The following is a 72,089-nucleotide window of genomic DNA, read 5'->3' on the forward strand; positions in this document are numbered from 1 at the left end:
CAGATAGGACTCTGAAAGATGAACTCCCCAGGTCAGTAGGTGCTCAATATGCTACTGGAGATCAGTGGAGAAATAACTCCAGAAAGATTAAAAATGTAGAGCCAATGTAAAGACAACACCCAGTTGCGGATGTGACTGGTGATGGAAGTAAAGCCCAATGCTGTAAAGAGCAATATTGCATAGGAAACTGGAATGTTAGGTCCATGAATCAAGGCAAATTGGAAGTGGTCAGTCAGGAGATGGCAAGAGCGAACGTCAACATTTTAGGAATCAGCAAACTAAAACAGACTGGAATGGGTGAATTTAACTCAGATGTCCACTGTATCTACTACTGTGGGGAAGAATCCCTTAGAAGAAATCAAATAGTCATCATAGTCAACAAAAGAGTCTGAAATGCAGCACTTGGGTGCATTCTCAAAAATGACAGAATGATCTCTGTTCGTTTCCAAGGAAAACCATTCAATATCACAGTAATCCAAGTCTATGCCCCAAACAGCAATGCTGAAGAAGCTGAAGTTGAACGGTTCTATGAAGACCTACAAGATCTTTTAGAACTAACACCCCAAAATGATGTCCTTTTCATTCTAGGGGACTGGAATGCAAAAGTAGGAAGTCAAGAAACACCTGGAGTAACAGGCAAATTTGGCTTTGGAGTACAGAATGAAGCAGGGCAAAGGCTAACAGAGTTTTGCCATGAGAAGGCACTGGTCATAGCAAACACCCTCTTCCAACAACACAAGAGAAGACCCTACACATGGACATCACTAGATGATCAATACCAAAATCAGATTGATTTTATTTGCAGCCAAAGATGGAGAAGCTCTATACAGTCAGCAAAAACAAGACCAGGAGCTGACTGTGGTTCAGATCATGAACTCCTTATTGTCAGGTTCAGACTTAAATTAAAGAAAGTAGGGAAAACCACTAGACAATTTAGGTATGATCTAAACTGAATCCCTTACAGTGAAGTGACAAATAGATTCAAAGGATTAGATCTGATAGGCAGAGTTCCTGAAGAACTGTGGATGGAGGTTCATGACATTCTACAGGAGGCAGTGATGAAGACCATCCCCAAGAAAAAGAAATGCAAAAAGGCAAAATGGTTTTCTGAGGAGGCCTTACAAATAGCTGTGAAAAGAAAAGAAGCTAAAGGCAAAGGAGAAAAGGAAAGATGTACCCATTTGAATGTAGAGTTCCAAAGAATAGCAAGGAGAGACAAGAAAGCTTTCCTCAGTGATCAACGCAAAGAAATAGAGGAAAACAATAGAATGGGAAAGACTAGATATCTCTTCAAGAAAATTAGAGATACCAAGGGAAATTTTCATGTAAAGATGGGCACAATACAAGACAGAAATGGTATGGACTAATAGAAGCAGAAGATATTAAGAAGAGGTGGCAAGAATACACAGAACTATACAAAAAAGATCTCCATGACCCAGCTAATCACGATGGTATGATCACTCACCTAGAGCCAGATATTCTGGAATGTGAAGTCAAGTGAGCCTTAGGAAGCTTTACTATGAACAAAGCTAGTGGAGGTGATGGAATTCCAGTTGAGCTATTTCAAATTCTGAAAGATGATGCTGTGTACGTGCTGCACTCAAAATGCCAGCAAATTTGGAAAACTCAGCAGTGGCCACAGGACTGGAAAAGGTCAGTTTTCATTCCAATTCCAAAGAAAGACAATGCCATAAAATGTTCAAACTGCCACACAATTTCACTCATCTCACATGCTAGCAAAGTAATGCTCAAAATTCTCCAAGCCAGTCTTCAACAGTACATGAACCAATGCTTTCCAGATGTTCAAGCTGGATTTAAAAAAGCCAGGGGAACCAGAGATCAAATTGCCAACATCCGTTGAATCATCAAAAAAGGAAGAGAGTTCCAGAAAAACATCTACTTCTGCTTTATTGACTACTCCAAAGCATAGTCAATAAAGACTGGTTCCAAATCAGTCTCTTTTCCTGGGGAAGGATTATGTCAAGGCTGTATATTGTCACCTTGCTTATTTAACTTACACGCAGAGTACATGATGAGAAATGTTGGACTGGGTGAAGCACAAACTGGAATAAAGGTTGCTGGGGGAAGTATCAATAACCTCACATATGCAGATGCCACCACTCTTATGGCAGAAATTGAAGAACTAAAGAACCTCTTGATGAAAGTGAAAGAGGAGAGTGAAAATGCTGGCTTAAAACTCAACATTCAGACAACTAAGATCATGGCATCTGGGCCCATCTGTTCATGGCAAATAGATGGGGAAACAGTGGAAACAATGAGAAACTTTTTGGGCTCCAAAATCACTGAAGATGGTGACTGCAGCCATGAAATTAAAAGATGCTTGCTCCTTGGAAGGAAAGTTATGATCAACCTAGACAGCATATTAAAAACCAGAGACATTACTTTGCAAACAAAGGTCCATCTAGTCAAAGCTGTGGTTTTTCCAGTAGTCATATACGGATGTGAGAGTTGGACTATAAAGAAAGCTGAGTGCCAAAAAATTGCTGCTTTTGAACTATGGTTTTGGAGCAGACTCTTGAGAGTCCATTTGACTGCAAGGAGATCCATCCAGTCCATCCTAAAAGAAATCAGTCCTGAGTGTTCATTGGAAGTACTGATGTTGAAGCTGAAACTCCAATACTTTGCTCACTTAATGCAAGGAACTGACTCATTGGAAAGGACCTTGATGCTGGGAGAGATTGAAGGTAGGAGGAGAAGGGGATAACAGAGGGTGAGATGATTGGGTGGTATCACTGACTCAATGGACATGAGTTTGAGTAAACTCTGGGAGTTGATGGTGGACAGGGGGGCTTTTAAAGTGAAAGTGAAAGTGAAGTCACTCAGTCGTGTCCGACTGTTTGGACCCCATGGACTGTAGCTCACCAGGCTCCTCTGTCCATGGTATTTTCCAGGCAAGAATACTGGAGTGGGTTGCCATTTCCTTCCCCAGGGGATCTTCCCAACCCAGGGACTGAACCCGGGTTTCCTGCATCGCAGGCAGATGCTTTAACCTCTGAGTCACCAGGGAAGGCAATCCTGGGAATCCCCAAGGAAGATATTACTCTCAGTTGTTGTCATTTGTCTCTTTGTCTTGATTCACCAGTATTTCCCTATCATACAGAACAATATTAAGCATGAGGAATGGATAAGTAATTACTGCTGACTTCCTGCTTTGCAGACAAACTCCTGTATACCATATGAAAGGACAAATGAAGCTGTCTAATACATTTTGGGTAGTTTCATAACTACAGTACAGAAAAAGAGGAAACTATACCAGCAGTTCCTTCCAAGACATCTGCTGACCTCAGTCTCCCAAGATCAAGCTCAGGAGAATTTTATAGGAAAAAACACCAAGAAATGGAGAAAACTATGAGAAACCTTTGGAGAAGGCAATGGCACCCCACTCCAGCACTCTTGCCTGGAGAATCCCATGGACAGAGGAGCCTGGTGGGCTGCAGTCCATGGGGTTGCTAAGAGTTGGACATGACTGAGCGATTTCACTTTCACTTTTCACTTTCATGCATTGGAGAAGGAAATGGCAACCCACTCCAGTGTTCTTGCCTGGAGAATCCCAGGGACGGGGGAGCCTGGTGGGCTGCCGTCTATGGGGTCCCACAGAGTCAGACACGTCTGAAGCAACTTAGCAGCAGCAGCAGCATGAGAAACCTTGGATGTTGTGATGTAACTTCTTTTGAACTGGTCAGGCTTTTGGTCTGGACAGGAGTCAGCCAGGCATAACTGTGGGAGGGAAAGGTAGGAGGAAAACTATTGAAGCCGAGCTCCTGCTTCTCCCTTGGTGTTGCTTTGGGACAAACAATATACTCTAGATCTAAAGTAACCTAGAGTTCTAGTGTCTTCAAAAGTATAGATAAAACGAGGAGTGTATAGAACCCTCTTGCCTGTAAGGGGGAGCAGAACAAAACAAAAGGGGAACTAACTTCTAGAGCCTGTTTCTTTTCAGTTCAGTTCAGTTCAGCTCAGCCGCTCAGTCGTGTCCAACTCTTTGCGACCCTATGAAGGAGGCTGGAGGCACGCCTGGCTTCCCTGTCCATCACCAACTCCCGGAGTCCACTCAAACTCACATCCATCGAGTTGGAGCTGCCATCCAGCTATCTCATTCTCTGTCATCCTCTTTTTCTCTTGCCCCCAATCCCTCCCAGCATCAGAGTCTTTTCCAATGAGTCAACACTTTGCATGAGGTGGGCAAAGTACTGGAGTTTCAGCTTTAGCATCAGTCCTTCCAAAGAACATCCAGGGCTGATCTCCTTTAGAATGGACTGGTTGGATCTCTTTGCAGTCCAAGGGACACTCAAGAGTCTTCTCCAACATCACAGTTCAAAAGCATCAATTCTATGGTGCTCAGCTTTCTTCACAGTCCAACTCTCACATCCATATATGACCACAGGAAAAACCATAGCCTTGACTAGATGGACCTTAGCCGGCAAAGTAATGTCTCTGCTTTTGAATATACTTATCTAGGTTGGTCATAACTTTTCTTCCAAGGAGTAAGCGTCTTTTAATTTCATGGCTGCAATCACCATCTGCAGTGATTTTGGAGCCCCCCTCAAATAAAGTCTGACACTGTTTCCACTGTTTCTCCATCTATTTCCCATGAAGTGATAGGACCAGATGCCATGATCTTCGTTTTCTGAATGTTGAGCTTTACGGCAACTTTTTCGCTCTCCTCTTTTCCTTTCATCAAAGAGGCTTTTTACCTCCTCTTCACTTTCTGCCATAAGGGTGGTGTCATCCTCATATCTGCGGTTATTGATATTTCTCCCAGCAATCTTGATTCCAGCTTGCGCTTCCTCCAGTCCAGCGTTTCTCATGATGTACTCTGCATATAAGTTAAATAAGCAGGGTGACAATATACAGCCTTGACGTACTCCTTTTCCTATTTGGAACCAGTCTGTTGTTCCATGTCCCGTTCTAACTGTTGCCTCCTGACTTGCATACAGGTTTCTCAAGAGGCAGGTTAGGTGGTCTGGTATTCCCATCTCTTTCAGAATTTTCCACAGTTTATTGTGATCCACACAGTCAAAGGCTTTGGCATAGTCAAGAAAGCAGAAATAGATGTTTTTCTGGAACTCTCTTGCTTTTTCCATGATCCAGCAGATGTTGGCTTTTTGATCTCTGGTTCCTCTGCCTTTTCTAAAACCAGCTTGAACATCAGGGAGTTCACGGTTCACGTATTGCTGAAGCCTGGCTTGGAGAATTTTGAGCATTACTTTACTAGCATGTGAGATGAGTGCAATTGTGCAGTAGTTTGAGCATTCTTTTGCATTGCTTTTCTTTGGAATTGGAATGAAAACTGACCTTCTCCAGTCCTGTGGCCACTGATGAGTTTTCCCAATTTGCTGGCATATTGAGTGCAGCACTTTCACAGCATCATCTTTCAGGATTTGAAACAGCTCAACTGGAATTCCATCACCTCCACTAGCTTTGTTCATAGTGATGCTTTCTAAGGCCCACCTGACTTCACATTCCAAGATGTCTGGCTCTAGATTAGTGATCACATCATCATGATTATCTGGGTCATGAAGATGTTTTTTGTACAGTTCTTCCATGTATTCTTGTCACCTCTTCTTAATATCTTCTGCTTCTGTTAGGTCCATACCATTTCTGTCCTTTATCGAGCCCATCTTTGCATGAAATGTTCCCTTGGTATCTCTAATTTTCTTGAGGAGATCTCTAGTCTTTCCCATTCTGTTGTTTTCCTCTATTTCTTTGCATTGATTGCGGAAGAAGGCTTTCTTATCTCTTCTTGCTATTCTTTGGAACTCTGCATTCAGATGCTTATATCTTTCCTTTTCTCCTTTGCTTTTCGCCCCTCTTCTTTTCACAGCTATTTGTAAGGCCTCACCAGACAGCCATTTTGCTTTTTTGCATTTCTTTTCCATGGGGATGGTCTTGATCCCTGTCTCCTGTACAATGTCACGAACCTCATTCCATAGTTCATCAGGCATTCTATCTATCAGATCTAGGCCCTTAAATCTATTTCTCACTTCCACTGGTATAATCATAAGGGATTTGATTTAGGTCATACCTGAATGGTCTAGCAGTTTTCCCTGCTTTCTTCAATTTGAGTCTGAATTTGGTAATAGGAGTTCATGATCTGAGCCACAGTCAGCTCCTGGTCTTGTTTTTGTTGACTGTATAGACCTTTTCCATCTTTGGCTGCAAAGAATATAATCAATCTGATTTCGGTGTTGACCATCTGGTGATGTCCGTGTGTAGAGTCTTATGACCAGTGCATTTTCTTGGCAAAACTCTATTAGTCTTTGCCCTGCTTCATTCCGCATTCCAAGGCCAAATTTGCCTGTTACTCCGGGTGTTTCTTGGCTTCTTACTTTTATCCAAGCCTATGCCCCAACCAGTAATGCTGAAGAAACTGAAGTTGAACGGTTTTATGAAGACCTACAATACCTTTTAGAACTAACACCCAAAAAAGATGTCCTTTTCATTATAGGGGACTGGAATGCAAAGGTAGGGTGGAGATTAGTCAACAGAAAGACCAAGTCATGATTGGAAACTTCAGACTTGCAGTTGTATAATCTCCCTATGCTCTAGGCAGGAGGTGGCTAGAGATTGAGTCAATTGTCAATCATGCCTAATCAATTAAGCCTTCATAAAAACCCCTAACTGGGGGGTTTAGAGAAGTTGCAGGTTGGCTAGCACCTCCACGTGGTGGGAGGATGGCGTGCCCCGACTCCACAGAAATAAAAGCTTCTGCCCTCAGCGCCCTCATCCTATGTTCCTGTGATTCATCTGTGTCCTCTATTATACAGTAAACTGGCAAATACTAAGAATTTCTTCCTTGAGTTCTATGAGCCATTCTAGTGAATAATGGAACTTGATGAGGGAGTTGTGGCAGAGGCCAATTTATAGCCAGTTGGTCAGAAGTACCGGAGATGCATACTTGTGGCTGGCACCTGAATTGGGAAGCAGTCTTGTGGGACTGAATTCTTAAACTGTGGGATCTGACACTAATTCCTCAGTAGACAGTGTAAGAATTGAATTTAATTGCTTGGTGTGGAAAATCCCACACATCTGGTGGTAGGAGTGAAGTGTGAGCAAACTAGAAGAAGAAATAGAATGGTTTTGTTTTAGATTGATAGGGGATGACATTATATTTAGGGCTTCCCTTGTGGCTCCGTGGTAAATAATTCACCTGCCAATGCAGGAGATGCAGATTCGATCCCCAGGTCAGGAAGATCCCATGGGAAAGGAAATAGCAACTCACTCCAGTATTCTTGCCTGGAAAATTCCATGGGCAAAGGAGCCTGGCAGACTATTGTCCATGGAGTTGCAAAAACAGTCTGACACGACATATCAACTAAACAACAGCAACAAAATTATAACTGTAAATCAATTTGAAAAGGGTTGTCATCTCAACAATTCAAAAACTTATAATTTTCTTTTTGCTTCATCAGTGCTTAACATTAATGAACAACCACAAGCAAATTTAGTCTTTCCAGGACATACTCTTTTGTCATTACTAGTCTAAGCATCTAACAACCTATTGGGATATAGGTGTCCAAAGCAATCCCATTGGCTTGAGGCAAGAACTAGCATTGCAGAGTTTTCCTGGAAGATGCTTTATGCAATGAAGTGACCACAAAATCACTGCTTATGTCCAGTACCTGACATTCCTTTTCTATTCCCCAGAAACATTTCTTTGAAACACAGAAAATCCATAAATGGTGACAGTCTGTCAAATATGTCATCAGCCATTTTATCTCTTTGAAGTTGTGATGGTGTCATAACACCACTAAGTTAAGCCCAGAAAACTTCCAGCCGCTGAGGAGATATATTTATTAAAAAAAAAAATGTGACATGGATGATTTTTTTTTTTCTCTTCTGCATCTTGTCCATCAAATTTCTCTGTAACCCTTGGAACTCCCCATCATAATTTCCTCTAAATATCCAAATACATCAACAACTCTGCATCAGACCCAGAACAAACAGTGCATTTTTATTCTCTGAGGAAAACAGCGGTCCCTGTCAGTCTCCTAGCCTACCCTTGGCCCAAGCCCAGCCTCACTCTGCCAAGGAGGGAACCAGTCATCATTGAGGACATGTTGAAGAGAGGCCTCAGCCTGTACCACGCATGAGTTTGCTTCAAGCCCGAGTGGCGGCCATGCTCTGCGCTGTCTTCGCCTTCCCAGGCCTAGGATAGTCCCTCCTCCTGTTGAGTCTTCACGCCCAGAGCTCTTTCTGACCATTGCTGCTGCTGCTGCTGCTTAGTTGCTTCAGTTATGTCCAACTCTGTGCGACCCTATGAACTGCACTCTGCCAAGCTCTTCTGTCCATGGGATTCTCTAGGCAACAGTACTGGGATGGGTTGCCATTCCTTCCTCCAGGGGATCTTCCAGACCCAGAGATTGAACCTAGGGTCTCCCACAGTGCAGGCAGATTCTTTACCGCTGAACCACCAGGGAAGCCCCTTTCTGTCTTTTACTCATAACATTATTCTTTGCGAGTAGTTTTTGGTTATAAGGTGAAGAAACATAAATGTGTAAAGGGGAGAATGTGGATCAAGAAAATGAGGAAGTGGAAGGGGAAAAACAGTCAATGAAAAGGAAGGGGAAGATAGAATCTTAGTATCTTGAGTAAAAGGCTTTATCAGAGAAACATCATCACCAAATAAAGCTGGTTCTTATTGCAGATCTAGTTCTTTTGGAAAGATATTCTTAAAAAGTGGACACTGGGCTTATAAATGTATTCTATTGCTCTCATTTTTCCTTAGATAGTGACTAGTGTTTATTTTATCCAGAGCAGTCTGAGAATGATGGGTGGGAGGTGAGGGTTAGAAACACAGATTTAGGGCATTAATAAGGATAGAAAAATGAAAAGATAAAGAGAAGGGAGACTTTTAGGAAAAAAATAAGATGTCTAGGATAAGTGGGGATTAGAAGTTACCCGAGGAAACTGAAAATGGTAAATTTGCATAGATTTACCTTTTCTCTAAACTCTCTGAGAGATTGCCATGTTTAATAAGTTCCGTTGCCCAAAAGACTTTCTTGGGGGAATTTAGTAGGTTGACCTTTGTTGCCATAAAGCTAAATTCCAATCCACTCTTTTCATTTTGATTCAAGATGTTCACCAGATGTTAACCAAAGGTTATCTCTGACCATTAAGATTTTGAGTAATCTTTATTCTTTTTTTTTTTTCTCTTGGTAATCAATTCAATGTTTTACATTGAACATGTGTCATATACTTAACTGGGGAAAATGCCAATAAAACTACTTTTATTTGGAGAAAAAGGTGGCCCACATAAAGATCACAGTTATGAATCTAAGTCAGACTCTCGAGAAGCTGATATCAGGACTTTCTCATAGTTTCCCTGGGAACCCTCACCAAGGAGCTGGTGTTTGGCATGGTAAACAGGGCTCATTCAGATAGAACAATGGTTGTCAGGGGGGTGTCACCTGAGAGCCTGGCCAACTTTGTCTTACCTCATAGCATGCATAATCTTGCCTATCACAAACCCCTAAACATATTTTCTTCTTCTTGACTTTAGGGAAAGTCCTGAACACTTAAGAAGTATGGAATTGAGTGCCTGTGCACCCAGAAAAAAGTCTCAGGTGGAACTACAGCTCCAGTCAAGGTGAGGACATTGATGTGTTGTGGCTGAAACAAATATGTATATGTAAATTTCATAGTGTCTCCCCTGAAGTCTTCAGGGAATGGAAGCCTCAGAATGGAAGCCTTAGAGAGTGATTATCTCTTAGATCTCTGACTTGATCCCATTTATAGCTTATCTCATATCCTTAATAAGTGCCTATGTTAGTCAGGGTTCTCCAGAAAAGCAAAACTAATAGGATAAATATATATAGATAGATAATGTAAAAGTAGATTTATTAAGAGGGATTGGCTCATGTCCTATGATTAGAGGCTTAGAGGCTAAGACTCACAATTTCCTGTCTTCAGCTAGAAGGCCAGGAAAGCTGGTGATGTGGTTCTAGCAAAACATGAAGGCCCAAGAACAAGGGGAATCTAAATCCAAAGAAATGAGAGTTAAAAGTGCCATGTCTGAGAGCAGAAGAAAATGTATCTCCCAGCTTAAGCAAAGAGCAGATCAACATAAACATTATGGGAGCTCCAGAAGAAAGAGAAGGAGAGAAAGAGGCAGAGAGAATATCTGAAGAATAATGGCTTAAGTCTTCCTAAATTTGATGAATTTAAACATCCAAGAGGCTCAACAAACTCCAAGTAAGATGAACTCAAAAAGACCCACACTGATATATATTATAATCAAACTTTCAAGAGTCAGAAAGAAAGAGAATCTTGAAAGCAGCAAGAGGGAAGTAAATTATTACACAAAAGTGATCCTCAATAAGATTAGCAACAGATCTCTCATCAAAAGTTTTGGAGGTAGCAAGACAGTGTGCTAATATATTCAAAGTACTAAAAGAAAAAAACCCCATCATCCAATAATTCATTATCCAACCAAACTGTCCTTCAGAAGTGAAGGAGAAATTAAGACACTACAAGATAAGAGCTGAAGGAGTTTTTGCCACTAGACCTTCCCTGCAAACAATGCTCAAGGGAGTCCTCCGAAGTACAATGAAAGGACACTAGACAGTAACTCAAAGACATGTGTAGAAATAAGGATTTTCAGTAAAGGTAAATATATGGGCAATTATAAAAGCTGATAATATGTTAACAATGATTTGTAACTGCAGTTTTTTTAAAAAACATGGTTTAACAGACATATTTAAAGAAAAATTGTTAGTGTAAAATGCTAGCATTATTTTAAACTTCGGTTTGTGACTGCAAATATTATATTCTACAGAATTTGAGAGATTAATGCACTTAAAGGTATTATTAGTGTATGTTTTTGGGTACACAATATATTAGGTGTAATTTTATGATATCAGCAACTGAAAGGGGTGGGAATGGAGTTGTAAAGAAGCAGATTTTTGTATGTTATTACAGTTCAGCATGTACAAATTCAACTTAATGTTTTAACTTTAGAATGTTAAATGGTAGCTACAAAGAAAATAGCTAGACACAAAGGTAGACACAAGAGGAAATGATAGGATAACTGAAATGTGTCACTATTAAAAAAATCAACTAAATGAAAAAGTGGCCATAATACAGGAGATGAAGGACAAAAAAACTATAAGGTATTTAAAAAATACATAATAAGAAAGGCAGCAGTATCCCCTTATGAGTAACTACTTTAAATGTAAATAGATTGGACCCTCTGATCAAAAGACAGATATTGGTAGGATGCATAATAAATATGCTCCAACTATATGCTGTTTCATAGTTGGAGACTCATTTTAGATACAAAGATAAAAAAAGGTTGTAAGTAAAAGGATGGAAAAAGATATTCCACGCAAATAGAAAACCAAAGAGAATAAGGGTAGCTATAAAGGAGATCAACTCGGGGATTTCTCTGGAAGGAATGATGCTAAAGCTGAAACTCCAGTACTTTGGCCACCTCATGCGAAGAGTTGACTCATTGGAGAAAACTTTGATGCTGGGAGGGATTAGGGGTAGGAGGAGAAGGGGACGACCAAGGATGAGATGGCTGGATGGCATCACTGACTCGATGGGCGTGAGTCTGAGTGAACTCCGGGAGCTGGTGATGGACAGGGAGGCCTGGCATGCTGCAATTCATGGGGTCGCAAAGAGCGACTGTACTGAACTGAACTGATACTAATATCTAATATACTAATATTGGGCTTCCCTAGTGGCTCAGTTGGAGAAAGAAATGGCAACCCACTCCAGTGTTCTTGCCTGGAGAATCCCAGAGATGAGGGAGCCTGGTGGGCTGCCATCTGTGGCGTCGCACAGAGTCAGACATGACTGAAGTGACTTAGCAGCAGCAGTGGCTCAGTTGGTAAAGAATCCGCCTGCAAACTGGGAGACCTGGGTGCGATCTCCGGGTTGGGAAAATCCCCTGGAGAAGGGAAGGGCTACCCACTTCAGTATTTTCACACTAATAGCATACACTTTCACCCTAATTTCAGACAAAAGACTTCATGTTTTCTTTTTAAAAAAATTTAACTAGAGGACAATTGCTTTACAATATTATGTTAGTTTCTCTCTATATCAACATGAATCAGCCGTAGGTATACATATATCTCCTCTCTCTTGAACCTCACCTTCACCTCATTCCTTGCCTCTAAGTTGTCACAGAGCACCAGGTCTGAGTTCCCTACATCACACAGCAAATTCACACTCACTATACATATGTTTCAATGTTTTTCAATGTTATTCTTTTAATTCATCCTCTCTCATTCTCCCACTGTGTCCACAGATGTTTTCACTTCTGTGTCTCCATTGCTGCTCTACAAATATGTTCATCAGTACTATCTATCTATATTTCACATATATGTGCAAATACATGACATTTGTTTTTCTCTTTCTTACTTCAGTCTTTATAATAGGCTCTAGGTTCATCGATCTCATTAGAACTGACTCAAATATGTTGTATATATGTTCTTTAACTTCTTTATCCATTCATCAGTCAATGGACATCTAGATTGCTTCCATGTCCCAGCTATTGTAAATGGTACTGCAATGAACATTCTAGTATACGTGTCTTTTTCAATTATAGATTTCTCAAGGTACATGTTTGGTAGTGGGATTGTTGGGTTTTTAAAGTAATCTCCATGTTGTTCTCCATAGTGGCTGTATCAATTTACATTCCCATCAACAGTGCAAGAGGATTCACTTTCTACACACACTCTCCAGCATTTATTGTTTGTAGATTTGTTTCATGATGGCCATTTTTTTTTTCATGACGGGTATGAGGTGACACCTAATTGTACTTTAGATTTGCATTTCTCTAATAATGAGTGAAGTCAAGCACCTTTTCATGTGTTTATTAGCCATCTGTATGTCTTCTTTGGAGAAAAGTCTCTTTAGGTTTTCTGTCCACTTTTTGCTTGGGTTGTTTATATTTCTGGTATTGAGATGTTTATATATTTTGGAGATTTAATTCCTCGCCAGTTGTTTCTGTTGCTATTATTTTCTTCCATTTTGAGGATTGTCTTTTCACATTGCTTATAATTTCCTTAATTGTGCAAAAGTTTTTAAGTTTAATTAGTCCTACTTGTTTATTTTTCTTTTCATTGCCATTATTCTAGGAAGTGGGTCACAGAGGATCTATGTTAAGAGATGTACTTCCCATGCTTTTTCCTCTCAGTTCAGTTCAGTTGCTCAGTCGTGTCTGACTCTTTGCGACCCCATGGACTGCAGCACGCCAGGCCTCCCTGTCCATCACCAACTACCAGAGTTTACTCAAACTCATGTCCATAGAGTCAGTGATGCCATCCAACCATCTCATCCTCTGTTGCCCCCTTCTCCTCCTGCCTTCAATCTTTCCCAGCATCAGGGTCTTTCCCAATGAGTCAGCTCTTTGCATCAGGTGGCCAAAGTATTGGAATTTCAGCTTCAGCATCAGTCCTTCCAATGAATATTCAGGACTGATTTCCTTTAGGATGGACTGGTTGGATCTCCTTGCAGTCCAAGGGACTCTCAAGAGTCTTCTCCAACACCACAGTTCAAAAGCATCAATTCTTTGGTGCTCAGCTTTCTTTATAGTCTAACTCTCACATCCATATATGACTACTGGAAAAACCATAGCCTTGACTAGACAGACTTTTGTTGGCAAAGTAACATCTATGCTTTTTAATATGCTCTCTAGGTTGGTTATAACTTTCCTTCCAAGGGGTAAGCGTCTTTTAATTTCATGGCTGCAGTCACCATCTGCTGTGATTTGGAGCCCAAAACAATAAAGTTTCTCACTGTTTCCACTGTTTTTCCATCTATTTGCCATGAAGTGATGGGGCCAGATGCCATGATCTTAGTTGTCTGAATGTTGAGCTTTAAGCCAACTTTTTCACTCCCCTTTTTCACTTTCATCAAGAGGATGTTTAGTTCTTCTTCAATTTCTGCCATAAGGGTGGTGTCATCTGCATATCAGGAAGTTATTGATAAATCTCCCAGCAATCTTGATTCCAGCTTGTGCTTCATCCAGCCCAGCATTTCTCATGATGTACTCTGCATATAATTTAAATAAGCAGCGTGACAATATACAGCTTTGACATACTCCTTTTCCTATTTGGAACCAGTCTGTTGTTCCATGTCCCGTTCTAACTGTTGCTTCCTGACCTGCATACAGATTTCTCAAGAGACAGGTCAGGTGGTCTGGTATTCCCATCTCTTTCAGAATTTTCCAGTTTATTGTGATCCACAGAGTTAAAGGTTTTGGCATAGTCAATAAAGCAGAAATAGATGTTTTTCTGGAACTCTCTTGCTTTTTCGATGATCCAGAGGATGTTGGCAATTTGATCTCTGATTCCTCTGCCTTTTCTAAAACCAGCTTGAACATCTGGAGGTTCATGGTTCACGTATTGCTGAAGCCTGGCTTGGAGAATTTTGAGCATTACTTTACTAGCATGTGAGATGAGTGCAATTGTGCGGTAGTTTGAGCATTCTTTGGCATTGCCTTTCTTTGGAAGTGGAATGAAAACTGACCTTTTCCAGTCCTGTGGCCACTGCTGAATTTTCCAAACTTGTTGGCATATTGAGTGTAGCACTTTCACAGCATCAGGGTGTGATTCCAGCCCTTTATAATGAATTGGATGCAATCTCAAAAACGACAGAATGATCTCTGTTCGTTTCCAAGGCAAGCCATTCAATATCATGGTAATCCAAGTCTATTCCCCAACCAGTAATGCTGAAGAAGCTGAAGTTGAATGGTTCTATGAAGAACTACAAGACCTTCTAGAACTAACACCCCCAAAAGATGTCCTTTTCATTATAGGGGACTGGAATAGAAAGGTAGGAAGTCAAGAAATTCCTGGAGTAACAGGCAAGTTTGGCCTTGGAGTACAGAATGAAGCAGGACAAAGGCTAATAGAGAGTTTTGCCAAGAGAACATTTTTTCCTCCAGGAGCTGTCTAGTTACTGGACTTACATTTAAGCATTTAATCCGTTTTGAGTTTACGTTTGTGTACAGTCTTAAGAAGTGTTTAGTTTCCTTCTTTCATGTGCAGCTGTCCAGTATTCCCAGCACCACTTATTGAAGAATCTGTCTTTTCTCCATTCTTGCCTTCTTTGTCAGAGATAAGGTGCTCATAGGTGCATGAGTTTACCGCTAGGCTTTGTATCTTGTTCTACAGGTCTACGGAGAAGGCAATGGCATCCCTCTCCAGTACTCTTGCCTGGAAAATCCCATGGATGGAGGAGCCTGGTAGGCTGCAGTCCATGGGGTCGCTGAGGGTTGGACACGACTGAGCGACTTCACTTTCACTTTCCACAGGTCTAACTTTTAATGTGCCAGTACCATACTGTCTTGATAACTGCAGCTTTGTAGTACTGTCTGACCTTTTGATTCCTCCAGTTCCATTTTTCTTTTTCAAGATTTGTTCTGGCTGTTTGGGGTCGTTTATGTTTCCATACAAATTGTGAAATATTTTGCTCTAGTTCTGTAAAAAAACACCACTGGTAGTTTAATAGGGACTGCATTGAATCTGTACATTGCTTTGAGTAGTATAGTTTTTTTTCGCAATATTGATTCTTGCAATCCAAGAGCATGATACATCTTTCCATCTGTGTCATCTTTGATTTCTTTCATCAGTATCTTCTAGTTTTCTGCATATAGGTCTTTTGTCTCTTTAGGCATGTTTGTTCCTAGGTATTTTATTATTTTTTGTTGCAGTAGCAAGTGGGATTGTTTCCTTAATTTCTTTTTCTGATATTTCATTGTTAGCTTATAGGAATGCTAGGAATTTCTGAAGATTAATATTATATCTGGTGAATTTACTATATTTATTGATTAGCTCTATTAATTTTCTGGTGGCATCTTTAGGGCTTTCTATCATGTCATCTGCAAATAATGAGAGTTTTCTTCTTTTCCAATCTGGATCACTCTTATTTCTTTTTCCTCTCTAGGACATCAAAATTATGTTGAAAAATAATGGTGAGAGTGAGCAACCTTTTCTTGTTCCTGATCTTAGAGGAAATGCTTTCAGTTTTTCATCATTGAGAATAATGTTTCTGTTTATTTGTCATAAATGGACTTTATTAGGTTGAGGATCTGTCCTTCTATGCCTACTTTCTGGAGAGTTTTTTTTTTAAAATCATAAATAGGTGTTGAATTTTGTCAAAAGCTTTCTCTGCATCTATTGAGATCATCATATTTTTTTTTCTGGTTCCTCTTTATTTTATTTTATTTTTATTATTTATTTTTTTGGAGGTTAATTACTTTACAATATTGTATTTGCATCTTTCAATTGGTTAATATGGCTTATCCCATTGATTGATTTGCATATGTTGAAACATCCTAGCAGCCCTGGGATAAAGATGATAAAGATCATGATGTATTGCTCTTTTAATGTATTGTTGGATTCTGTTTGCTAATATTTTCTAGAGGATTTTTGCATTTATGTTCATCAGTGATATTAGCCTCAAATTTTCTGTGGCATCTTGGTCTGCTTTAGGTACCAGGGTGTGATGGTGGCCTCATAGAAAGAGTTTGGTAGAATTCACTTGTGAAGCCATTTGGCCCTTTTGTTTGTTGGAAAATTTTTAATTACAGTTTTGATTTCTGTGTTTGTGATTCTGTGCTTATGTTCGTATTTTCTATTTCTTTCTGATCCAGTTTTGGAAGGTTATATTTTTCTAAGAATTTGCCTATTTCTTCAGTTCAGTTCAGTTCAGTTCAGCCACTCTGTCGTGTCCGACTCTTTGCGACCCCATGAATCGCAGCACGCCAGGCCTCCCTGTCCATCACCAACTCCTGGAGTTCACTCAGACTCACGTCCATCGAGTCAGTGATGCCATCCAGCCATCTTATCCTCTGTCGTCCACTTCTCCTCCTGCCCCCAATCCCTCCAAGCATCAGAGTCTTTTCCAATGAGTCAACTCTTCGCATGAGGTGGCCAAAGTACTGGAGTTTCAGCTTTAGCATCATTCCTTCCAAAGAAATCCCAAGATTGACGTCCTTCAGAATGGACTGGTTGGATCTCCTTGAAGTCCAAGGGACTCCCAAGAGTCTTCTCCAGCACCACAGTTCAAAAGCATCAATTCTTCGGAGCTCAGCCTTCTTCACAGTCCAACTCTCACATCCATACATGACCACAGGAAAAACCATAGCCTTGACTAGATGGACATTAGTCGACAAAGTAATGTCTCTTGCTTTTGAATATGCTATCTAGGTTGGTCATAACTTTTCTTTCAAGGAGTAAGCATCTTTTAATCTCATGGCTGCAATCACCATCTGCAGTGATTTTGGAGCCCCCCAAAAATAAAGTCTGACACTGTTTCCACTGTTTCCCCATCTATTTGCCATGAAGTGATGGGACCGGATGCCATGATCTTCGTTTTCTGAATGTTGAGCTTTAAGCCAACTTTTTCATTCTCCTCTTTCACTTTCATCAAGAGGCTCTTCAGTTCTTCACTTTCTGCCATAAGCGTGGTGTCATGTGCATATCTGAAGTTATTGATATTTCTCCCGGCAATCTTGATTCCAGCTTGTGTTTCTTCCAGTCCAGCGTTTCTCATGATATTGACGCATAGTTGCTTATCATTGTCTCTTATGATCCTTTGTATTTCTGCATTGCCTGTTGTAAGTTCTCCTTTTTTATTTTTAATTTTATTGATTTGAGTCCCCTCGTTATATCTCTCAATGTGTCTGGCTATTGATTTGTCAACTTTGTATATCATCTCAAGAACCAGCTTTTATTTTTATTGGTCTTTGATATTGTCCATTTCTTTTTCATTTATTTCTTCTTTGATCCTTGTGATTTCTTTCCTTCTGCTGACTATGGGTTTTTTGGTTCTTTATTTCGAGTTGCTTTTGGTGTAATGTTCAGTCATTTATTCGATGTTTTTGTTGTTTCTTGTGGTAGGTTTGTATTGTTCCAAACCTCTCAGCACTGCTTTTACTGCATCCCACATGTTTTGAGTTGTCAAGTTTTCACTGTCATTTCCTTCTTCCTTTTTGATTTCTTCAGTGATCTGTTGGTTATTCAGAAGAGGTTATTTAGCTTCCATGTATTTGTGTTTTCTATAGATTCTTTTTTCTGTAGTTGATATCTGATTTTATAGCGTGTGGTCAGAAAAGATGCTTGAAATGAATGATTTCTTTTCTACTTTTTTTTTTTTTTCTAAATTTTCAAGGCTTGATTTGTGACCCAAGATGTGATTCTCCTGGAGAGTATTCCATGTGCACTTGAGAAAAAAGTGAAATCTACTGTTTTGTATGAAATGGCCTATAGATATCAATTAGATCCAACTGGTCCAATGTATCATTTAAAGCTTGCATTTTCTTATTAATTTTCTCCCTAAATGTTCGGTCCATTGGTGTAAAATGGGTATTATAGTCTCCCACTATTATTGTGTTATCGTCAATTTTCCCTTTAGTAGTTGTTGGCATTTGCCTTATGCATTGAAGTTCTCCAGTTTTGGGTACATATACATTTATAATTGTTACATCTTCTTGGATTGAACCCTTGATAATTATGTACTGTCCTTCCTTGTCTCCTGTAATGGTTTTTAACATCTATTTTATCTGTTGTGAATATTGCTACTCCCATTTTCTTTTGATTTCTGTTTGGTTGGAATATCTTTTCCCAGCACCTCAGTTTTAGTTTGTATGTGTCTCTGGGTCTGAGGTGGGTCTCTTGTAGACAACATATATAGGGCTCTTGTTCTTGTATCCATTTAGTCAATCTATGTCTTTTCGTTGGAGCATTTAGTCCATTTACATTCAAGGTAATTATTGATATGTATGATCCTATTACCATTTACTTTATTATTTTGGATTTGATTTTGTAGAGCTTTTCTTTCTTTTGTGCTTCCTGTGTAGAGAAGTTCTTTTAGCATTTGTTGTAAAGCTGGTTTGGTGGTGCTGAATTCTCTAATCTTTTGCTTGTCTGTAAAGCTTTGATTTCTCTTTTGCATCTGAATGAGTTCCTTACTAGATAGAGTAATCTTGGTTGTAGATTTTTTTCCCCCTTTCATCCCCTTTCATCTGGCCTGCAGGGTTTCTGTTGAAAGGTCAAATGTAGCTTTATGGGGATCCTCTTGTATGTTGTTTGTTGCTTTTCTCTTGCTGATTCTAATTTTTCTTTCTGTTTAATTTTTGCTAGTTTGATAATATTTGTTTTGGTGTGTTTCTCTTTGTGCTTATCCTGTATGAGACTCTAAGGGCTTCCTGGGCATGGGTGGTTATTTCCTTTCCCATTTTAAGGAACTATTCAAGTATAATCTCCTCAAATATCTTCTCACATCCCTTTCTGTTGTTTTCTTTTTCTAGGGCCCCTATGATTCAAATGTTCTTGCTCATTTGCTGTCCCAGAAGTCTCTGAGACTGTCCTTATTTCTTTTTTACTATATTTTATTTACTGTGCTCTGCTCCAGTTATATTATTCACCATTCTAACTTCCAGCTCACTTATTCATTCTTCTGCCTCATTTATTCTCCCCTTAGTTCCTTCTAGTGTATTTTTAATATCATTATTTTGCTGTTCATTGCTCTTCTTTAATTCTCTTTTAGTCTCTTCTTTAATTTTTCTATGTCCTCGATAAACATTTATTGTATCTTCATGATCTGTACCTCCAGTCTGTCTATCTGTGCCTCTGGTTTATTTCCAAGATTTTGGATAATCTTTATTATTGAGAGGGTAACAGGCAGGAAGACCAAAGGTCTCCAAATGGAGGAAATAGGCTGCAAGTGTCAGATATATATATTTATTTATTCCTTATTTAAGTGGCAAGAGGAAACAAACCCTCTATGGAAACATTTTTCTTAAGCTATGTTAATGAAACTGTATTTGCTTTGGAGTTGCCTTTCTTCAAAATGGTTTCACCTAAGACTAACTTTTTTTCTTTCTCAAACTTAGGGCTGATAATAACTCAACAAACCAGTATTTATATCAATTGTTTTATGGCTGGGGGATGACATACCTCGTGCCATGCTATCTCAAAAATGCATATTGCGGGAGAGGGGCCTGGTGAAACTCCGTCAGCCTTGAGGTGTCGGGGGTGGGGGGGCACTCTCCGTCCCTCTTCTGATGTCTGTCAGAAGCTTTCTCTGTGCCTTTTCATTTTAATAAAAATCTGCTATGCTAAAATTCTTGAGTGATCAAAGCTTGTCCCTGGTCCCAAAGTTAAATATTCTTCATGAATCTGACTCTGTTCACCATAAGCTATCATCTTGGGGCTCGTCTGGGATCTTCAGGATAAGGTAAGAATGCTCAAGAGCTCTAGCCTCTCTACTTTCTCAGTATACACATTCTCTGCTTTAGTTTACTAACTCTCCTGTGTGCTTGTGTGAATGGATGACATGCCCTGAGCAAAGCAAGTGATGAGCCCTGCTCTGCAGTTTTGCAATGCCTCATAATGACTGAAGGCAGCCCCCCAAAGGAGAGCCTTGTTGGCGGTTTATACTGACCTGCCAATACTAAGAGACACCCAACGTCTCTGTGAGGGGAGTGGCCAGAAACAGGCCAAGTGTGTGGACTGAACTCTCCTTTCTCGGTCAAACTTTCCAGTCTCTTTGACCATTTTATATCTTCTTGGGAATTAGAACTACTAACCTAATCTTTTGGATAACTGACTTTCAAGGGACTTGTGATCTATACCATTACTGCGTACCTTTACTTAGACCCCAAGTATGGAAGCGACTAGCTTTGCTGAGAGCAGAAAGTTACAAGAGCATGTCTGGGAGCAAGGCAGAGCTCTAGCTCCAGGAATGCCTCTCAGGCTAGAGGTCACTCTTGGCTGCCTGCCTCAGGGGCCAGCGACCTGAAAGTGAGTTTTTGTCATGGCTGTGCCTCCTATCTATATGGATAAAGGCACGGCTGGTTACCATGAGGTTTTTGAAGACACAGATTGGGAATTGCAGAATCTGGTCAAATTGGAAGTGCAAAGGGCTTCTTCCTTTGGTAGCACTAGCTCCTAGTGGACTAGAGGAGGCTCTCTGATGGCTTTTGTCTTAACTCCCTAGATATTCCTTATGTGTAATCTGTGGAAATGAACTGGAAGGATTGGTCCTAGTAGCTTGAGGACAAAAATCACTTTTTCCTCACTGGCCAACCCTCCACGACCTCTTTTGCTATCACATATACTGACATGTTTGGGTGTGAGAGTTGGATTATAAAGAAAGCTGAGTGCCAAAGAATTGATGCTTTTGAACTGTGGTGTTGGAGAAGACTCTTGAGAGTCCCTTGGACTGCAAGGAGATCCAACCAGTCCATCCTAAAGGAAATCAGTCCTGAGTGTTCATTGGAAGGACTGATGCTGAAGCTGAAACTCCAATACTTTGGCTACCTAATGCAAAGAGCTGACTCATTTGAAAAGACCCAGATGCTGGGAAAGATTGAAGGCAGGAGGAGAAGGGGATGACCAAGGATGAGATGGTTGGATGGCATTATTGACTCAGTGGACATGAATTTAAGTAAACTCTGGGAGTTGGTAATGGACAAGGAGGCCTAGTGTGCTGCAGTCCATGGGGTTTCAAAAAGTCCACATGACTGAGAGACTGAACTGAACTGATCCTGACGTGGTGACACTAAGAAGGGACATCTTGGTTGTTTTTCGTCCCTTTATGACTCATCACTTCTACTGTAGGACTGTACTCAGGAATGTGCACAGGCACACATAAGATGGATGATTCCCTTAGTAGTACTAGCTTGAGAGGTATTCCCAAAAGCTACTCTGTTCCACTTCAGGTGGCATCAGAGGAAAAGGGCAAATCAAACAAGGATCTTGGTGGTATGGAACTAAGTCAATTTGGGATGTTATCAGGTCTACCCCTGGTGCATCTCTATCCTGTCTTGGTGGTAGAAGTGGGAGGGGTGAGTAAGGTGCCTGTGTCAATAAGGGACAGAGTAAGTTTGACCAAGGAAGCAAAGCTTTGGTGAAGAGTCTGTCTACACCCCGATCTAGAGCAGCAAAGGGTGCTTCTGGTGGAAAAAAGTCATGGCTGTGGATGCCGCTTTTTTCTCTATAATAGATGAGAGTTAGCAGTTCCAGAACTACTTTAAAATGTATTTTTTTTTTAAAGCTGGGAAAAGTTTGATCCCAGAGTTTAAAAAGATATGCCTGATCTTCTTCTGTGATACTGTATAGCCATGGTGCTCTTTGGAAGATGGGGAATTTTGACCTGTTGAAGAATCTCAATTATTACTGTTGGAAAAGACTCTGATGCTGGGAGAGATTGGGGGCAGGAGGAGAAGGGGACGACAGAGGATGAGATGGCTGGATGGCACCACGGACTCGATGGACGTGAGTCTGAGTGAACTCCGGGAGATGGTGATGGGCAGGGAGGCCTGGCATGCTGCGATTCATGGGGTTGCAAAGAGTTGGACACGACTGAGCAACTGAACTGAACTGAACTGAACTGAACTGAACAACTAGACCAGTTCTGTAGAAAACAAGAGAAGTGGGTAGAAGTGACATATATGTTTCTCTTTATCTCTCTGAAAGACATACCAGACTTATGTCCTAAGGGTGCAGATTTGGTGTGTGAAACCTTCAACTCCCTCCTGTCCTCTTACTTTGCCCCCTGGATCTGGGGCTCCCGACTGAACACACTGAGAGTCAGGGCACCCTTCCAGGATGGGGTGCCTCAGTCTTGGTAGAAATTCAAATTGTACCAATTGCAATCAAGACTATTGAGAGGATCCAAAAAGTACATAGAAGCCTTTACAGAACTAACTTTACTTTATGAGCTTACTTGGAGAGATGTAATGTATGTCTTGGGACAGACCCTGACGCCTGACTCAAGAGCTTTAGTTTTGAGGGAAGCTGCTACTTTTGGAGATGAATGGGTTGAACATGAGACAAGGGGAAAGAGGGAACAGGAAATAGCCCTCCTTCCTACTGGGAGCCAAGCAGTTCCTATAACAGAGCCACTTTGTCAGAAGTATTCTTGTAGAACTGAAGTGAGCACATGTGAAGACTTTAAAATTATGCTAAATTGGCTGACAAAGAACAGGGGAGAAGGAGACTCCTGGTAAATTCCTAGATAATTATGGGAGGTTCTCTACAAGTTTACTGATGATAATCCTGAAAGTTCAGAGGGAGAAATAATCATAAAATATAGATTTCTTACTCAGTCTGGTGCCACTCTCAGAAAGCACTAAATAAAGTTACATTCTTACATAGCAAGGACACAACAATTTATAACAAGAAAGAGGAGTACAGTGATTTATAACAAAGAGAAAATTCATTAACTCAAAAGTTTAATGTTGCTAACATCAAAACTACTATATTCCTATTTCTGCATCCCATTTACATTGATTAATATCCTCCCAGGTGCCTAAAAGATAAAGGATATGGAGGCCTGGCGGTAAACATTAACTCAACAATGTAACCCTTCACCAAACTAATTCTTAGCTCTAAAAAGCTCTGTATCTTTAAGATGTTTTAAGCTTCCTGCCTTTCACGGTTGGGGGGCTGTAAACAACCACAAGTTGTTGTGGTTGCCCGGCAACTGGCAGACCGGTCAGGTAAGTTAGAAAGCCATCAAAGGGATTTAAACCGAGACATTCTTTTTATATGCAGGAGACTGTTATCTGGAGCTCTGAGTTAACTCTTTCCAGAGAAAGGTGGTCGGGGATAGCCCCTGTAATGTCAGAAGAGTATAGTATAGCAGACAGTAAACACACAGATTTTGGTTTTGGGGTAAATGCTCAGGCAGAGGACCCCTTGAGACCTGACTCGCCTTGCCCATCAGGCCTCTCTGCATGACCTTGTCATCGGTGGGATCTCCCACACTGGCTCCTGGCAATCCTCTATGACCCATCTCCCAGAATACTGGAAATAAAAGCAAAAATAAACAAATGGGATCTAATTAAAATTAAAAGCTTCTGCACAACAAAGGAAACTACAAGCAAGGTGAAAAGACAGCCTTCAGAATGGGAGAAAATAATAGCAAATGAAGCAACTGACAAACAACTAATCTCAAAAATATACAAGCAACACCTGCAGCTCAATTCCAGAAAAATAAACGACCCAATCAAAAAATGGGCCAAAGAACTAAATAGACATTTCTCCAAAGAAGACTTACAGATGGCTAACAAACACATGAAAAGATGCTCAACATCACTCATTATCAGAGAAATGCAAATCAAGACCACAATGAGGTACCATTTCACACCAGTCAGAATGGCTGCGATCCAAAAGTCTACAAACAATAAATGCTGGAGAGGGTGTAGAGAAAAGGGAACCCTCTTACACTGTTGGTGGGAATGCAAACTAGTACAGCCACTATGGAGAACAGTGTGGAGATTCCTTACAAAACTGGAAATAGAACTGCCTTATGACCCAGCAATCCCACTGCTGGGCATACGCACCAAGGAAACCAGAATTGAAAGAGACACGTGTACCCCAATGTTCATCGCAGCACTGTTTATAACAGCCAGGACATGGAAGCAACCTAGATGTCCATCAGCAGACGAATGGATAAGAAAGCTGTGGTACATATACACAATGGAGTACTACTCACCCATTAAAAAGAATACATTTGAATCAGTTCTAATGAGGTGGATGAAACTGGAGCCGATTATACAGAGTGAAGTAAGCCAGAAAGAAAAACACCAATACAGTATACTAACACATATATATGGAATTTAGAAAGATGGTAAGGATAACCCTGTATGCGAGACAGCAAAAGAGACACAGATGTATAGAACAGACTTTTGGACTCAGAGGGAGAGGGAGAGGGCAGGATGATTTGGGAGAATGGCATTGAAACATGTATAATATCATGTAAGAAACGAATCACCAGTCTAGGTTTGATGCAGGATACAGGATACTTGGGGCTGGTGCACTGGGATGACCCAGAGAGATGGTATGGGAAGGGAGGTGGGAGGGGGGTTCAGGATTGGCAACTCATGTACACCCGTGGTGGATTCATGCTGATGTATGGCAAAACCAACACAGTATTGTAAAGTAAAATAAAGTGAAAAAAAAAAAAAAAAAGAACAATAAAAAAATAAATAAATAAAAGAAATCAACCCTGTATATTTATTGGAAGGACTGAAACTGAAGTTGAAGCTCCAATACTTTGGCCACCTGATGTGAAGAGCTGACTCACTGGAAAAGGCCCTGATGCTGGGAAAGACTGAGGGCCAGAGGAGAAGGGGATGACAGGGGCTTTGATGGTTGGATGGAATCACTTATTCAGTGGACATGAGTTTGAGCAAACTCCAGGAGATAGTGAAAGACAGGGAAGCTTGGCTCGCCGCAGTCCATGGGGTCACAGAGTCAGACACAACTTAGCGACTGAACAGCAACAACAGGGATCCCTAGAAAGAGTAAGGCTGTTTAGGCCCCCAGAAAAGTGTGGCAATAACTTGCACTTACTCACAGCCTGGTGGCAGCTGCCACCTCTGGGGTTGAGACCGCAGCAGCCTCATTTTGTCCACTGCCTCAGGCACCTTTCTTGGCTTGGTCAGTGGCTAAGGTTTCCCCCTCTTGGATCATAAGCTGCAGTCACATCTAATTCTACTGCTGATGCTCCTACCAGTTTTGCCTGTTTTGGCTGCCGCCATACCAGGACACAGCCATTTTCTGCAAATGTGTGGAGTTAGAGTGAACTAGGGACAATGATATTTTGCCTCTCTGGGATGCTTGGTCTTTCTCTCAACTCCCTCTGCTGTGTCATGCTAGCCCCCTCAGTGTAGCCTTCTGGCAGAAAAGCCCAGGCTATTCTCTGGATCTGACACCTGAGTCTGAGCCTCTGCACCTGCCCCTACTCTCTGCTGTGAGTGTGGGGGTGTGAACCACTTCTAGGCTGAGGATGGCTATTTGGCAATGATCTCTGTGATGAATTCTCTCCGTTTTGTCTTTTGAGCACCCACTGTGGGGCTCCCCTCTGAGGTTTCAAAGCTCCCTCCTGTCCCCACCAATGAGAGGGTTTCTGAGGGTGCAGAAAATTTTCCTCCTTCAAGACTCCCTCCCTGGGTTGCAGGTGCTTGTCCTAAAATCTTTTGTCTCTTTTCTTTACGTTTATCTTTTGCCCTACCTAGTTCTAAGGAGATTGACTTGCTTTTTTGGAAGTCTGTGGTCTTCTGTGTTCAGAAGGTGTACTGTAGGAGTTGTTCCATATGAATTTTGATGTATTTGCGGGGAAGATGACCTCACCATCTTATTTCTCCACCATCTTGGAATTCCTCCCAATATAGTCTTAAAAAAAAAAAAGATTATGAGATATAATGACATTATATATTTATAAGTATTCAATAGAGCAAGATGATGCAATTATAAATATTTATGCACACAATAACATCATCAAAACATATGAAGCAAAGCCTGACAGAATTGAAGGGAGAAATAGAGAGTTCTGCCATAATAACTGAAGACTCCAATATCCCACCAAAAATAATGGGTAGACCCACCAGACAGAAAGCACGTAAATAACTAGAAGATTTATAGTTGTTAGTCATTCAGTCGTGTCCGACTCTTTGTGACTCCATGGACTATAGCCTGCCAGGCTCCTCTGTCCATGGAATTTCCCTGATAAGAATACTGGAGTGGGTTGCCATTTCCTTAGAAATCAACTAGATCCAACAAACACTCATAGAGACCTCTACCCAGCAACAACAGAAAACCTGATCTTCACATTTTGCAGGGTAGACCATATATTAGCTCACAAATGAAATCTCAGTACAATTAAAAAAGATAGATGTCATACAAACTAGATCTTTGATCAAAATGGGATAACATGCTAGTACAAAAAGAAAACTGGAAATTTCACAAAGGTGGAAATTAAGTAGCACATTTTTAAACAATGAAAGACAAAATCACCAGAGAAATTAGAAAATGCTTAAAAATGAATGAAAATAGCAAGGCAAAATACCAAAACTTGCGGAACACAGTGAAAGTGTATAAAGTGAGAAATGTATAGCTATAAGTTGTTTTTTGTTTTAGTCACTAAGTTGTGTCTGACACTTTTGAAACCCCATGGACTGTATAGCCTGCCAGACTCCTCTGCCCATGGGATTTCCCAGGCAAAAATACTGGAGTAGTTCCTCTCCATGGGAACTTCCCAACTGAGAGATCAAACCCATGTCTCCTGCACTGCAGGTGGTTTCTTAACCACTGAGTCACCTGGGAAGCCCATAGCTATAAATACTACCCTAAAAAAAGAGAAGAATGTCAAGTCAGCAAGCTGACTTTATAACTTAAAGAACTAGAAAAAGCTAGAACAAACTAAACCTAAAGACAGCAGAAAGGAGATTCCTTAAAAAGCTGGGAATAAAACTACTCTGCGTGTTAAGTCACTTCAATTGTGTCTGACTCTTTGTGACCTATGGATTGTAAACCACCAGCCTCTGCCCATGAGATTCTCCAGGCAGGAATACTGGAGTGGGTTGCCACGGAGGCTCCAGGGGATCTTCCTGATCCATGGATCAAACCTAAATCGCAGGTCACCAGCATTGGCAGGTGGATTCTTTACCACAAGCACCACCAGGGAAAGCCATATGATCCAACAATCCCACTGCTGGGCGTATACCCTGAGAAAATCAGAGTTAAAAAAGACACATGTACTCCAATGTTCATTCCAGCACTATTTACAATAGCTAGGACATGGACGCAAACTAGATGTTCATCAGCAGATGAATGGATAAGGAAGTTGTTGTACACATACACAACAGAATATTACTCAGCTATAAAAAGGAAGGCATTTGAGTCAGTTCTAATGAGGTGGATGAACCTAGAGCCTATTATACAGAATGAAGTAAGTCAGAAAGAGAAAGACAAATATATCAATGCATATATTTGGAATCTAAAAAGATGGTACTGATGATTCTATGTGAAGGACACATACAGAAACATACTTTTATATTGATGTATGGCAAAGCCATCACAATATTGTAAAGTGATTATCCTCCAATTAAAATATATAAATTTTAAAAAGAAAAATACAAAAAAAGAGACTAATTTACCTCAATGTTTATTGCAACACTATTTACAATACCCAGAACATGAAAGCAACCTAGATATCCATTGACAGATGAATGGAGAAAGAAGTTGTGATACATATATACAATGAAATACTACTCCTAAAAAGGAATGAATTTGAGTCAGTTGAATTGAGGTGCATGAACCTATAGCGTTTTATACAGAGTGAAGTAAGTCAGAAAGGGAAAAACAAAGATCATATATTAACACACATATATATATGGAATCTAGAAAAATGGTACTGATGAGCTTGTCTGCAGGTCAGAAATAGAGATGGAGCTATAGAGAATGGACTCATGGACAGGACTGGGGAAGGAACATGTGGGAAGAGCTGAGAGAGTAGCACTGAAATATACATATGGCCATGTGTAAAATGGGCTTCCCAGGTGCTTCAGTGGTAAAGGATCCACCTACCAATGCAAGAGATACAGGTTTGACCCTGGGTCATGAAGATCCCCTGGAGGAGGAAATGGTAACTTACTCTAGTATTCTTGCCTGGAAAATCCCATGGACAGAGGAACCTGGTGGGATACAGCCCATAGGGTCACAAAGAGTCAGACGACTGAGTGCGTGCGCGCGCGCGTGCACACACACACACACACACACACACACGCACGTGTAAAATATATCAGTAATGGGAAGTTGCTGCCTAAGAGAGAGAACTCAGCCTGGTGCTCTGTGATGACCTAAAGAGGTGCAATGGGGGTTCATGGGAGGGAGTATTAAGAGGGAGGGGATATATATACATATATATACACACTAACAACTGATTCACATTATTATATGGCAGAAATCAATGCAACATTATAAAGTAACTATCCTCCAATTTAAAAAATAGCAGAAAGAAGGGAGTAATAAATATTAGAGCAAAGATGAATGAAATAGAGACTAAAAAATATAGAAATTCAATGAAACCAAAGTTAATTCTTCAAAAAGATCAACCAACTTTACAAACCTTTAACCAGATAGACAAAAAAAAAAGAAGACTCAAATTACTAAAATCAGAAGTGTAAGTGAGACATTACTACTAATTCTGCAGAAATAAAAAAGTAAAAAAGGATAGTAAGAGAGTACTAGGAGAAGGCAATGGCACCCCACTCCAGTAATTTTGTCTGGAAAACCCCATGGGCAGAGAAGCCTGGTAAGCTGCAGTCCATGGGGTCGCTAAGAGTCAGACATGACTGAGTGACTTCACTTTTTCTTTTCACTTTCATGCACTGGAGAAGGAAATGGCAACCCACTCCACTTTCTTGCCTGGAGAATCCCAGGGATGGGGGAGCCTGGTGGGCTGCCATCTATGGGGTCGCACAGAGTCAGACATGACTGAAGTGACTTAGCAGCAGCAGCAGCAGCAGCAGCAAGAGAATTCTATGAAAAATTATATGCCAACTAATTGGATTTCTAGATGAAATGGTCAATTCCTAGAAATACAATACCTACAATATTAACTCATGAAGAAATAGAAAATCTGAATAGACATATAACTAGTAAGGAGATTGAATCAGTTTTTTATAAAAACCTCCCAACAACAGCAACAACAAAATCTCTAGACCTGAAAATTACACTGGTTAATTCCCCCAAATGTTTAAAGAACATTTAAATGTTATGAAACATTTAATGTTCAAAGAAATACCTATTACTCTCAACTTTCCCCAAAAAGTGAAGAGAAAATAATGCATTACTAACTCATTCTATGAGGCCAGCATTACCCTCATAACAAAGTCTGACAAAGACAATACAGAACAAGGGTGGGGGGGGGGAACCCCTACAACCCAGCTGATACAATTATCTGCAAAAATATATGCACAGAATTCAGCAACATATTAAAAAGATTATGAATCATGACCAAGTGGAATTTTTCTCTTGGATTAAAAGTATCATCGACATAGAAAAAAGGTCAATATAATATACGACATCAACAGAAAATGGAAACAACCCACATGATCATTTCAATTGTTGTAGAAAGAATATTTAACAAAATTCAACATACTTTCATGATAAAAACACTCAACAAGCTATGAAGAGAAAGAAATTACCTCAACATAATAAAAGTCACATATGAGGACTTCACAGCAAACATTATACTCAATGGTGAAAGACTGACAACTCTTCCTCCCAGATAAGGAACAAGACAAGGATGTCTGCCTTCACCACTTCTGTTCAACATAGTAGTTAAAAGTTTAAGCAAAAGCAAATAGGCAAGGAATGAAATAAAAAGCATCCAACATGGAAAGGGATCAGTAAAATTTTCTCTATTTACATATGATACAATCTTATATGTTCAGTTCAGTTCAGTTCAATCACTCAGTCATGTCTGACTCTTTGCAACTGCATGACTGGCAGCATGGCAGGCCTCCCTGTCCATCACCATCTCCCGGAGTTCACTCAGACTCACGTCCATCAAGTCAGTGATGCCATCCAGCCATCTCATCCTCTGTCGTCCCCTTTTTCTCCTGCCCCCAATCGCTCCCATCATCAAAGTCTTTTCTAATGAGTCAACTCTTCACATGAGATGGCCAAAGTACTGGAGTTTCAGCTTTAGCATCAGTCCTTCCAAAGAACACCCAGGGCTGATCTTTAGAATGGACTGGTTGGATCTCCTTGCAGTCCAAGGGACTCTCAAGAGTCTTCTCCAACACCACAGTTCAAAAGCATCAATTCTTCGGCTCTCAGCTTTCTTCACACTCCAACTCTCACATCCATACATGGTCACTGGAAAAACCATAGCCTTAACTAGACGGACCTTTGTTGGCAAAGTAAGGTCTCTGCTTCTCAATATGCTATCTATGTTGGTCATAACTTTCCTTCCAAGGAATAAGCGTCTTTTAATTTCATGGCTGCAATCACCATCTGCAGTGATTTTTGAGCCCCTGCAAATAAAGTCTGACACTTTTCCACTGTTTCCCCATCTATTTGCCATGAAGTGATGGGACTGGATGCCACGATCTTCATTTTCTGAATGTTGAGCTTTAAGCCAAATTTTTCGCTCTCCACTTTCACTTTCATCAAGAGAATGTTTAGTTCCTCTTCACTTTCTGCCATCAGAGTGGTATCATCTGCATATCTGAGGTTATTGATATTTCTCCCGGCAATCTTGATTCCAGCTTGTGCTTCTTCCAGGCCAGCGTTTCTCATGATGTACTCTGCATAGAAGTTAAATAAGCAGGGTGACAATATACAGCCTTGACGTACTCCTTTTCCTATTTGGAACCAGTCTGTTGTTCCATGTCCCATTCTAACTTGCTTCCTGACTTGCATATAAGTTTCTCAAAAGTATTCCCATCTCTTTCAGAATTTTCCACAGTTTATTGTGATCCACACAGTCAAAGGCTTTGGCATAGTCAATAAAGCAGAAATAGATGTTTTTCTGGAACTCTCTTGCACTTTTGATGATCTAGAGGATGTTGGCAATTTGATCTCTGGTTTCTCTGCCTTTTCTAAAACCAGCTTGAACATCTGGAAGTTCACAGTTCATGTATTGCTGAAGCCTGGCTTGGAGAATTTTGAGCATTACTTTACTAGCATGTGAGATGAATGCAATTGTATGGTAGTTTGAGCATTCTTTGGCATTGCCTTTCTTTGGAATTGGAATGAAAATGGACCTTTTCCAGTCCTGTGGCCACTGCTGAGTTTTCCAAATTTGCTGACATATTGAGTGTAGCACTTTCACAGCATCATCTTAAATATTACATATATACAAAAATCTGTTAGAACGAATAAATATATTCAGTGAAGAAGCAGGATACAAAGTCAACACAAAAGTATCAGTTGGATTTTTACACATGAACAATGAAGAATAACATTGAGAAGAATAAAATAGTTAGGGATTATTAACCAAGCAGGTGCGAATCTTATACAATCAAAATTACAAAACATTGCTGAAAAAAATTTGAAGACATAAATAATGGAACTCCATTCCATGCTTATACATTTGAAAAAAAAAAAAAACACTGACATTGTTAAGATGTCAATCCTGCCCAAGGTGACCTACAGACTCAATGCAATTCCTATCAAAATTTAAATGACATTTTTTTTCTTTTTGCAGAAAAAGAAAAACCCAACCTAAATTTCATATGAAATACCAGAGGACCCCAATAGTGAAAACAATCTTGAAAAAGAACAAAACTAAAAGACTCAGAGTTGCTAATTCTAAAACTTACTACAAAACTACAGTTAAGAAGAACAGGGCAGTATTTACATAGACAGCATAGACTAGAACAGAGTACCCAGAAGCAAACCTATGTGCGTGTGTGTGTGTGTGTGTGTGTGTGTGTGTGTGTGTGTATAAAATGACTTTTTGCAAGACTGCCAAGATAATCTGATGGGAGAAAGAATAGTCTTCTCAACAAATGATGCTGGGAAAACCACATATCCACATGAAAAAGAATAAAGTTGTCCCTTTCCCTTTGTCTATTCACTACACCATATACAAAAAACTCAAGTGTATCAAGGACCTAAATGTGACATCTAAAACAGTATAACTCTCAGAATAAAATATAGGATAAAACCTCACAAAATATTAATAGGATTTGGCAGCAATTTTGTGAATATGCGGGTTGAATATAGCTATGATTTCCTGGATATGATACTACAGGCACAGGAAGCAAAAGAAAAAAGGACAGATTGGACTTCATGAAAATTAAAACACTTTTTACATAAAAAACACTATTAATGGAGTAGAAAGTAAACCCACAGAATAAGAGAAAATATTTTCAAATTATGTATCTGATAAGGTATTAATATCCTGAGTATATAGAGAACTTAACTCCTAAAACTTAACAACCAAAAAGCAAATAATCTGATTCAGAAATGGGCAGAGGACATGAATAGCATTTATACAAAAAAAGAGATATACAACTGGCCAGTAAACATATGAAAAGATGCTCAATGTCACATTAATCATTAGGGAAATGCAAATCAAAACTACAATGAGATACTGTCTCACATCCATTAAGATGGCTACTATTAAAAAAATGAAAGCAAGTGTTAGTAAGGATGTGCAGTAATTGGAACCCTTGTGCATTGTTGGTGAAACTGTAAATTGGTACAGCCACTGTGGAAAGCAGCATGACAATTCAAGAAAAAATTGTTAAACATAGAATTGTTATGTGATTCAGAAAATCCATTTCTGGTATATACTGGAATTTAAAGTATGATCTCAAAGAGATGTTTGTACACCCAATAGCAACATAACTTATTCAGTGGCCAAAATACAAAAGCAGGGGAAACTTCCAAGATGGAGGACTAAGATGGGGAGATAACTTCCCTCCCCACAAATACATCAAAAATTCATCTGTGTATGGAACAGCTCCTACAGAACACATTCTGAATGTTGGCAGAAGATCCTAGACTTCTACAAAGGCAAGCCAATCTCCTTAGAATGAAGTAAGGCCAAAGATGAGGGGGAAAAAAAAGAGAGAGAGAGAAAGAAAGGATTTCAGGACGGAGACCTTTGCCCCAGGGAGGGAGTCGTGAAGGAGGAAAAGTTTTCTCACACTCATGGGTGGGGACAGGAGGGAGCTTCATAACTTCAGAGGGGAATGTAATAGTGGTTGCTCAGAAGGCAAAACGTGGAGAATTCACCACTGAGATCTTTGCCAAATAGCATTTCCCAGCTGAGAAGCATCTCACACACCTGAGCCCACAGCAGAGAGTGGGTGTGGGGTGCTAGGGTCAGGCTTGGGTGTCAGAAACCAGGGAGAAGGCCAGGGTTTGGCTGCTATGAGGATACTCTGAGGGGGCTAATACAACACAACTGAAGGAGTCTAGGGAAAAGTCTGGGCATCCCAGAGTGACAAGAGATCACTCTTGCTCACATACTCTAACTCTACACATTCAAAGATTGTGGCTGTGTGCCTTGGCAGTAGTGGCCAAAACCAGCAGAACTAGTAGGCGTGCCAGCAGCAGAATCAGATGCCACTACAGTTTAAGATCCCAGAAGGGGAAACATAAGCCACTAGCCACTGACAAAGCCAGGGAAAGAGCTTGAGGCAGTGGACAAAAATGAGGCTGCTGTGATCCTGATCCCAGAGGTGGCAGCTGCCACCAGCTGTGAGCAGGCACAGGTTACTGCTCACACACTGCTGGGAGCCTAAGCAGTTTGACTTTTCCCGGGGACCCACGAACTGAGGCCAATTCCTCTGGGAGAGAGTACACAACATCCAGTAGGTTTCTAGCACTGCAGACACTTCCCAGTACATCGTAATTGTGGCTGCCATACCCCTCTCTTTTCCCAATCCAAGTGAGCAAGTGAACTCTGATAAGCCTTGGCCTTTGTCCCCTGTTGCTTGGGTTAGGGAACAGACACTGGAGATCAACCTACAAACAGAGCCAGGGCCCAAACCAAAGCAGAACACCAAGGGACGTGTGATGGAAGAATAGAAAGGGAATTAACTCCTGCAGCCACAGGTGCAGTGGATTAAATCCCACAGTTACCCTGAGACTATAGACTTTAGGGGCAACTATGTGCTTTGGGTGAAGAAGGTGATGGCAGCCCACTCCAGTACTCTTGCCTGGAAAATCCCATGGACAGAGGAGCCTGGTAGGCTGTAGTCCATGGGGTCTCGAAGAGTCCAACACGACTGAGCGACTTCACTTTCACTTTTCACTTTTATTCATTGGAGAAGGAAATGGCAACCCACTCCAGTGTTCTTGCCTGGAGAACCCCAGGGATGGGTGAGCCTGGTGGGCTGCCGTCTATGGGGTCGCACAGAGTTGGACACGACTGAAGCGACTCAGCAGCAGCAGCAGCAGCAGCAGCATGTGCTTCAGGAGCCAGTATAAGATGGTGTGGGACTCCCCTGGTGGCTCAGTTTGTAAAGAATCTGCCTGCAATGCAGGAGACCCAAATTTCATCCCTGGGTTAGGAAGATCCCCTGGAGAAGAGAATGATAACTCACTCCAGTATTCTTGCCTGGAGAATTCCAGGGAGAGAGGAGCCTACCATGGACAAAGGAGCCTGGCGGGTTAAGCCCATGGGGTCACAAGGGTCAGACATGACTTAGCTATTAAACCACCACCACAATTAGCTGGAGTAAGGTCAGGTCTGAGAGTGACCTGACCCTCCGCTGCCTACAAAAGGTGCAGAGACCTTCCTAGAAATACTAGAGGGCTTTGTGAGTATGCAGATTGACTGAAGCACACTGTCTGGAGTAGAAAATAGAGGAACCATGAGGACATTCCTCTTACTACCACTCTATCTAATTGTTTCTGTTTTTTTTCTTTCCCTTTTTCTTTTTCATATTCTTATTCTTTTTATATTAATCCTTTCATCTTTGATAATCTTTCATAGTTGAGTTTATCCTTTTTAAACATCTTATTCTTAAATAACTTCATTTTATTTTATTTGCTTATTTTCCCAGGACCCTTTGTTGCATTTTTTCCCATGGTTTTGATTTTGTATTCTTGCTGGCCTGATTCTCAGTGTTCATTTTCTATTATGGCTTTGTTTATTGGCTTGAATGCCCTACTGTTTTTTTGAGTATTATTATTTTAAATTTATTTATTTATTTTAATTGGGGGATAATTACTTTACAAGATTGTGATGGTTTTTACCATATATCAACATGAATTAGCTATAGGTATACATGTGTTCCATCCATTTTGAACCACCCTCCCATCTCCCTCCCACCCTATCCCTCCAGGTTGAAATAGAGCAGGGGCTTTGAGTGCCTTGCATCATACATCAAACTCATACTGATTATCTGTTTTACATATGGTAATATCCATGTTTCAATGCTATTCACTCAAATCATCCCACCCTCTTCGTCTCCTACTGAGTCCAAAATCTTGTTCTTTACATCTGTGTCTCCTTTGCTGCCCTGCACATAGGATTGCCAGCACCATCTTTCTAGATTGTGTATGTTTCCATTAATATATGATATCTGTCTTTCTCTTTCTGACTTAACTTCACTCTGTACAATAAGCTCTAGGTCCATGCACCTCATTAGAACTGACTCAAATGCATTGCTTTTTATAGCTGAGTAATATTCCATGTGTACACATACCACAACTTCCTTAACTATTCATCTGCTGATGGACATCTAGGTTGTTTCTGTGTTCTTGCTATTGTAAATAGTGCTGCAATGGATATTGGGGTGCATGTTTATTTTTCAGTTCTGATTTATTCAGGGTATATGCCCAGTAGCGGGATTGCTGAATCCTATGGTAGTTTTATTCCTAGTCTTTTTTTTTTTTTAGGAATCTACATTCTATTTTCCATAGTGGTTTGTATCAGTTTGCACTCTCACCAACAGTGTAAGAGGGTGTGCTTTCCTCCGCACCCTCTCCAACATTTTTTTGTAGACATTTTGATGATGGCCATTCTGACCAGTGTGAGATGATAACTTATCATTGTTTTGATTTGCATTTCTCTAATAATGAGTGATGTTGAGCATTTTTTTCATGTGTTCATTAGCCATCTGTATGTCTTATTTGGAGAGATTACTGTTAGGTCCTCCACCCACTTTTTTTATTAGATTGTTTTTCTGATATTGAGCTGCATAAGCTATTTTTGTATATTTTGGAAATTAATTTTTTTTTAAAATTTTTAAATTTTTCTTTTATTTTTTAAATTTTAAAATCTTTAATTCTTACATGCGTTCCCAAACATGAACCCAAAATTAATTTTTTGACAGTTGTTTCTTTTGCTATTATTTTCTCCTATCCTGAGGGCTGTCTTTTAACATTGCTTATAGTTTCCTTCATTGTGCAAAAGCTTTTAAGCTTAATTAAGTCCCATTTGTTTATTTTTGTTTTTATTTCAATTTCTCTGGGAGGTGGGTCATTAGAGGATCTTGCTGTGATTTGGGTCAGACTGTTCTCCTTTTTATAGTTTCTGGTCTTGTGTTTAGGTATTTAAACAATTTTGATTTTATTTTTGTGTATGGTGTTAGAAAGTGTTCTAATTTCATTCTTTTGCACATGGTTGACCAGTTTTCCCAGCACCATTTGTTGAAGAGATTGTCTTCTCTTCATTGTACACTTTTGCCCCCTTTTTCAAGGATAAGTTGTTCATAGGTGCATGGGTTTATCTCTGGACTATCTGTTTTGTTCTTTTGATCTATATTTCTGTTTTCGTGTCTGTACCATACTGTCTTAATGACTGTAGTTTTGTAGTATAGTGTGAGTGGATAAGGAAGTTGTGGTACATATACACAATGGAATATTACTCAGCTATAAAAAGGAATGCATTTGAGTAAGTTCTAATGAGGTAAATGAAATGAGCCTATTTTACAGAGTGAAGTGATAGCATATGGTGAACGGTGTCAAATTTGTGATCTCCAAAGACGATTTAACTTTGGGACCAGGGACCAGGTTTGATCACTCAAGAGCTTTTGTGTAGCAGAGTTTTATTAAAGTATGGAAAGGGACAGAGAAAGCTTCTGACAGACATCAGAAGGAGGTGGAGAGTGCCCCCCACAATTATTAATACCCAGGGTTCCTCAGATGTAATTAGGATGGGAGCTTGTGTGGGGGCCCCTGGGCACTTTCAGTCCTGCTTGTCTTGAGAGTCCGACCCCTGAAACCTATGCCTTTGGGGGCAGTCTCTCCTCCAGTGTGGTCCTTTGCAGACTGGACATGGAGCTGGGGGCGGCTTAGATGCCTAAGGGCAATCCCGCTTGAGGTGCCCCTCCTTTCCACAGTAATAACAAGCCCATCCCTTTCACCTGGGTCCCTCTGGGCATTTTTCTCAGGCTATTTAAGAATGGTTCTGACAGCCATTACAAGGGCCTCTGCCTGTTCCTTCATCTTTTGCTACTTCTCTTTCTTTTCCTCATATTCCCTCCATAATAGACTGTCTGAGCCAGTTGCAACAGATGGCTTGTAAAGACTGATTTGGTCCGTACGCATGTTTTAATAGCTTATGGTGGATACCTGGAGCTGAATGAGTGAGAAGTCTATCGCTTAAGATCACTCTTCCCTCTTTGCTTTTGGGATCAATCTCAGTGAATCTGTGAAGGGCTTCCCTTAGTCTATCTAGGAATTTACCAGGAGCTTCCTTCTCCTCCTGTTCTATGTTCACCAACTTGGCATAAAGTCTCGGCCACATGCTTGCCTGAGTCCTTCAAGAACACATCTGACAAAATGACTCTGATCCCATCTTCCTTTAGCTGTGTTGTAGTCCCAATCTGGTTCTATAATTGGGACAGCCTGATTCCCACTGGGGAGAGCGGCTATCTCATCCTCCCTCTTCCCTACTAATTTATTACCAAGCCATTCATCTCCACAGGGAATAGCTTTTCCCAAAACTCAAGTTCTTGAGTCAGGAGTTAGCGTCTGTCCCAGAACATACATCACATCCTTCCAAGTAAGGTCATAAAGCAGAGTAACACCCTTAAAGGCTCTAATATATTTTTCTGGGTCCTCTAAATAGTCTCCTAGATCCTCCTTGATTCTTTGTATTTCTTGATAAGAAAAGGGCGTATTAACTCTCATAGACTGATTATTTCTCCCAGTGGGTGCTTTATGGAGAGGCAACAGCTTGTGTGGCTGTTCCTCAGCCTCTCTGGCTGCTCAGCACATATGATCCCAGGGACAGATTGGAGAGATCTCTTTTTCTTTATCTCTTTGTCTTCTGTCCTCCATCTCATCCTGCATTTCACCCTTAGCTTTTGCTGTCTGAGCTTCTCTTACTTCAATTGTCTGAATTTCTATTGAAATCAGAGTAGTCTGAGGTTGTACTGAGATAGGGGTTGTTTGGACCTCTACTTGGGCATTTTGAATCTCAGTTTGGGTTGTTACTGAGACCAAGGCAACCTTTCCTGGGGAGGGGGGTTGGGAGAGGCAGGTTCCTCTGACTTTCAGCTTGCTCAGTTTGCAGCCTGTGAAACGGGGACAAAGTAGGAGGACAGGAGGGAGCTGAAAGTTTCATGTCCAAGTCTATACTCTTAGGACATAAATCTGGGCTGTCTCACAGAGAGAAAAAGGACAACACGTATGCTACTTCTACCCTTTTCCCTTGTTTTCTACAGAACTGGACTAATTGTCAAACAGTATTATAATTAAGAGATCCTCCAACTGGCCACCGTCGCCGTCCTCCAGTGGGTACCGTGGCCATGCAGTATCACATAGGAAGATCAGGAGTGTCTCCTTTAAGCCCTGAGGATTAAATCTACCCCAGTTTTTCAGGATACAGTTCAAAGGAGTGAGGCTGGAATTGTTAGCTCCCATCTGTAAGAGAGAAAAAAGCAACCAGCACCATCTTTCTACTGGAAGCAGCCTTCCCTGCTCTAGATGGGAGTATAGACAGACTTTATACCAAACCTTTTCTTCCCTCGTCAGACTTAGCCTGTCCCTTACTGATGCAGGCACCATAGTTGTCCCTCCTGTTTTTACCACCGAGGTGGGGTGGAGATGCACCAAGGGTAGACCTGATGGCCTCCCAGGCTAGTGCCCAGTTCCTCACCATTAAAAACTTTCCTTGCCTCTGATGCCACTGGGGTGCAATCAGAGTAACCTTCCAGAATGCCTTCCAAGCTAAGACTGCTGGGGGAAACATTCATCATCTAAGTGCCTGTGTATGACCCTGAGTATATTCCTGACCACAATAAAACTGGTATGAACATAAAACCAAGATGTTCCTTCCAAGCAACACCACACCAGTATAAGCGATAGCAAAAGAGATGGTGAAGGGCTGACCAGTGAGGAAAAAGTGATTTTTGTCCTCGAGTTATTAGGGCCAGTCCTTCCAGTTCATTCCCACAGATTCCACAGAAAGAATATCTGAGGAGTTGGGACAAAAGCCACCAGACAGCCTCCTCTGGTTTACTAAAAGCTAGCACTACCAAAGGAAGATGCCACTGTATTTTCTATCTGAGCAACGTTTAACCTGAGAGATGCTCTTGGAGCTAGAGCGCCATCTAGCCTCTGAACTTTAAACTCCCAGTGAAGCTAGGCACTTCCTGACTACCAATCTAAGATTGGGACCTAAGTAACAGTATACAGTAACAGCATAGATCACAAGTCCCTTGAAAGTCTATGGTCTGACAGATTAGGTTAGTAGTTCTAATTCCCCAAGCAATTAAGAAATGGTCAAAGAGACCAGGAAAATGTGACCGAGAAAAGAAAGTTCGGTCCACATGCTTTGCCCATTTCTGGCTGCTCCCCTCACAGGGATGTTGGGTGTCTCTTGGCATTGGCAAGTCGGTATAAACTTCAGTCATTACGAGGCACCTCGAAACCACAGAGCAGGGCTCATCACTTGCTTCATGCAGGTGTGTCATTTATTCATACAAGCACATCCTAGAGTTAGTGAAGTAAAGCAGAAAGCGTGTATACTGAGAAAGCAAAGAGGCTACAGATCTGAGTGCTTCTACCTTGTCCTGAAGATCCCAGATGAGGCCCCAAGATGATAGCTTACAGTGAATGGTGTCAAATTCAAAGATTTAACTTTGGGACCAGGGACTAGACTTGATCGCTCAGGAGCTTTAGTATAGCTGAGTTTTATTAAAGAGAAAGGCACAGAGAAAGCTTCTGACAGACATCAGAAGGGGGGCAGAGAGTACCTCAAGCTAGCTTTAGCAAGCTGTTTTATGTCTGTTAGAAAGCCATTAGTCAGATAAGAGAGACACCTCAAGGCTGATGGAGTTTCACCAGGCCCCTCTCCCACAATATGCATTTTTAAGATAGGATGGCATGAGGTGTGTCATCCCCCAGCCATAAAATAATAGATATAAGTACTGGTTTGTTGAGCTGTTATCAGCCCAAGGTTTGAGAAAAGAAGAAAATGTGAGTCTTGGGTGGAACCATTTTGAAGAAAGGCAAATTCGGATGGAAATACATAGTTTCATTTAGCATAGATTAAAAAAATTTCCATAGAGAGTTTGTTTCCTCCTGCCATTTAAGGGGGAGATAAAAAATGTTTGACACTTGCAAATAAACTTAAAAGCTTTTCCACAGCAAAGGAAATGATAAATAAGTTGAAAAGACAACCTTCAGAGTTGGAGAAAATAATAACAAATGAAACAATTGACAAAGCACACAAGGAGCTCTCACAATTCAATACCAGAAAAACAAATAACCCAATCAAAAAGTGGACAGAAGACCTAAACAGACGTTTTCCAAAGAAGACATGCAGATGGCATTCTGTTGTCCGACTCTTTGTGACCCCATGAATCGCCAGGCCTCCCTGTCCATCACCAACTCTCAGAGTTCACTCAGACTCACATCCATCTAGTCAGTGATGCCATCCAGCCATCTCATCCTCTGTCGTCCTCTTCTCCTCCTGCCCCCAATCCCTCCCAACATCAAAGTCTTTTCAAAGAGTCAACTCTTCGTATGAGGTGGCCAAAGTACTGGAGTTTCAGCTTTAGCATCATTCCTTCCAAAGAAATCCCAGGGCTGATCTCCTTCAGAATGGACTGGTTGGATCTCCTTGCAGTCCAAGGGACTCTCAAGAGTCTTCTCCATCACCACAGTTCAAAAGCATCAATTCTTCGGCTTTCAGACTTCTTCACAGTCCAACTCTCATATCCATACATGACCACTGGAAAAACCATAGCCTTGACTAGACGGACCATTGCTGGCAAAGTAAGGTCTCGGCGTCTCAAAATGCTATCTAGGTTGGTCATAACTTTTCTTCCAAGGAATAAGTGTCTTTTAATTTCATCGCTGCAGTCACCATCTGCAGTGATTTTGAAGCCCCCCAAAATAAAGTCTGACACTGTTTCTACTGTTTCCCCTTCTATTTCCCATGAAGTGATGGGACCAGATGCCATGATCTTCGTTTTCTGAATGTTGAACTTTAAGTCAACTTTTTCACTCTCCTCTTTCACTTTAATCGAGGCTTTTTAGTTCCTCTTCACTTTCTGCCATAAAGGTGGTGTCATCTGCATATCTGATGTTATTGATATTTCTCCCGGCAGTCTTGATTCCAGCTTGTGTTTCTTCCCATCCAGCATTTCTCATGATGTACTCTGCATATAAGTTAAATAAGCAGGGTGACAATATATAGCCTTGACACACTTCTTTTCCTATTTGGAACCAGTCTGTTGTTCCATGTCCAATTCTAACTGTTGCTTCCTGACCTGCATACAGATTTCTCAAGAGGCAGGTCAGGTGGTCTGGTATTCCCATCTCTTTCAGAATTTTCCACAGTTGATTGTGATCCACACAGTCAAAGGCTTTGGCATAGTCAATAAAGCAGAAATAGATGTTTTTCTGGAACTCTCTTGCTTTTTCCATGATGCAGTGGATGCTGGCAATTTGATCTCTGGTTCCTCTGCCTTTTCTAAAACCAGCTTGAACATCAGGGAGTTCATGGTTCACATATTGTTGAAGCCTTGCTTGGAGAATTTTGAGCATTACTTTACTAGCATGTGAGATTAGTGCAATTGTACGGTAGTTTGAGCATTCTTTGGCATTGCCTTTCTTTGGGATTGGAATGAAAACGGACCTTTTCTAGTCCTGTGGCCACTGCTGAGTTTTCCAAATTTGCTGGCATATTGAGTGCAGCACTTTCACAGCATCATCTTTCAGGATTTGAAACAGCTCAACTGGAATTCCATCACCTCCACTAGCTTTGTTCGTAGTGATGCTTTCTAAGGCCTACTTGACTTCACATTCCAGGATGTCTGGCTCTAGATGAATGATCACACCATCGTCATTATCCAGGTCGTGAAGATCTTTTTTGTACAGTTCTTCTGTGTATTCTTGCCACCTCTTTTTAATTATCTTCTGCTTCTGACAATACCCAGCTGTGGATGTGACTGGTGATAGAAACAAAGTCAGATGCTGTAAAGAGCAATATTGCATAGGAACCTGGAATGTCCGGTCCATGAATCAAGGCAAATTGGAAATGGTCAAACAAGAGATGGCAACAGTGAACGTCGACATCTAGGAATCAGCACACTAAAATGGACTGGAAGGGGCGGATTTAACTCAGATGACCATTATATCTACTACTGTTGGCAGGAATCCCTCAGAAGAAATGGAGTAGCCATCATGGTCAGCAAAAGAGTCTGAAATGCAGTACTTGGATGCAATCTCAAAAACTCAGATCTCTGTTCGTCTCCAAGGCAAACCATTCAATATCACAGTAATCCAAGTCTATGCCCCAGCCAGTAATGCTGAAGAAGCTGAAGTTGAATAGTTCTATGAAGGACCTACAAGACCTTTTAGAACGAACACCCAAAAAAGATGTCCTTTTCGTTATAGGGGACTGGAATGCAAAAGTAGGAAGTCAAGAAACACCTGGAGTAACAGGCAAATTTGGCCTTGGAATGCAGAATGAAGCAGGGCAAAGACTAATAGTTTTGCCAAGAAAATGCACTGGTCATAGCAAACACCCTCTTCCAACAACACAAGAGAAGACTCTACACATGGACATCACCAGATGGTCAACACTGAAATCAGATTGATTATATTCTATGCAGCCAAAGATGGAGAAGCTCTATGCAGTCAGCAAAAACAAGACCAGGAGCTGACTGTGGCTCAGGTCATGAACTCCTTATGGCCAAATTCAGACTTAAATTGAAGAAAGTGAGGAAAACTGCTAGACCATTTAGGTATGACCTAAATCAAATCCCTTATGATTATACAGTGGAAATGAGAAATAGATTTAAGGGCCTAGATCTGATAGATAGACTGCCTGATGACTATGGAATGAGGTTTGTGACATTATACAGGAGACAGGGATCAAGACCATCCCCATGGAAAAGAAATGCAAAAAAGCAAAATGGCTGTCTGAAGAGGCCTTACAATTAGCTGTGAAAAGAAGAGAGGTGAAAAGCAAAGGAGAAAAGGAAAGATATAAGCATCTGAATGCAGAGTTCCAAAGAATAGCAAGAAGAGATAAGAAACCCTTCTTCAGTGATCAATGCAAAGAAATAGAGGAAAACAACAGGATGGGAAAGACTAGAGATCTCTTCAAGAAATTAGAGATCACTCATTATTAGATAAATGCAAATCTAAAGTATAATGAGGTTATCACTTTACACCGGTTAGAATGACTATCGTCAAGAAATTTACAAGCAATAAATGCTTGAGAAAGTGTGGAGAAAGGGGAAACTTCTTATATTGTTGGTGGGAATGTAAATTGATATAGCCACTAGGGAGTTAACTATGGATATTCCTTAAAAAATTAGGAATAAAACTACCATGTGACTCAAAATTACCACTAGTGAACATACACCACAAGAAAACCACAATTGAAAAAGATACATGTAGCCCAATGTTAATCACAGAACTATTTACAATAGCTAGGACTGAGCGACTTCACTTTCACTCTTCACTTTCATGCATTGGAGAAGGACATGGCAACCCACTCCAGTGTTCTTGCCTGGAGAATCCCAGGGACGGAGGAGCCTGGTGGGCTGCCGTCTATGGGGTCGCACAGAGTTGGACATGACTGAAGTGACTTAGCAGCAGCAGCAGCAGGACATGGAAACAACCTAGATGTCCACTAATAGATATTGTGCTCAGTCACTCAGTCGTGTCTGACTCTTTGCAACCCTATGGACTGTAGCTTTCCAGGCTTCTCTTTCCATGAGGATTCTCCAGGCAAGAATACTGGAATGGATTGCCATACCCTCCTCCAAAAGATTTTCCCTACCCAGGGATCAAACCCATGTCTCACACATTGCAGCCAGATTATTTACCATCTGAGCTACCAGGCAAGCCCCAAAATACTGGAGAGGGTAGACTATCCCTTCTCCAAGGGATCTTCCTGACCCAGGAATCAAACCAGGCTCTCCTGCATTGCAGGCAGATTCTTTACCAGCTGAACTACAAGGGAAGCCCATATGGAGAAAGAATTGTGGTACATATATATAATGGAGTATTACTGAGCCATATAATGGAGTGCATTTAAGTCAGTTTTAATAAGGTGGATGGACCTAGAGCATATATTATACAGTGTGAAGTAAAAGAGAAAAGAGAAAAACAAATATCATATACTAATGCTGGCTTATAACTCATTACTCAAAAAACCAAGATAATCACATCTGGTTCCATCACTTCATGGCAAATAGATAGAGGCTCCAAAATCACTGTGGATGGCAACTGCAGCCATGGACTTAAAAGAGGCTTGTTCCTTGAAAGAAAAGCTACTATAAACCTAGACACTATGTTTAAAAGCAAAAACATCACTTTTCTGACAAAGGTTAATTATAGTCAAATCTATAGTTTTTATAGTAGTCATGTATGCATGTGGGGTTTCCCTGGTGTCTTACATGTTAAGAATGCACCTGCAATGCAGTAGACCTGGGTTCAATCTCTGAGTTGGGGAGATCTCCTGGAGAGAAGAACAGTTACCCACTCCAGTATTCTGGCCTGGAGAATTCCATGGACAGAGGGGCTGGAAAGCTACCGTCCATGAAGTCACAAAGAATGTCAGATCATAAAAAAGGCTGAATGGCAAAGAACTTATGCTTTAAATTGAGGCGCTGGAAAAGACTCTTGAGAGTCCCTTGACAAGCATGGAGATCAACCAGTCAATCCTAAAGGAAATCAACTTTGAATATTAATTGGAAGGGCTGATGTTGAAACTGAAGCTCCAATACTTTGGTTCCCTGATGCAAAGAGCTGACTCAGTGGAAAATACCTTGATTCTGGGAACAACTGAAAACAAAAGGAGAAGAAGGAGACAGAGGATAAGAAGGTTAGATAGTATTACTGGTTCAATGGACTTGAATCTGAGCAAACCTAATGAAGGACAGAGAAGCCTGGCATGCTGCCAACATTATTCCACAGTTTTGGAAGTCCTAGCTACAACAACTAGAGAAGAAAAAACAAAAAATGAAAATAGTTTGTAAAAGAAGGAAAGCCCTCACTGTTTTCAGATGACATGATTCTAGGTATAGAAAATCCTAAATATGCCATTAGAAAATTGCTAGAGCTAATCAATGAAAATAGTAAATTCACAGGACATAAAATCAATACACAGAAATTCTTAGCATGGAGTCACAAGGAATTGGACATGACGTAGTGACTGAACAATAGCCATGCATATATATGAAATCTAGAAATATTGTACTACTGAACCTATTTGCAGGGCAACAATGGAGACACAGATATAGAGAACAGACTTGTGGACACAGTTGTGAAAGGTGAGGGAGGGACCAATTGCAAGAGGAACATTGAAACAGATACATTACCATATTGAAAATAGATAGCTAATGGGGCTTTACTGTATGACACAGGGAGCTCAAATCTGGTGCTCTGTAACAATCTAGAGGAGTGGAATGGGGTGGATTTTGGAGGGAGGTTCAAGAGGGAGGGGACACGTATACCTATGGCTGATTCATGTTGATGTATAGCAGAAACTAATACAATATCATAAAACAATTATCCTCTAATAGAAAATAAATAAAAAATGGAAGATAATATACAAGGAAATTTGGAAAACTCAAAGGTGGCTACAAGACTGAAAAGGATCAGTTTTGATGCCAATCCCAAAGAAGGGCAATGCCAAAGAATGTTCAAACTACAACACAACTGCACTCATTTCACATGCTAGCAAGGTAGGTAATGCTCAAAATCCTTCTAGCTAGGCTTCAACAGTACATGAATTGAGAACTTCTAGATGTACATGCTGAATTTACAAAAGGCAGAGGAACCACAGGTCTAACTGCCAACATCCATTAGATCACAGAAAAAGCAAGGGAATTCCAGAAAGCGTCTATTTCTGCTTCATCGACTACACTGAAGACTTGGACTATGTGGATCACAACAAACTGTGGAATTCTTAAAGAGATGGGAATACCAGACCACCTTACCTGTCTCCTGAGAAACCTGTATGCAGATCAAGAAGCAACAGTTAGAACTGCACAATGGAAAGATGGACTTGTTACAATTTGGGAAAGGAGTACATCAAGGTTGTATACTGTCACCTGCTTATTTAACTTATATCCAGAGCATATTATGTAAAATGCCTGGCTGGATGGCTCGCAAGCTGAAATCAAGGTTGCCAGGAGAAATATCAACAACCTCAGATATGCAGATGAACCACACTAATGGCAGAAAGATGAACCACCCTAATGGCAGAAAGAGCCTCTTGATAAAGGTGAAAAAGCTGGCTTAAAACACAACATTCAAAAAACTAACATTAGGGCATCTGGTCCCATCACTTCGTGGTGAATAGACGGAAAAAAATGGCAACAGTGACAGACTATTTTCTTTGGCTTCAAAATCACTGTGAATGGTGATGGCAGCCATGAAATCCTTGGAAGAAAAGCTATGAAAAACCTAGACAGCAGTATTAAAAAGCAGAGACAGCACTTTGCCAACAAAGGTCTGTATAGTCAAAGCTTTTTTTTTTTTTTCCTGGTAGTCATGTATGGATGTGAGATTTGGACCATAAAGAATGCTGAGAGTGGAAGAATTGATGCTTTCAAACTGTGGTGCTGGAGAAGACTTGAGGGTCGCTTGGACTGCAAAGAGATCCAACCAGAATCCTAAAGGAAATCAGTCCTGAATATTCATTGGTAGGACTGATGCCAGAGCTGAAACTCCAATACTTTGGTCACCTGATGCAAAAGCTGACTCATTGGAAAGAACCTTGATGCTGGGAAAGATTAATGGCAGGAAGAGAAAAGGATGACAGAGGATAAGATGTTTGGATACCATCACCAATTCAGTGGACACGAGTTTGAGCAAATTCCAGGAGGTAATGAAGGACAGGGAAGGCTGGCGTGCTGCAGTCCATGCAGTCCAGAAAGAGTTGAACATGACTGAGTGACTAAACAACAACAAATTACAAGAAAAACACAAGGAAACAAAATGTCCACTCATGCATGAACAGATGAATAAAATAGGTATATATACAACAGAATATTTTTTCATCTTTAAAAAGGAAGAAAATTCTGCAATATGCTACAACCTGGATAAACCTTGATTACATTATGCCAAGTGAAACAAACCAGAAACAAAAAGACAAATATTGTAGGATTCCATTTATATGAAATTTATACGAAATACTTAGAGAAGTAAACATAATTAACAAAGAAATATAATTGTGGTTTCGTGGGGCTGGAGGAGTGAAACAGGGACTTATTTTTTAATGAGTATAGAGTTTCAATTTTATAAGATGAAAAGTATCATGGGGATATATGGTGATGATGGTTGCACAACAATGGAATGTATTTAATACCACTGGACTGTACACTGAAAAATTGTTAAGATGGTTAGAGGAAGGAATAAAGAAAGGCAAAAAGTAAGATAAGGAGTGAAGAAGGGGAGGGAGGAAAAGAGCAGGCAAGGAAGGAAGGAAGGGAAAGAAAGAAGCAGGGGTAGCTATATTAATTTCGATACAGCAGACTTTAAAGCAAGACAAGTTGTCAGGGATTTTTTAAAAGAGCATTGCATATGATAAAGAGGGAAATTCTTCATGAAGACATTAACATGAAGATATGAATCCTTAATGTACATGCACCTAAAAAGTGTGTCAAAATAAATGAGGTGAAAACTGAGAACAGAAAGGAGAAAAAGATGAATCCATTATCATAATTGAAAACCTCAACACTCCTTTATCATAAATGGATGAATTCATTAGGCAGAAAATCAGTAAGGATATAGTTGAACCCAACAATATTAACCAACTGGACATAACTGACATCCATAGACCATTTCATCTAACAACACCAGAATACACATTCTTTTCAAGTTCACATGGTAATTCACCAGTTCCCAGCCATTAGACACATCTTAACAAACTAAAAGAATAGAAGCCACATAATGCATGCTTTCAAACGACAAGAAACCAGTAACAGAAAAATAACAAGAAAATAAAAAATATATGGAAATTAAACAAACCAAACAAAACACTTCTCAATAACACATGGGTCAAAGAAGAAATCACAAGACAAATTTTAAAATATTTTGAACTAAATGAAAATGAAAACACAACTTACCAAAATTTGTGGGATAAAGTGAAATAGCTCTTAGAGGAAAATTTATATTATTCATTTACATGAATGCATGTATTAGGAAAAAGAAAGTTATAAAGATCAATAATCCTACTTTCATTAGGAAATTAGAGATGAGAAAGCTAAATCCAAAGTAAATTGAACAGAAAGAGCTAAGAATTAAGCAGAATCAATGAAATTGAAAGTGGAAAACCAATAGAGAAGAATCAATGAAATCAAAAGCTGTTTCCATGAAAAGATCAATACAATCAATAAGCATCTAGACTAAGAAAAAACAAAAAAGACCCAAAATATTAATAATTTCAGAAATGAAAGAGGGAATATCACTACAGATCCCATGAAAATTAATAATAAAATAATAATATGAATATCCCTTTGCCCACAAATTTGATAACCTACAAGAAACAAACTTCTTGAAAGACACAATCAGCCAAAACTCATACAGGAAGAAATAGATTCTGGATAGGCCTGTTCTATTAAAGAAATTGAATTAATAATGAATAACTTTCCAAAACAAAAAGCACCAGGCCCAAGTGGGTTTATTGGTGAATTCTACCCAATTCTTATTAATTATCTAAATAATTAGCAGCAATTTTACACAATCTTTTCCAGAAAATAGAAGGAGAGGGAACATTTCCAAAATTACTTTGGGGCAAATACCACGCTGATACTAAAATCAGACAAAGACAATACAGAAAAAGAAAACAACAGGCCAACATGTCTCCTGCTTAGATGCATTGCTCCTCAACAAAATACTGGCGATTTGAAACCAGCAGTGTAAAAAAACAATTATACCCCATAACCAGGTAGGATTTACCCCAGGCATTAAAAGCTGTGCTAATGTTCTAAAATCATTAATATAATCCATCATATTCAACTAAAAAAGAAAAAAGAAAAGACTAAAAAAGAAAAATCACATGATATTATCAGTGGTTGCAGTAAAAGGATATGACAAAATCCAATACCATTCATGATAAAATCTATCAATAAATGAAGACTAGAGGGGAAGAAAAAAATATATGGAAACTTTCTCAGTTTAATAAAGACTATGAAATACCCACCGTTAAATCACAGTTAACAAGGAGAAACTCAGTTTTCCCACTAAAATTAGGTACAAAATGAAGATGTCTATTTTTACCATTCCTTTAAAAAAATTAATTCGTCTTAATTGGAGGATAATTACTTTACAATGTTGTGATGGTTTTTGCCATCCAGTTAACAAATGAGCTAAAGACCTTAACAGATGTCTAACTGAAGAGGATATACAGATAGCAGATAGCAAATAAGCATATGAAAAGATACTCCACATCATATGCCAATAAGGAAATGCAAATTAAAACAGCAATGAGAAACACCACGACACATCTATTAGAATGACCAAAATCCAGAACTCTGACAAGAAATGCTGGCAAAGATTGGAGCAACAGAAATTCTCATACACTGCTAATGGGAATGCAAAATGGTATAAGCACTTTGGAAGACAGATTAGCTGTTTCTTATGAAACTAAACTTACTCTTACCATATGATCCAGCAATTGTGCTCCTTAGTGTTTGCCCAAAAGAGCTGAAAACTTATGTCCACACAAAAGCCTGCATACAGCTCTTTATAGCAGCCATAGTCATAATTGCTGAAACAGAAGCAACCAAGACATCCTTCAACAGGTGAAAGGATAGATGGTGGTAATCCAGATAATGGAATATTATTCAGTGCTAAAAAGAAATAAGCTATGAAGTAATGAAAAGAAATGGAGGTACCTTAAACACATATTACCAATTGAAAGAAGTCAATATGAAAAGACTACACACAGTCTAATCCCAACTTTCTGGAAAAGGAAAAACTATGGAGACAGTTAAAGCATAAGTGGGGATTGGGTAGTGGGTAAAAGAATGAATAGGTAGATTACAGAGGACTTCCAGGGCAGTGAAAATACTCTGAATGATATTAAAATGGTAGATACATGTCATTTATACATTTATGTCATTTATACTAAACCCATAGAATGTACAATACCAAGAATGAACCTTACTATAAACTGTGGACTTTGAGTAATAATGATGTGTCATTGTGGATTAATCAATTGTAACAAATGCATCACTCTGAGGAGTGGTGTTGATGCATATGTAAGGGAAAGGGGGTAAATGGAAAACCTCTGTATCTTTTTTCAATTTTGCTGCAAACTTAAAACTGCCCTAAAAATTATCTTTAAAAAAGAATGCTAATTACACAAGTAAGCTGTATTTTCTTGATTCATTAGCAAAATATCACTACCAAATGAAAACTTTTCTCAATAGTGTGTAAATTGCAGATTGTAAGTACGCATCCAAGGATCACAGATTGAGAACCAGCTGCTGTACAAGCTCCCCGTGTCAGCACCATGAAAGATTTCCTATGGATACTCATTGTTATTGCAATAGTGATGGTGTTCCCAATATTTTTTTTCATTAAAGAAAACCCCTTTGATACTGCAAGTTTCCTGTCTTTGGTAAGTACCAGAAAGTATGGGTGGGGTAAAAGTTGAAATCTCTGGACTAGAAAAAAAGGGGGACATCAAGTGTCTATTTGTGTGAAATTATCACTAAATAGTAGACACTCAAAGAAAGTAAAAGTGAAGTCACTCACTTTGAGTATCTGACTCTTTGCAACCCCATGGACTTTAGTTGGCCAGGCTCCTCTGTCCATGGGATTTTCCAGGCAAGAATACTGGAGTGGGATGCCATTTCCTTCTCCAGGGGATCTTCCTGACCCAGGGATCGAACCCGGGTTTCCCACATTACAGGCAGACTCTTTACTGTCTGAGCCACCAGGGAATCCTAGACACTCAAAAAAGAAAGATAACAAATCTTAAGGACTCAATATATCATTTTTCTTTGATGGAAACAGTAAGGGATGTGGCATTCTGAAAAGAGAGAATTCAGGGCTGGGAAGAAATAACACTGTTTAATGTTTACTTAAAGCTGCCCTCCCCTCCTTTTCTTAACAGCAATTGATAAGGTAGAAAATATTTTCCTTGTTTAAAAAAATTTAGAAAATTTCCCTTGGTTTCAAAGTTATACACTTCCCCCCATTTTTATACAATAGGATCTCAAACCTCAGAGAAGTTGTCATTTCCCCAAGCCAAGAAAATTCTAGGGAGTTGGACTTCCCTGGTGGCTTAGACGGTGCTCGTGATGCAGTAGATCCAGATTTGATCCATGGGTGAGGAAGAAACCCTGGAGAAGGGAAAGGCTACCCACTCCAGTATTCTTGCCTAGAGAATTCCATGGACAGAGAAGCCTGGCTGTCTAGAGTCCATGGAGTCGCAAAGAGTCGGACATGACTAAACAATGAACGCTTTCACTTTCAAGCAAATTTCACCAGAAAATGGCAACAGCAAAGAAGAAAAGGGAGAGTGGTGAATGAATTTGGAAGGGTGAAGTGCCACCAATGGGAAAGAGTTTAGATTGGGGCATTGGGGTAGTATTACCTGGTCTCCCATAATTCTAAAGGAGACAAGGTTGTCTGCTGTATCTCTTGGGCTTCCCAGGTGGTGCAGTGGTAAAAAGTCCACCTGCTAGTGGAGGAGATGCACGGGACGTGTTCAATCCCTGGGCCAGTAATATCACCTGGAGAAGGAAATGGAGACCCACTCCAGTACTCTTGCTGGAAAAATCTCATGGACAGAGGAGACTGTCAGGCTACAGTTCATGGAGTCACAAGGAGTTGGACATGACTAAGCAACTGAGCACTCCTGTATCTCCCACACCTAACATGTTTTGCCCTTCATAGGATTAAATGACCCATGTCAGACTGTAGTCATAAAGATGATTGTGGGTTAAAAATGGCATAGACTGACATTATCTCATTCCCTACCTAAAATGGAAGATAACTAAATAAATACCATCTCCCTTCACTCCAGGACCCATAACCTATACAAGAACCTCTGGTGTAAAACTTTTTCAGAAGATAAGTAAGAAACTGAAATGAGCCCTGAGCAAGCTGCCCTCTGTCCTGGAGACAGGTTATTATGCTGTACAAAGGGGAATCCAGGCATTATTCTCACAAGGCATGAATGTTATAAGTGAGACTTACCCTTTTCTCAGCAGGAAAAGGAGATGGTAGCTTGGCAAAGAGCCCGAATGCAGATCAGCCCTAGTAGAACAAACTACGTGGAAACCTTCAAAGATATGCAGAAAAACTCAGAACCACTAAAAAATGTGGATTCCTGTATCTTGATTGGAGCTCCTCCTGTGAAAAAAAGTGAGTGTGCTCAAGAGGATATGCGATGCAGGGGCAGGTTATGTAAGGGTATATAGAGAAGGCAGGTGGAAAGCAAAAGGGACCTATGACAACATTTGACACAGATCACTCTCTTTCAACATTCTTTAATTGCTTCCAAGGATCCTAGATTCTTATGATTTTCCTCTAAATTTCTTGATAGTTCCTCAGTCTCATGCTGATTTATCTTCTGTCTCCAACATCTAAATGTTAATATACCCCAGAGCTCAGTCCTTATCTAGACTTACTTTTTTAAAAGTTGAAGTATAGTTGATTTACAATACTGTATTAGTTTCGTTGTATAGCATTGTGATTTGATTTTTTGCAGGTTATATTCCATTATGGGTTGCAATACCCAATACCCTATAAGCTTAGTTTCTTGGTTCACTCACCCAGTCTCATGGTTTTCAGTATCATCTACAGCAGCAGCCTATAATCTTGAGGTAAGTGTAACTGTTATCCTCACTGGCCTCTGCTGCAGTATCCCTTTCTCTCTTGTCCCTGACAACCGTGCTGGCATCTGTTACTGAAGTCTATGGCTAGCTAGGGAACATGAGACCTTTTAAATCAGGACTTTTAATACTCTTCATAAGGAAAACACCTTTTTTTTCTTTACATTTAAGTGCATTTTTGAGTTGAATGCATTTTGAAATATCGGTATTGAACTCATAATGTGTTTTATCTCTTAAAAATGTTTCAGCTCTGTTCACTAGAGCCTAGAAATGACTTACTACAATGAGCACTCATTATATAAATCCCATTTTTCACTAGAAAGAACTTCCTCTAAAAGGAGTTCCTTGGAAAAAGGCTGACTCCAGGTCACAGGCAGGAACTATTCCATATAGAAAGGAAGCTTTTGAATACAGCTAAAGTTGTATCAAAAGGGCTCAGGACGCAATTTTAAGAGGCTGATTATCTCTCATAATTAATTATCCTACCAAAGATAGGAAAATTTGAACATCAATAAAGATAAAATTTCAATGGTATGAAAACCATGAGTACATAGACATATAAACAACAACAACAACAACAACCAAAAAGCAAAAATTTTGTCACTATGGAGAACATGAGGGAACCAGCTCCTAGCATTATTTTGAAAGCTAGTAAATAAAGGGAAAGAATCAAATATTTATCTCACTTTCCTTATGTGAACTATACTACTTGGAAACCAAGAAGTAGATGAAGGGAATTTTCTCTTTTTTAAAAAATATAAATTTATTTATTTTAATTGGAGGTTAATTACTTTACAATATTGCATTGGTTTTGCCATACATCAACATGTATCAGCCACAGGTATACACGTGTTCCCCATTCTGAACCTCCCTCCCTCCTCCGTCCCCGTACCATTCCTCTGGGTCGTCTCAGTGCACCAGCCCCAAGCATCCAGTATCATGCATTGAACCTGGACTGGTGACTCGTTTCATATACGATATTATACATGTTTCAATGCCATTCTCCCAAATCATCCCACCCTCTCCCTCTCCCACAGAGTACAAAAGACTGTTCTATATAGCATTCCAGTTAACAAATGAATAAGGAATGTTAGCCTTAGAATATCACCATATTGCAACCTCTGGAGTATTAATGAATCTAGACACTGAACTTCAAAGTCTGCTAACATCCTAAAAACAGAAATAACCTGCCATTATATGCCTTCTGATAGAGGAATGTATCACCAACTCATAAAGTATTATTGCCAGAAAATATAACCTAAATTTGATCAAATCCTCATGTCAATATTTTCTACAAACTCTGATCTCTACAAGTTTGTTCTTTTGCCAAAGAATTTGATTTCCTCTCCAATCTCTTTGAGACTGGATTTAATATATTTGAAATGTTCTTCTATGCACTGTTTCCTGTTAGTTCTATTTTCAGAGTTCTGTTCTTGGTTGAGTTGTTTTTCTTTCTTTATATTGGTGATTCTTGTTTCAAGCTTTATAATCAAATGTTTGGCGATTTATCTTTCAGATTAATATTCAAGAATCTAGATTGTTCATTTGTTCTCTCTAAATAGCCATCTCTGTTTACCACTCTGTTGCAGTGGGTTGTGATTAAGAACGCTTGCCTCATTAGATTGCAGGGAAGCAGTGACATAAAGAGAAAGCAAGGAATGTGGGTAGCTGATTCGGGTGAACTAACCCTTTGTCTCTTCTATTAAAGCTCTAAGTCACCTGTGCTATTTCCTTCCTTATCTGCTTAGATAAACTTCTCTGGCAACCTCTATAGTTCTGAATATCTACTTCATGTTCTTCAAGGAACCATACGTAGAACTTTACCATATAAACAAATGCCAGCCAGCTGTGTTTTTTCCTTTTTTCCTCTTGCGTCTAGAGTTCTTGGCTTCCATTCTTAAGTTCTCTCCAGCCATAGGACTCACACCCTGGCAGATCTCTCACCAGCCACTTGGTGATCACTGGTTCAGTAGTTTTGGAAATAATTTCGTGATTAATTATCCAGGCGACCATCCCAGGGCCCTTTCCTTTGTGTTTGGTGGCTCAAACTTAGAATTCTTCTGAGGCTTTTAGAATAAAGACGTATCTGTGCAGTCATTTTCTCTGTGTGTCTTTTGAAATATGAATTCTTATGCTTAGATTTCTCCAATCCTATTGCATATTCTCTCATTCTTGCAGGAATTCATTAAATATTGCAATTCTCTCATGGTAACCTTTCTGGTTTTTCAATGCGATTTTGGGAAGGAGGAGACACAGCTGCAAATGTTTTTAGTCTATCATCTTTATTTCTTCTACAATAGTTTTTCAAAGTTAACACTAAAAAAACCCTCATAACTTGTGATGAAGCATTACTCCTAACATAGTCCATACTCAGGTCTCGGGGGGAGAAAGTGTAAAATAGCTATAATAATACAGAGAGTTGGCATATTGGAAAGACATAAGAAAATCTTATAACCTCAACCATAGCAACTATTTCCTTCACTTCCCTACGTTGATACAAGTTCTCTTTTTCCCCCTCAATCCTAGGATTGCTGACCATAGGGATTTCCTCAATGAAGCATCCCCAAAGGAGCTACCTCTTGGACACCCTGGAATCTCTCTTTTATTCTTCCTCCTTATCTGAGCAGAAACACTTCATTGTTCTGGTACACTTGGCAGATCCTGATCCCATGTGGCATAGTCAAATGATCTCCAATATCTCAACCATCTTTAAACCATATATCCAGGCCAGCCAGCTAGTAGTGATTAACATGCCTCTTAAAAGCTATCTTCCCTTGAAGAGCCTTAAGAGAAACTTTAATGACACTCCTGCCTATGTAGCCTTCCGTTCCAAGAGGAACATGGATTATGCCTTCCTCATGAACTTTGCTACCAACCACTCTGACTATTTCTTGATGATTGAGGATGATGTGAAATGTGTCCCTGGATTTGTCACCCAGATAGCTACTACAGTGTCTGCATGGGAAAACAAACCTTGGGTGACTCTGGAATTCTCTCCGTTGGGCTTCACTGGAAAACTCTTTCGTACTAAAGACCTCCCTTGTTTTGTTAATTTCCTTCTCCTCTTCTACCAAGAAATGCCCTGTGACTCCCTCCTCTCCCATTTTCATGATCTTCTCATGCAGCAAGCACCAGTCCAGTTCCTCCCTTCCCTCTTCCAGCACATGGGCAATTGCTCCTCCTCTGAAGGCAAATTCAACAGTCTCAAGGATATAGAGTTTGAAGAGGATGACATTAGTTCTCCCAACAACCCTGCTGCCTCCATCTATACTAGCCTGGAGGCTACCAATGGCTCTGTGCCCGTGAATGCCTATAGCTTGAATAAGAATTTCTTTTATGCCAAGTCAGCTGAGGCTGGAAGCCATCTGACTGTGGTTTTGGACTCACCTGCTAAAGTGTTCCGAGTTCAAGTGTTGACTGGCTCTGACCTAAAAGGTGAGAATCAGCTGAAAGAGGGACAAATAGAACTTGGCTATTCTTCTACTAACCAGATCAATGACTGTGATGACTATATTCTGCTGGGACTACTGGTAAATGGCACCCTAAATAAGCAAGTACTATCTAACAAGTCTGGGAAGAAGGTGAAATGTGTGAGATTGTTAGTGACGGCGACTTCATCCTCTGGAATAATGGTCAGGCACATTAACATCTGGGTTAAGTGAAGTTTAAGTGATATGTAGAGAAGCCATTGGGAGTTCTGGAGTGGTTATACTGGAGGTTAGAGTACACAGAGTTTAAAAAATTAAAGTCTTAAAATTGGCCAGGGACATCTCATTGTTGGGTCTTTTCAATATTATTAATAATAATAATTAATAATAGCATGCTGAAAGGCAGAGTGAAGGTAACATCCTCTTGGTACCAGAGAGCCACTAGTGGAAGAAGTAGGCTTGTCAAACCCTTCACTGTTTTTCTATCCAAAAGGATCTACCATCCAAAATTTGTTCCTTGGGTGAGAATACCAGGCTTCTGGGGACAACAACATGTAGGTAGGACTGATTGATGCTCATATCACATCCAAGAGATTCATTCCTTCCTGTGTGGCAGGAAGAAGTAGATTGGTCAGGAGGGAAACATGACCTCTCCGTAATCTCATTTGCCATTATAAGACAGTTATTCATTTGACAAGTGTTTATTGATTATCTCTAGGGTTAGGTAGAATCCTCTTCTACATAACCACTCAACATGCCAGAATATTCTTTTCTACATGGAATTAAAATTATTAAAAATAATTTTCTTTGATTTCTGATAGATCCTGTCCCCAGCATAGTTTTATCTCTGGGACTATAAGTTTTATTTCCATAGGTGTATCTCTGGATGTTTCTGATAGGAGAACTTTGGATGTTTTATTAACATTTTTTAAGTTCAGTTTGGGTATGAGATCTTTACACTCAGAAAAGTTTGAGCTCTGAGCCCTGAGCTCAACTAATGAGCAGTGTATGGTTTTTCCTAGCTTGAGAACACATTCTGTGAAGGCATGGGATAAGGAAAAAGAAAGGACAGTTTTAGGAGAACTATATGAGGAGAACTGAAATGAAATAAAAAATCTTAGAAAGATCTGGAAAGTTTTGAAATAGGAGAATAGGATGGAAACAAGGAAAGGGATTGGGGAAAATAAAAATGGAAAGTAAATGCTTTGAGCGCATCAGGTGCAGGGGAATGGGGCCAGCGTATCCCATAGATATGAAAATGCACAATTCAAATCTCCTGCTGCAGGCAGGATGATTGACTGATAACTCCACGAATTGCCCTCTGAATTCGCTCCAGTGTTGGTGTGTCAGGGTCATGTTTCCCACAGAATGCTCCCAGTCAATGACTGACACACCAGGAACACTATCAAGTCCCATTCTGGCAAGATGGTGGAGTCCCAATAGGTGATATCCGCTCAAGGACTCACCATCGACCTGTTTGAAACTTTCTTAGAATAATGCTGCAATCCTAGACTCTTCCTAGCCAGTTCTTCTTTCTCTGTCACCTTTCACAGTTTTCAGAACTTCACCACAATCTGAAGCCTTGCCAGTAAAAATCTCCCTCCATCAGTAAATCTCTTGACTCTCAAATCCCATTTTCAGCTTCTTGGCAAATGTGAACTATTAAAAAGGTATTGAGAATATGCTAAGAAAATGGCTAGTAAGATGAAGATTCTTTAATTTCCATGTATTATGAAATCTTTAATAATCTTCCTTTACTTGATTTCTAGTTTCATTCCATTGTGGTAGGAAAAGATACTTGATGTAATTTCTATCTTCTTGAATTTTTTGAGAATTGTTTTGTGGTGTGATATGTGATGTATGCTAGAAAATGTTTCATATACACTTGAGGAGAAACATATTCTGCTGCTTTTGGATGAAATGTTCTATATATGTATATTAGGTTCATTTTGTAATAATGTTCAAGTTAAAGTTTTTTTTTTTTTACAGTTTATTCTCTGTTTGGGTGATACATGCATTGTTTAGAGTGAGGTATGATATCTGAAACTATTATCATATTGCTGTTTATTTATTCTTTTCTTTTAGTGTTTATTTATATAGTTAGGTGCTCTGACATTGAGTGCATAAGCATTTACCTTTATTATTTCCTTTAGATGAATTGGCATCTTCATATAATGAAATTCTTTGTCCCTTATGATCATTGTTAGCTTAAAGCCTATTTTGTATGATAAAGTTATAACTACCCTTATCATCTTTAGGTTATCATTTGCTTGAAATATCTTTTTATATCTCCTCACTCTCAGCCTCCATGTGTTCTTAAAGCTAAAATGAATCTCTTGAAGGTAACGCATTGTTGGATATTATTTTTTTTATCCATTCAGTCTTTCTCTTTTTATTATAAAATGTAATCCATTTACAATTAAGTAAGTATTGATATATAAGGAATTGTGTCACCATTTAAAAATTGTTTTCTGAATCTTTTGCAAATCCATTTTCTCCTTTCCTCCTCTCTTCTTGTCTTTTGATGTCTTGCTGTGATTTAATAATTCTTTATGGTGATTTTATAACTTTTAAGATGGGATGATGACTCTTTATAATATTTTGTTTATGGACTTCAGGCTTTTCCTTTGTAATTACTATGATACAAAAAATATGTTACAATATCCTGTTTTAATGGTTAATTTAATAGCATACAGAAACTTTACACTTTTATGTCTTCACCTTACATTTCAGGTTACTGATATAATTTATTTTTCTTATTGTGTATTCAGTATAAAATTATTAGAGTTATGGTTACTTTCAATATTCACTTTTAACTTTCTGATAGTTGTAAATTATCTACACATGACCATTACAACATCAATCTAACTTTGACTATGTACTTAAATTTCCCAGTGAGTTTTCTTATATTTGTGTTTTTATGATGTTAATTAGCATCCTTTCATTTCAGTCTGAAGTACAACCTTTTGTATTTCTGGTAAGATAGGTCTAGTGGTGATGGAAAGCCTCAGCTTTTTTTTTTTTTCATGGAAAGTCTTTTGTTTATGAAGGGCAGTTTTGCCTAGTATGATATTTTCTTTCAATATTTTGAATGCATCATTTCAATCTCTCCTGGCTTGTAGTTTATGCTGAGAAATCTGCTTCTTGCCTTATGGAGGCTCCCCTTGTATATGGTGTGTTGTTTTCCTCTTCTTTCAAAATTCTCTCTTTGCCTTTGACTTGACAATTTAAGAAGGCAATGACAACCCAATCCAGTACTCTTGCCTGGAAAATCCTATGGACGGAGGAGCCTGGTGGGCTACAGTCCATGGAGTTGAGAAGAGTCGGACATGACTGAAGCGACTTAGCAGCAGCAGCAGGAGCAGCTTGACAATTTAATTATAACATCTCTTGGGGTAGCCCTTTTCAATTTCAACTTATTTTGGGGTTCTGTGGGTCTCGTAGGTCTCTCTATATATTTCTCTCTCCATGTTTTGGAAGTTTTCAGCCATTATATAGACTCTCTACCCCTTTCTCTTTCTGTTCTCCTTTTAGGACTTGCAATAAATTGTTTCTCTTACTGGTGTCCCTTAATTGCTGTAGGTTTTCTTCATTCTTTTTCATTTTTGTCTATTTTTTCCTCTGACTGGGTAATTTCAAACAATCATCTGAGTTCATGGATTCATTTTTCTGTTTGGTAGAGTTTGTGAGCTGCTGTTCAAGGGCACAATAGTTTTTTCTATTCAACCATTCCATTTTCCTGCTTTAGGATTTCTGGTTTTATGTGTGTGTGTGTTGGTTGGGGGGGGTGGGGAGGGAGGTAGTTTTCATTTATTTGTTGAACTTCTCATTTTGTTTATGTATTGTGCCTTAATTTCAAGTAGCTATGTGTGTGTTTATAGGTCTCTAAATGCCTTTAAGAGGATAACTCTGAATTATTTGTCAGACAGTTCATTGATCTCCTATTATTCAGGGTGGGATATTGGCATTTTATTAGTTTCCTTTGCTGGTGTCATGTTTACCTGATTCTTCACTTATATGAGGAATCTAAAAAATGATGCAAATGAACTTATTTACAAAACAGAATTAGACTTTACGACTATAAATGCCTTTTATACATATGACTTTAAATAGTGTATTCCATGTATCACAGTAGGTTGTAAGTATTTTTAATGGAATATTGTGTTTACTTATATATATGGATAAATATAAATCTATATAAATTTATATTTACATATAAATTAATATCTTATTGAAATATAGTTGCTTTACAACTTTGTATTAGTTTCTGCTGTATACACTGTGCTCTTTCAATACTCTCTGTCCCAACACATTCTTAGAACTTCTAAAAAGAAAAGATACATGCACCCCAATGTTCATAGCAGCATGATTTGCAATAACCAAGAATGGACTATTACACAGACATTAAAAAAAATGAAATAATGTCACTTCCAGAAACATAGATGGACCTACAAATTGTCATATGAAATGAGGTAAGTTAGAGAAAGACAAATATCATATGATATTGATTATATGTGGAATGTAAAAAGAAGACACAAACTTCTTTGCAAAATAGAAATAGACCCATAGACATGGAAAACAAATTTATGAATACCAAAGGGGAAATGGGGGAGGGATATATTAGGAGTTTTGGATTAAAATATATATATGCTCATATATGTAAAATAGATAATCAACAAAGACCTTTAGTATAGCACAGGGAACTAGTCTTGTAATAACCTCTAAGGGAAAAGAATCTGAAAAATTCAAATATGTATACATGAATTATATTTACAGTACATCTAAAATTAACACATTGTAAATCAACTATACTTTAATAAAAAATAAAATGAGCTTTAAAAACTCATTTGTAAGTATAAAATTGTGAAGATAAGTAAGGAGAGTGTAACTCTAATAAATGCATATCTTTTAAAAATAGAAGTATAGTTGACTTTCAATATTATATTAGTTTCAGGTGTAAGTTGTGTCTGACTTTTGGACCCAAGGCACTGTAACCCACCAAGCTCCTCTGTCCATGGGATTTCACAGGCAAGAATACTGCAGTGGGTTGCCATTTCCTTCTCCTGGGGATCTTCCTGATCCAGGGATTGAATTAATGTCTCCTTCATTGCAAGCAAATTCTTTACCCACTTAACCATCTGGGAAACCCTTTAGTTTTTAATCTTTTGTCCATTAGTCTTTAATCATCAACCACAAATGGATAGTCATAATAAAAGAAATAGACACAAACTTTGGACCTTAGACATAAATTCTCTCAACATCAACTTAAATAAAAAACTATAAAAATTATAGTTGGAAACTTCACATGAGAAAATTTACATAAGCTAGTTTGATGTTTAGTTTTTATAAACAACATGAGGAGCATGATCCATGAAGGAAAAATCAGTAATATAGACTTTATTAAATCTAAAATGTACACTCTGTGGAAAACAGAAAATATTCAAAGAATGGAAAGGTAAGTCTCTAGAATATATTTGCAAAACACATTATGTGAGGAAAGACTTTCATTAAAAATACTAAAAAAAAAAAAAAAAACCAAACAACTAGTAAAACTTCACAGTAAGAGAAAAATCCCTGAATTGAAACAAGTAGACAGATGTATAAATAGACATCTTACCAAAGCATATATAAAGTCCTCAACATTGGGGAAATACGGAAAATAAAATGCATCATGCACAAGAGAAAGCAAAGGAAAAAACAGTGATATGCTTATCCATCTATTAAAATGGCTAAGAAACAAAAACTGAGACTACCAATTGCTGGTGAAGATGTAAGACAACAGAAAAACTTCCTCTTTGCTGATGGGAATCCAAATGGTAAAGCTGCTTGGGAAGACATCGTGCCAGATTCTTGTGAAGCTAAGCATACAATCTCCATGCTGTGCTGTGCTTAGTCACTCAATCATGTTTGACTCTTTGCAATCCCATGGACTGTACCATGCCAGCCTCCTGTCCATGTGGATTCTTCAGGCTTAATAAACTGTTAATAAAATTAATGGTTTTCTAAATTTCTATATTGTCTAAAACTAATAGTTATTCTCCAAGTTAATAAAATACTAGTTCAGTTCAGTCACTCAGTCATATCCGACTCTTTGTGACCCCATGAATTGCAGCACGCCAGGCCTCCCTGTCCATCACCATCTCCCGAAGTTCACTCAGACTCACGTCCATCGAGTCCGTGATGCCATCCAGCCATCTCATCTTCGGTCGTCCCATTCTCTTCCTGCCCCCAATCCCTCCCAGCATCAGAGTCTTTTCCAATGAGTCAGCTCTTCGCATGAGGTGGCCAAAGTACTGGAGTTTCAGCTTTAGCATCAGTCCTTCCAAAGAAATCCCAGGGTTGATCTCCTTCAGAATGGACTGGTTGGATCGCCTTGCAGTCCAAGGGACTCTCAAGAGTCTTCTCCAACACCACACTTCAAAAGCATCAACTCTTCGGGGCTCATCCTTCTTCACAGTCCAACTCTCACATCCATACATGACCACAGGAAAAACCATAGCCTTGACTAGACGGACTTTAGTCGGTAAAATAATGTCTCTGCTTTTGAATATACTATCTAGGTTGGTTGCCGGGGTCCAGCCCCGGTGGATCCAGGGAATTCGAAGGGTGGACGGCGTTGGCGTGGAAAGACTTGTTTATTTATTAATATAAGATTAGATTAAAAAACTATAGTGTAGTAAGAAGATTAAGTGGAGGAAGAGGGCTGAATAGCTTGGTTTACGCGGAAGGCCAATAAAATTCCAGACAAGGAATTTGCATCATCTATGTTGGGCCACCGGCGCCCGCTTGAATATCTAAGGGTGCCTCGCCTTAAGCTCCCTTTCGTGCAGGTCTTAACAGCCAGGGCAAGTAAGTAGACCTGGCGAGGCTCCGCGCCCCAGGTGGAGATTCAGCCTGAAATTAAAGTAAAAGCAGAGAGAGGGAAAGGGAGAGAAGAAGAGAGAGAGAAAGACACGGGGGGAGCCAGAGTCCCAAGAAACCAGGCCGAGAGACTAGTCCCAGAAACTGGTCCGAGAAGCTGGTCCGAGAAACTGGCCCGAGAAACTGGCCGCCATCCTTTACTGTTCAGAAGGCCTTTTATACTTTTGATAAAACACGGAGATCAATGGGTAACACAAAATTATGTAGCGTTCACAGCCCAGACTCTTTCTATACATCATTTTGTATACAGAAGGTCTCAGGTGATTTACATTATCTTCTGGCCAAGAGGCTTGTCAACACTTTTTGGCTCTCTTCCTTAATGAATGTTAGTTTTGTTTCCCCTGAAGTGTTTTTCTTTAATCTGCATCTCCTTAAAGCATTAAAGTTACATCTCTATAGAACAAAGGTGCAGTGGGATATAACAAAGAAGGTACTTAACTCAAAGATCTAATGTTGCTAATACCAGGTCTACTACTTGTTTTTTTATATACCAACTATATCTAAAAATAAAGGATATGAAAATTTGGCAGCAAGCATTGACTCAACAAATGAAACCTTTAATCAGTCCTATTCTAAAGATTTTGACTCCTTGGAAGCCCCTACATTCCTAGGATGTTTTAAGCATCCTGTGCCTCCTGTGGTCGGGAGGCCTCAAACAATCACAAGCGCAGCTGTACGAGTCCTGCAGGCAGGCTAGAAAGCCATCAGAGGGTATTTGGATTGAAACACTCTTTCAAATGCAGAAGACTAAAGCTCTGAATTGACTTTTTCCAGAAAATGTCAGAAGAGTGGAAAAGCAGAGCACAAAAACCGGCAGATTTTTGTTGGGGTACATGCTTAGGAATTTCCAGAGGGGCCCCTGAAGTCTGAGCACGCCTTGCGTATGTCAGCTTCCTTCCTCATGACCTTGTCACGGGCGGGATTCCTCACACTGGCTCCCGGCAGTTGGTCATAACTTTTCTTCCAAGGAGTAAGTGTCTTTTAATCTCATGGCTGCAGTCACCATCTGAAGTGATTTTGGAGCCCCCCAAAATAAAGTCTGACACTGTTTCTTCTGTTTCCCCATCTATTTGCCATGAAGTGATGGGACCAGATGCCATGATCTTCGTTTTCTGAATGTTGAACTTTAAGTCAACTTTATCGCTCTCCTCTTTCACTTTCATCAAGAGGCTTTTTAGTTCCTCTTCACTTTCTGCCATAAAGGTGGGGTCATCTGCATATATGAGGTTATTGTTATTTCTCCCAGCAATCTTGATACCAGCTTGTGTTTCTTTCAGTGCAGCGTTTCTCATGATATACTCTGCATAGAAGTTAAATAAGCAGGGTGACAATATACAGCCTTGACGTACTCCTTTTCCTATTTGGAACTAGTCTGTTGTTCCATGTCCAGTTCTACCTATTGCTTCCTGACCTGCATACAGATTTGTCAAGAGGCAGGTCAGGTGGTCTGGTATTCCCATCTCCTTCAGAATTTTCTACAGTTTATTGTGATCCACACAGTCAAAGGCTTTGGCATAGTCAAGAAAGCAGAAATAGATGTTTTTCTGGAACTCTCTTGCTTTTTCCATGATCCAGGAGATGTTGGCTTTTTGATCTCTGGTTCCTCTGCCTTTTCTAAAACCAGCTTGAACATCAGGGAGTTCACGGTTCACGTATTGCTGAAGCCTGGCTTGAAGAATTTTGAGCATTACTTTACTAGCATGTGAGATGAGTGCAATTGTGCAGTAGTTTGAGCATTCTTTTGCATTGCTTTTCTTTGGAATTGGAATGAAAACTGACCTTTTCCAGTCCTGTGGCCACTGCTGAGTTTCCAAATTTGCTGGCATATTGACTGCAGCACTTTCACAGCATCATCTTTCAGGATTTGAAACAGCTCAACTGGAATTCCATCACCTCCACTAGCTTTGTTCATAGTGATGCTTTCTAAGGCCCACTTGACTTCACATTCCAAGATGTCTGGCTCTAGATTAGTGATCACATCATCATGATTATCCGGGTCATGAAGATGTTTTTTGTACAGTTCTTCCGTGTATTCTTGTCACCTCTTCTTAATATCTTCTGCTTCTGTTAGGTCCATACCATTTCTGTCCTTTATCGAGCCCATCTTTGCATGAAATGTTCCCTTGGTATCTCTAATTTTCTTGAGGAGATCTCTAGTCTTTCCCATTCTGTTGTTTTCCTCTATTTCTTTGCACTGATCGCGGAAGAAGGCTTTCTTATCTCTTCTTGCTATTCTTTGGAACTCTGCATTCAGATGCTTATATGTTTCCTTTTCTCCTTTGCTTTTCACCTCTCTTCTTTTCACAGCTATTTGTAAGGCCTCCCCAGACAGCCATTTTGCTATTTTGCATTTCTTTTCCATGGGGATGGTCTTGATCCCTGTCTCCTGTACAATGTCACGAACCTCATTCCATAGTCATCAGGCACTCTATCTACTAGCTCTAGGCTCTTAAATCTATTTCTCACTTCCACTGTATAATCATAAGGGATTTGATTTAGGTCATACCCAAATGGTATAGCAGTTTTCCCTGCTTTCTTCAATTTAAGTCTGAATTTGGTAATAAGGAGTTCATGATCTGAGCCACAGTCAGCTCCCGGTCTTGTTTTTGCTGACTGTATAGAGCTTCTCCATCTTTGGCTGCAGAGAATATAATCAATCTGATTTCGGTGTTGACCATCTGGTGATGTCCATGTGTAGAGTCTTCTCTTGTGTTGTTGGAAGAGGGTGTTTGCTATGACCGGTGCATTTTCTTGGCAAAAACTCTATTAGTCTTTGCCCTGCTTCATTCCGCATTCCAAGGCCAAATTTGCCTGTTACTCCAGGTGTTTCTTGACTTCCTACTTTTGCATTCCAGTCCCCTAGAATGAAAAGGACATCTTTTTGGGGTGTTAGTTCTAAAAGGTCTTGTAGGTCTTCATAAAACTGTTCAACTTCAGCTTCTTCAGCATTGCTGGTTGGGGCATAGACTTGGATACCTGTGATACTGAATGGTTTGCCTTGGAGACAGACAGAGATCATTCTTTCATTTTTGAGATTGCATCCAAGTACTGCATTTTGGACTCTCTTGTTGACCATGAAGGCTAGTCCATTTCTTCTGAGGGATTCCTGCCCGCAGTAGTAGATATAATGGTCATCTGCATTAAATTAACCCATTCCAGTCCATTTTAGTTCACTCATTCCTAGAATGTTGACGTTCACTCTTGCCATCTCTTGTTTGACCACTTCCAATTTGCCTTGATTCATGGACCTGGCATACCAGTTTCCTATGCAATATTGCTCTTTACAGCATAGGATCTTGCTTCTATCACCAGTCACATCCACAGCTGGGTATTGTTTTTGCTTTGGCTCCATCCCTTCATTCTTTCTGGAGTTATTTCTCCACTGATCTCCAGTAGCATATTGGGCACCTAGTGACCTGGGGAGTTCCTCTTTCAGTATCCTATCATTTTGCCTTTTCCTACTGTTCATGAGGTTCTCAAGGCAAGAATACTGAAGTGGCTTGCCATTCCCTTCTCCAGTGGACCACATTCTGTCAGACCTCTCCACCATGACCCGCCCATCTTGGGTTGCCCCACAGGCATGGCTTGGTTTCATTGAGTTAGACAAGGCTGTGGTCCTAGTGTGATTAGATTGACAAGTTTTCTGTGAGTATGGTTTCAGTGTGTCTGCCCTCTGATGCCCTCTTGCAACACCTACTGTCTTACTTGGGTTTCTCTTACCTTGGGTGTGGGGTATCTCTCACGTCTGCTCCAGCAAAGCACACCGCTGCTCCCCTCCTTGGATGAGGGGTATCTCCTTACCGCCACTGTTCCTGACCTTCATCGTGGGATAGCTCCTCTAGGCCCTCCTGTGCCTGTGCAGCCATCGCTCCTCGGGTTGCTCCTCCTGGGCCGCCAGCCCTGGCCTTGGACGTGGGTGGCTCCTTCCAGCTGTCGCCCCTGGCCTCAGGCTCGGGGTGGCTCCTCAGGGTTACTGCTCCAGGCATCAGGCACGAGGTGGCTTCTCTCGGCCGCCCCTGACCTCGGACACGGGGTAGCTCCTCTCGGCCGCCACTGACCTTGGACGCAGGGTAGCTCCTCTCGGCCGTTCCTGTGCTGTCACAGCCTGGCACTCTAGGCCACTGCCCCTGACCTTGGACGTGGGGTAGCTCCTCTCGCCTGCGCTTAGTGAGCCGGCTCGCAGCAGCCTGCGCTTAGTAAAATACTAGTAAAACTAATTAAACAAAAAAAAAAAAAGGAAGAAACCACAAATATTCAGTATCAGAAATCAAATGAGAAGAATTCTTTATATAGCACTTAGATGATGCTGTGAAAATGCTGCACTCAATATGCCAGCAAATTGGGAAAACTCAGCAGTGGCCACAGGACTGGAAAAGGTCAGTTTTCATTCCAATTCCAAAGAAAGGCAATGCCAAAGAATGCTCAAACTACCGCACAATTGCACTCATCTCACACACTAGTAAAGTAATGCTCAAAATTCTCCAAGCCAGGCTTCAGCAATACATGAACCTTGAACTTCCAGATGTTCAAGCTGCTTTTAGAAAAGGCACAGGAACCAGAGATCAAATTGCCAACATCTGCTGGATCATCAAAAAAGCAAGAGAGTTCCAGAAAAGCATCTATTTCTGGTTTATTGACTATGCCAAGGCCTTTGACTGTGTGGATCACAACAAACTGTGGAAAATTCTGAAAGAGATGGGAATACCAGACCACCTAACCTGCCTCTTGAGAAATCTGTATGCAGGTCAGGAAGCAACAGTTAGAACTGGACATGGAACAACAGACTGGTTCCAAATAGGAAGGCTGTATATTGTCACCCTGCTTATTTGTCTTACATGCAGAATACATCATGAGAAACTCTGGGCTGGAAGAAGCACAAGCTGGAATCATGATTGCCCGAAGAAATATCAATAACCTCAGATATGGAGATGACACCACCCTTATGGCAGAAAGTGAAGAGGAACTAAAGTACCTCTTGATGAAAGTGAAAGAGGAGAGTGAAAAATTTGGGTTAAAGCTCAACATTCAGAAAACGAAGATCATGGCATCTGGTCTCATCACTTCATGGGAAATAGATGGGGAAAGAGTGGAAACAATGTCAGACTTTATTATTTTGGGTTCTAAAATCACTGCAGATGGTGATTGCAGCCATGAAATTAAAAGACACTTACTCCTTGGAAGGAAAGTTATGACCAACCTAGACAACATATTCAGAAGCAGAGACATTACTTTGCCAACAAAGGTCCGTCTAGTCAAGGCTATGGTTTTTCCAGTGGTCATATATGGATGTGAGAGTTGGATTGTGAAGAGAGCTGAGTGCCAAAGAATTGATGCTTTTGAAGTGTGGTGTTGGAGAAGACTCTTGAGAGTCCCTTGGACTGCAAGGAGATCCAACCAGTCCATCCTAAAGGAGATAAGTTCTGGATGTTTATTGAAAGGACTGATAGTGAAGCTGAAACACCAATACTTTGGCCACTTCATGCAAAGAGTTGACTCATTGGAAAAGACTCTGATGCTGGGAGGGATTGCGAGGAGGAGGAAAAGGGGATGACAGAGGATGAGATGGCTGGATGGCATCACCAACTCGATGGACGTGAGTCTGAGTGAACTTCAGGAGCTGGTGATGGACAGGGAGGCCTGGCGTGTTGTGATTCATGGGGTTGCAAAGAGTTGGACATGTCTGAGCCACTGAACTGAACCGAACTAGACCTTGACAAGGTACTTAGAGAACTTTGTAAAATACTTAGGACGAATAATTAAACAACAGAGGTCAAAATTCAGTATGTTATAAATACCAATGTATCATAATTGATACATAAAAATAGAATAAAATAAGAAAAATGTATATATCTACTAAATAAATCAAATTAATAATTAGCTATAAAAAGGAACACACTTGGGTCAGTTCTAATGAGATGGATGAACCTAGAGACTATTATACCTGGAGAAGGAAATGGCAACCCACTCCAGTACCCTTGCCTGGAAAATCCCATGGATGGAGGAGCCTGGTGGTCTGCCGTCTATGGGGTTGCACAGAGTTGGACATGACTGAAGCGTACATGGGGTAACAAAAAGTTGGACACGACTGAGCAACTTCACTTTCACTTTTCACTTTCATGTATTGGAGAAGGAAATGGAAACCCACTCCAGTGTTCTTGCCTGGAGAATCCCAGGGATGGGGGAGCCTGGTGGTCTGCCATCTATGGGGTCACACAGAGTTGGACATGACTGAAGTGACTTAGCAGCAGCGGCAGCAGCAGCAGAGACTACTATACTAAGTGAAGTCAGAAAAAGAAAGATAAATATTGTATACTAACACATATATATATATATATATATATATAATCTAGAAAGATGGTACTGATGAATTTATTTGCAAGGCAGCAGAGGAGAAACAGACATAGAGAACAGACATGGACATGGTGAGATGGGAGAAGAGGTCAAGAGGTAGGGAGAGAGTAACATGGAAATTTACATTACCATAAGTAAAATAGATAGTCAAGGGAGTTGATGTATGACTCAGGGGACTCAAACAGGGTCTCTATCAACCTAGAGGGGTAGGATGGGGAGGGAGATGGGAGGGAGGTTTAAGAGGGTGGGGACATATGTACACCTATGACTGATTTATGTTGATGTTTGATAGGAAACAACAAAATTCTGTAAAGCAATTATCCTTCAATTAAAAAATAAATAAATCTTTAAAAAATAAAAAAAATAATTAAAAAGCCAGACCACCTAACCACAGAAGCAACAAAAACTTTCCACAGACAAAATTATAGGTCTGCAATTATAAAATACCCAAATAATTAAAAAAATTTTAACTCATAAATAATCTGCATTTGCCATTTGTGGAGAAAAATGAAAGATTTTCCAGTTTCTTTTGTGAGGCCACCGTTACACTGACACTGTAATTCTACCAGGACATCAGAAAATAAAGCATAGGCCATGTTTTTCATAAGAAAGGTGAAGATATTCTAAGCAAAGTATTATTATATAAGTTAAGCTATATAATAAATCACAATTGTATAATATCAAGTGGAACATACTTGAACAGGGGTCCTCAACCCCCAGGTTATGGACCACTATCAGTCCATAGCCTGTTAGGAACTGGGCTGCACAGCAGTAAGTGAGTGACAGGCAAGTGAGCAAAGCTTCATCTATATTTACAGCTATTCCCCATTGTTCACATTATACTCTGAGCTCCACTTCCTGTCAGATCAGCAAAGGCATTAGATTCTTATGGAAGGGGGAGCCCTACCATCAGTTGTGCATGCAAGGGATCTAGGTTGAGCACTCTTTATGAGAATTTAATGCCTGATGATCTGAGGTAGAGCTGAGGTGGTAAAGCTAGTATAGGGAAGTGGCCACAGATGGAGATCATCATTAGCAAAGAGGTTTGGCTGCCCAGATATCATAATAAATCAATTGTTTACAGACTCATATCAAAACCCTATCATTGAATGGCAAGTGACGATTAAGCTGCATCTGGTGGCAGACTTTAAATCAAAATCTGATACTTATTTTAGTGCATGCATAGCTCACATATTATTTTATTTATCACTTCTATCCATGACTATTTCATGCACTGCATTTGTCTCAGTTACAGTTTTGATAAGCTAACCAAAAGCTAACCTACCCAAGCTGAGTAAAAAGCAAATGTATCTGGAGAGCTTCTTTGAACAGGGGGAAAGACCCAATGATGAGATAGCAGAAGACTCTAAGACTGTCAACAAAAAGAAACCTGAATTTTAAAGAACACCAAGAGTCCTAAACTATCGGTTCATTGCAACAGGTTAGCCACATTCTCTAAGCCCTCTTTGTATATTATGTGGTGACTGGCTAACCAATGAAGCCATGAAACCTTCAAAACTTCTTTGCCACATGGAGACTAAGCACTCTGCATTAAAAGACAATCTTTCACAGCAGTGGAGATGCAAACATAGAGAACAGACTTGTGGATACAGTGGAGGAAGGAGAGGGTGGGATGAATTGAAAGAGTAACATTGAAACATACACATTACCACCTAAAATAGATAACCAGTGTATGATGCAGAGAGCTCAAATCTGATGCTCTATGACAACACAGAGGGGTGGGATGGGGTAGGAGATGGGAGGGAAGTTCAAGAGGGAAGGGCCATATGTATACCTATAGCTGATTCATGTTTATGTATGGCAGAAACTAACAAAATATTGTAAAGCAATTATCCTCCAATTAAAACTTTTAAAAA

At 40.0% G+C, this 72,089-nt stretch overlaps 1 protein-coding gene across 1 annotated transcript; it reads left to right on the forward strand.

The window, feature by feature from the left end:
* Positions 9,500 to 57,042, forward strand: LOC102172500 (alpha-1,3-mannosyl-glycoprotein 4-beta-N-acetylglucosaminyltransferase C-like; the record flags this gene model as incomplete). Its single annotated transcript, XM_013975087.2, has 4 exons — positions 9,500 to 9,610; positions 51,112 to 51,288; positions 52,886 to 53,042; positions 56,039 to 57,042. Coding segments are annotated over exons 2-4 (1,269 nt in total), but the record flags the coding sequence as incomplete, so codon positions are not given.

The sequence above is a fragment of the Capra hircus genome, chromosome 3 (assembly GCF_001704415.2).
Source record: "Capra hircus breed San Clemente chromosome 3, ASM170441v1, whole genome shotgun sequence".
In the NCBI taxonomy this organism is placed as follows: domain Eukaryota; kingdom Metazoa; phylum Chordata; class Mammalia; order Artiodactyla; family Bovidae; genus Capra; species Capra hircus.